The 72,089-nt window shown below is 41.8% G+C and overlaps 3 long non-coding RNA genes across 3 annotated transcripts in view; 1 reads left to right on the top strand and 2 right to left on the bottom strand.

Annotated features, from left to right (window-relative positions):
• The window catches only part of LOC145529039 (uncharacterized), a 15,757-nt gene extending 3,711 nt beyond the window's left edge, over positions 1-12,046 (bottom strand). The window contains exon 1 of the long non-coding RNA XR_014070859.1: positions 11,709-12,046. This is a non-coding gene — a long non-coding RNA (uncharacterized LOC145529039). The remainder of the gene's footprint in view (positions 1-11,708) is intronic.
• Positions 12,047-16,345: 4,299 nt separating this feature from the next.
• Positions 16,346-68,615, top strand: LOC145529042 (uncharacterized). The gene is made up of 3 exons (XR_014070861.1): positions 16,346-17,064; positions 61,343-61,419; positions 64,614-68,615. It is a non-coding gene; the product is annotated as an uncharacterized LOC145529042 (long non-coding RNA).
• On the bottom strand, positions 20,039-38,587 carry LOC145529040 (uncharacterized). The gene is made up of 2 exons (XR_014070860.1): positions 38,385-38,587; positions 20,039-24,220 (listed from the first exon to the last, which is right to left on the bottom strand). It is a non-coding gene; the product is annotated as an uncharacterized LOC145529040 (long non-coding RNA).
• Positions 68,616-72,089: the final 3,474 nt, after the last annotated feature.

Raw genomic sequence — 72,089 nt, 5'->3', positions numbered from 1 at the left:
GGGAAACAACTTAGCACCTAAAAGTTTATATCCAAATAAATTGTCATTCAAATTCAGACATATGTTAAGATACTCTCTGACGCAGAAGGTCTTGGAAGGTTTGACAAAGATCTGCATTGGAAACAAGCATGAAATAGTTGTATAAGTGGAAAGAAATGTCTAGGAGATGCTACAGGAGATTTATGAGGGAACAAATGATTTCATATCTTGGTTAATTTTATCATCCTTAAAAATAAGATCAAAGAAAAAGAAAAAATATATCTTAATAACTATGAATTTTAAATCTAGATATTACCAACATAAGGAATGAAGAATCTGAAATATTTGAATATGTGCTAAAAGTCTTCCAGGCTTTCCTGAGAGCTCAGTGGTAAAGAATCTGCTTGCAATGCAGGAGACCTCAGTTTGATTCCTGGGTCAGGAAGATCCCCTGGAGAAGGGTTAGGCTACCCACTCCAGGATTCTTGGGCTTCCCTTGCAGCTCAGCTGGGAAAGAATCCACCAGCAATGCAGGACACCTGGGTTCAATCCCTGGGTTGGGAAGATCCCTGGAGAAGGGAAAGGCTACTCACTCCAGTATTCTGGCCTAGAGAATTCCATGGACTGTATAGTCTACAGGGTCGCAGAGAGTTGGACACGATTGAGCGACTTTCACTTTCTAAAAGAAAGAACAAAAATTTTTTTTTTGGGGTGGTGGTGGAGGAGATGTAAACATCAATACCCCCCCCCGAAATGAGACATAAATTAAAATAATGAAAAATGCATAAGAGAAATAAAATAATACACAGACTGTAAAAACAGGTTTTGTTAGATCAGATTCTCTGAAAGAACACTCTTATGAGAATGGATCTCTGCAGAACAAGGCATTTGCCTACCACATAGGTCCAAATTGATCAATAAAATAAATGTAAGTGAAATAAATTACAGTGAAAAATACATGGATGTATAAATAAAAGTTTTCAACATAAGTTGAAAGTATAAGAATGAAAACGACACATTGTATAGTGACCCTCTCCAATTTCACTAATACTTATGGTCTTAAATCCTATTTTTATATTATTAGATAGGAAAGGTCACTGCTGTGCTGTGCTTAGTTGCTCAGTCCTGTCCGACTCTTTGTGACCCCATGGACTGTAGCCCACCAAGGTCCTCTGTCCATGGGGATTCTACAGGCAAGAATACTGGAGTGGGTTGCCATACCCTCCTCCAGGGGATCTTCCCAACTCAGGGATTGAACCCAGGTCTCCTATATTGCCAGCAGATTCCTTACCATCTGAGCCACCTGGGAAGCCCAAGAATACTGGAGTGGGTAGCTTATCCTTCTCCAGCAGATATTCCTGACCCAGGAATTGAACCAGGGTCTTTCGCATTGCAGGCGGATTCTTTACTAGGTGAACTACCAGGGAAGCCCGAAAGGTTGCTACAAAATCGTAAAAATTTCAACATACCAGGTTGCTATCTCAGTTTTAAACATGTACGCACCTGATAAAACAGCTTCAAAATATCTCAAACTGGATGATTCAATAATGAAGAATAGCATGTTAAGTAGTTAAGTTGAAAGATAAGCATAATACGCATATAATTTATACAGCATATTTATAACAGAGCTTCCTCAGGTCCTTAAGTTATTTAAATTAGTAAAGGTATTGCAGAGAGGGCAGAATGATCTTTGTAAAAAAAAAACAAAAACAAAACTGTATTTGGTCCAAAATGATTGAATATTAAATTTTTTTCTTCATGATATGAAATTATTATGTAAATGCAAAACTTGGTGATTAAGAAGCCCAGACTGTTGAGTGGAGAAGAGGTGTGAGGAAAGTGGTGATAATCATGACAGATTAAAAGGAGAGTTTGGAGTCAGGACTATTCAGGGAACGATATGGAGCAAAGGGATGTGATTCGAAACTAGAGAGGCAGCCTGAGGCTGGAGGAAGAGCTACGAGAAGCATTTCTGATGGAAGAATTGCCAGTACAGGTGGCTGATGGCACACAGGGACACAGAGGCAGGAGAGAGCTCCAGACACCCTCACAGCTCTGCGCTGACTGACAACGTGAGCGCGGCAGTGGCAGAGGCCGCCGTCCGAGAGGCCCGGTGAGCACAGAGACCCTAGATGACAGTGTTGCAAAAACCAGTAACTAAGAAACCAAGCACACACTCGGAGAGCAGGAGCACTCGGGTTTATTACGCCAGCGGGCCCAGAGGAGTTAACTCTCCAAGCTCTGAGCCCTCAACAAAGGGGTTACAAAGCTTTATAGACTGTGTGTGACATCAGACTATAGTGGACAACGCTAACTGTTAATGAGTTGGTTTGAACTAGGGGTTTCGTGCTCGTGTGCTGGAACAGCAGGTAGGATGGAGTGTGGTGGGGAGGCGGGCTGCCTGATCTTTACACTGACAGGCTGGTTAAGCAGGATTACAGGGGTTAGGCAATTGCAAAAGCAGGCAAGTGTGAGTGAGATAAGCTTCAGTTCCTAGCATTGTTGAAAGTCTCCGTTTCCCGAGACTATGTGACCTACGTGATCCAGACTTTGCAAGGAGCAAGCTGAATCACAGAAGCAGAACGAGCAGGAAGTTATTGTAAATTTTAACTTTTCCTCTTCAATCCCTGCTCTTGATGCTTCTATCACTCATTATAGAAAGCATCACCTCACTTTTAGTAGGACATACTGAGCTCATCATTGTTTAGAGGTCTGTATTGAGCTGCTACCATTTGTAACTTTATGGATTCAATCCAAAAGGTTATGAACCAGGTAATTGCATTGAGAATGCAAGGACCAAATGAGTGCTGCAAGGAGCAGGAAGAGAGGGCCCTTTAAAGTGAGAAGCCACGATGCTCAACTCCCAGTATTGTTCCAATTGTTCCAGGAATCAGCTAGTTTTTGTCTCCTTTTTGTAATATGTTCCTTTAGCTGCTGGGCCACATCTCTAACTATTCCTGATCGGTTTACACACAAGCAGCATTTTTCATTCAAGAAGAGGCAGAGTCCGCCTTTCTGAGCTGTCAGTAAGTCCAGCCCCCTCCTATTTTGTAATACCATGGCAGCCAGGGAGTCTAGTTGATCTTGCAAGGCCACTAATGATTTAGCTACTCTCTTAATATCATCTGTCAAGTCCCTGGATAATTTATGGTAAAAGGTGGCTGATGAGGCAATTCCTCCTACCCCCATACCTATTCCAGCCATTATCTCCAGACTGACCCACAGGGGTATGTACTGGATGGCTCTTTTCAATTGTGTCTGTGCTGCCAGAGGAACGGTGAGAGTCTGATTGTTGGGGACGATATTTACCTGGGGAGTGAGGAAAGCGAAAGTACAGATGCCCCTCCAATTGACTGATAGGCATAAGTAGGCATCTGCTCCACATATAAAGAAACTTCCTTAGTGGGGACGGTTCCATGTTGTGCTTGTGGGAGGATGAGTGGGCCATTCATCTTTAAGACTTGATTGCAATGGTCCTTAGTTAAATTGCCTACGGGTACTGTCCCTCCATTATCTGTAAAGCACTCAGGGGACTTTAGAGTTAGTACAACTCTCCTCAGGCATGGTTTCAACATTTCTTCTGGTACAGATGAATTTGTTGGAGATCCCACCTGTGTTACATTAGTTAATAGGACTGGTGTAGCTAAATAATGTGGGGCCTCCAAGGATAAGCAAAGACAACAATCCTGGCCAGCTGGGGGTTAGTATTATTAAGGATGTGGTATAAGAGAATCTGTGTACTGAGAATCTGATACAGGTGGGGGTCCAAACTGTAAGTGTCATTCGACTTTATTCTTGGTAGTGGCCTATAGTCTCGGTCAGTTTTCCAACAGGCCGGGCCTGGAACTCTGGGGCAAGTTTGGTCCAAGTAGCCCCATCGACACTATTTTCCCTGTCCAGTAGATCTTCCCATCTTTTTGTCAGGCAAAAGTTGTTCCAGGTCATAACATTTGCATGATATTTGGGGGTAGATAGAGACACAGGGACATAAAGGCAATGCCACGGTGTTAGGAGGAGAAGGCGTCTGGGCCGGAGCTGGGTTTTTAGGGGGAAAGGTAACAGGAGCAGGGACAGGCTCACCTGGGGGAAGAGCAGGATAGCAGATCTAGCATTCTGGCTGCGTCCTTGGACATATGTTTCGTGGTTATGGAGACAGGTTCCCTAACGTACTGATCTAATTGTTGACTAAATGAGGACAGAAGGTATTGCCGACAGGTACATGGTGGGCAAAGAGTGGCACCATCTGTTATAGCAAGAAACACCAAAAGACTGCAAAGTAGCCCACACACAACAGATAACTGAGCACTAGCAAAAGTTTTCCTCCTGGTCTTTGGGTTGCCATGGCCACAGCAACTGAACCTATTGTGAGGCGGCATATCAGCTATACCAGGAGCAGTTTGGTTAGTAGGAAGGATCGATTATAAGAGATACCTGATAAGAATGAGGCTTCCCACTATAGCAAGATAACAGACAGCTAACAGCAGCCTCTGACCCAAATTCCAGTCCTGGAGTGCAGCTGAAGCTAGTGCTACAGCAAAGAATACAGCAATGGTACCGATTAGGGAAAGGAACAGAAGTTGATAATGAAAGTCCGTTGGTATTTCGATAGCCGGATCCTCAAGCTTCGTCATGTGTTAACCAGCCAGCTGCTGGAGTGTGGCTGGAGGAAGGCTGAAGAATCTTCAAGCTTCTGCTGTGCATTGACTGGTCAGCTTCCAGAGTGACTAGAGCAAGGCTCAGAGTACTTCATGGGTGAGGGCTGTTGTCTTTGGAACCAGACCCTGAGGAAGTTTTCAGGGTCCTGAACTGCTTTCCAGGTGTTCTTGTCACAGGAAGCCATCTTGACTCTGGTGTGGTGGATCTAGGGGGTGACATCTGTAATTTTATCAGCAGTAGGGGTTGCCAGGACGACCGTGTGAGGGCCTGTCCAAACTGGCTGAAGTGGTTCCTTTTCCCAGTCTTTAACCCATAGCTCATCTCCTGGCTGATAGGGATGAACCCAATTGTCCAAAAGAATGGGTGTCCTTTCTAAGGTTTCTCAGGAGAGATGGTGGAAGACTTTTCCCGGGCCTGGAGGTGTCAGGACATCTCCAGGTCAGCTAGTTATTGGGGGTCTTCCATGAGCTCTCCTATCACTGGGGATATTCTCCCATAAGAGATCTCAAAGGGGTAATAGGCTGAGGACCTCGGGGTGCATCAGGCTTGGAGCAAGGCTAAGGGTAGCGTGTCGACCCAAGGTAACTGGGTGTCCTGAGAGAGCTTAGCTAAGGCAGTCTTGAGAGTCCGATTCATGCACTCAACTTTCCCTGAGCTCTGTGGTCTGTAAGAGATGTGAAGCTTCCATTTGAATCCCAGTGTCTTGGACAAAGTCCAGATTATCTCAGACACAAAGCCTGGCCTGTTGTCAGACCCTGTGGAGAGAGGCAGCCCATATCTCAGAATTATGTCTCTTAGTAGGGCCTTGGCCACCTCTCGTGCCCACTCAGTATGTGTGGGGTAGGCCTCAGTCCCTCCCGAGTAGGTGCGGACTACCACAAGTAAATACTTATAGCCCCTATAGGGCTTGACTTCAGTAAAGTCCACTTCTAAACCTTCAAAGGGCTGTGTCTCAACTGTCTACATCCTGAGCTGGATCTTGGTCCCTGGCTGGCATTGTTCTGCATGCAAGTCACACATTTAGCAGCGATCTGGGTACACAGGTTGTCACCCCCTGGATCCACCACACCAGAGTCAAGATGGCTTCCTGTGACAAGAACACCTGGAAAGCAGTTCAGGACCCTGAAAACCTCCTCAGGGTCTGGTTCCAAAGACAACAGCCCTAACCCACGAAGTATGCTGAGCCTTGCTCTAGTCACTCTGGAAGCTGACCAGTCAACGCACAGCAGAAGCTTGAGGATTCTTCAGCCTTGCTCCAGCCACACTCTGGCAGCCGGCTGGTTAACACATGGCGAAGCTTGAGGATCCAGCTATCAAAATACCAATGGACTTTCATTATCAACTCCTGCCCCTTTCCCTAATCGGTATCATTGCTCTATTCTTTGCTACAGCACTAGGGCACACACCCTAACCCTGACCCTGACCCTGACTCTGACCCTAACCCTTAGGAGCTTTGGAATGAAACAGTAGCAACTCAGCAAACTTTCCAGCACAGTTTTTCCTAAATGAGTTGTCCCATGATGTTGTTTCACCAGCTTGACTGCTATATTGCTGGGGACAGAGTCTTTGGTCTGGGAGCTTCCACCACCCTCTTTTCCTTTTGTTCCTCCCTCGTCTAAAGCCCATTGATCTTCTTCCTTGGTATATCTCGGGGGCGGAGGCAATTCTGGTGCTGAGAGGACCTTACAATCTGACTCGGGGCACACTATAGGGCTCGGTTGGGTTGCCACATCCTTGGCTGCCTGGTCAGCTGACCAATTGCCTTCTCTGACTGGATCAGTTCCTCTTTGATGGCCTTTGTAGTGGATGACTGCCACTTGGGAAGGCTTGCAGACTGCCTCTAACAGCTGAAGGATTTTCTCTTTGTTTTTAATCTCTTCCCCCCTCCCCACCCACCACTGTCAGTAGTCCCCTTTCTTTAAAAAATGGCTCCATGAACATGTAAAGTAGCAAAGGCATACCCTGAGTCAGTATCGATGTTGACTCACTTTCCTTTGGCAGGCTTTAGCACCTGGGTGAGTGCCCACAGCTCACCCCGTTGTGCTGACCACCCTTGTGGCAAGGTCTCAGCCTTCACTATCTCATCAGTTATTGTTACGGCATAGCCTGCTGTGCACTGCCCATCCTGGATGAAATTGCTTCCGTCAGTAAACAGTTTCAGTTCTGGGTTCTGGAGGGGAATGTCCGTCATGTCTGGCCTGCTTGAGTAAATTTTATCTATAACCTCCTTGCAGTGTGATTGGGGGTTCCCGTTACCATAGATAAGAAGGTGGTGGGGTTCAGCGTCTGCACAGTCTTGAGTTGGACCTGTGGGTTTTTACAAAGCAGTTCTTGATAGTGAGTCATCCTGGTGTTGGTCAACCACTTATGCCCATAGCTATTCATCAACACAGCAACAGCATGGGGAACTTTAACATTTGTATTTTGTCCCAGAGTAAGCTTATCTGCTTCTCTGACCAGGAACACAGTGGCAGCTAATGCCCAGAGACACGGAAGCCATCCTGCGGCCACAGGGCCCAGCCATTTGGACAGGCATGCCGCCAGGCGCTGCCATGGCCCAGCTCTTTGTGTGAGGATCCCAGTGCAGTGTGATTTCTCTCCTGCATGAAGAGGTTAAAGTCTAGTGTCATGTCCAGCAGCCCCAATGCTGGAGCACTGGGCAAGAGTCTCTTCATCTCCCTGAAGGCTTTTCCTGTTCAGGCCCCCACTCTAAGGGGTCCTTACTACACCCTGCTATGGCTTCAAACAATGTCTTGGCAATCTCAGAGAAACCCAGGATCCATATCTGGCAGAATCCGGCTGCCCTGAGGAACTCACAGACTTATTTCTTAGTGCTTGGCCAAGGTATTGAGCAGATGGCTTGCTTCCTCTCATGTCTGAGTACCCGATGGATGCCCTTACAAGATGACAAATCCAAGGTATTCCACCTCCTGTTTTCAGATCTGAGCCTTTTTCCATGACACCTTGTATCCTGAGGTGGAGAGTGGAGCCAACAGGGCTTTGGTGCTTTTCCAGCAGTCCCCTTGGGTGGGACTGGCTAGCAACAGGTCATCTACATACTGGAGTAAGATGCAGTTCAAAGTTTATCCAGGAAAGGCAGCAAGATCCACAGCCAGGGCTTCACCAAACAGGGCAGGTGAGTTCTTGAAGCCTTGAGGCAGTCGGGTCCAAGTCAGCTGTGTCTTTCTCCCAGTGTGTGGGTCTTCCCACCCAAAGGCAAACAAGGGATGGCTGGCCAGTGATAGCCAAAGGCAGAAGAATGCATCCTTGAGACCTAGGCAGGTGAACCAGCTTGCTTGAGAGGGTAAGAGGCTCAGGAGAGTGTAGGGATTTGGGACCACTGGATGGACCGTGATCACTGCATTGTTGATGGCACAGAGGTCCTGAATGGGGTGGTAGTCATTCCCTCCAGGCTTCTTGACTGGTAGGAGCAGAGTATTCCAGGAAGGCTGACACTCGAGTAGGATTTCAGCATCTCGGAGGTGCTGGATGTGTCCCGAATTCCCAGACATGCCTCCTGTGGTACTGGGTATTGTCTCTGTCTGACAGGAATGGCTCCTGGCCTCAGGTCCACCACGATGGGCTCTTGGTTTTTGGCAAAACCTGGGGGCCCTTCTCTGCCCAGATAGCAGGGAATTCTTTTCGCAGGCTGGTGGGATTTATTTGTTCCCTCCTTGAGGAATAGAGGCGCCATTCATCTTCCCTGGACACAGTTACAGCCATCATCAAAGCCAACTGGCTCCCCAGGGTGAGGCTTGCTGTCTTCCCAGGGACGAAGGTGCTCTGTGCCCCCAGCTTTGTCAGTAGTCTCTGCCCAGCAGGGGAATGGGGCATTCCAGTAAGCACAGAAATTCATGAGTCACTAGGTGGCCCCCTAGCTGGCATGAATGGGCTTTGCAAAATGAGTGGGCAGCCATGTTCCCTGTGGCCCCAACAATAGTTGCTGTTCGGCTTGTGAGGGAAGCCATGGGTGTGGTTACCATGGACTGTTCAGCTCTGGTGTCCACCAAAAAAGTCATTGATTGGCTCCATACTTTCATCATGACCAGAGGCTCCCAGGGGCCCAAGGATCAGGGAGCCCAGGCCTCCATAGCCCAGTTCTGCTCTGGTCAGGTCGATAAGGTCTTGGACAACTGGCTCAGGCTAGTACCTTCCTTGTGGGTTGACTGAACTTCTTCAACCCTTCAGATGTCCCTCTGCAATGGGGGCATTCATTCTTCTAGTGTCCAGCCTCTTTGCAATAGGCACACTGGTCATGGTGTAGTGGTGGTCTCTTCTTGGCATCCCCTTTCAGTGAGGGAACAGTCTATTTCACTGGACCTGGGTTCCCCAATGCTGCTGCCAGCAGGGTTGTTCTCTGTTTCATTCTTCTATCTGCTTCTCCTTGAGACTTGCGGTTCCAGTTTACAAAGATCTTGTTTGCCTCCTCCAGGAGCTGTGTGGCATTCATCCCACCGAAGCCTTACAGCTTTTGGAGCTTTCACCAAATGTCTGCACAGGATTGAGCCACAGAGGCAGCGTTAATCATCCGTTGATTCTTGGGTGTCTCAAGGTCAAACTGGGTGTATGCTCAGAATGCTTCACACAGACTTTCATAGAAATTGGTGGGGCTTTCATCTGGTTTTAGATTATCATTCTAGTTTTGGGCATATTGGTGGGCTTTTTGACTCCTGCTCAGAGTCCATGTATAAGGGCATCATGATAGTTGCTCAGGGCTTCTTGTCCCTCTCTGGTAATTGAAATTCCATTCAGGTCTCATCTCTGGCATTGCTTCTTGCGCCTATCCTTCTACATCTAAGACCTCTGTGGGGGCCTGTCCTTGGAGCCACTTTTGGGCTTCTGTTGAGATATGCCGCCTTTCCTCAGTGGTGAAGAGAGTCATAAGGAGCTGGTGAAGGTTGTCCCATGTAGGTTGATGGGTGTAGAAAATGGACTCTAGATCAATCACAGCCTGTGGTTTGTCAGAGTACGCTGGATCATGGTGCCTCCAGTTCAAGAGTTCGGTAGTGCTGAAGGGCTGGTAATAGAGGATGGAGCGGCCAAGCTGGACTGAACTGTCCTCATTCACTTGTTGGGGACATTGAGTATCCTGTAGTGGCATCTGACGGTCTGTGGCCTACTGGTTAGATTGGTTGGCCAAACGGAGCCATCTCCCTAATGGTTCTGGGCTGGAGTCTTGCTCATGAGGTGGTGCGGGGGACACGGAGGGAGGTGGACTGTCCAGCAATGGATCTGGCGCTGGCTGTGCATGGGAACATATGGCAGGGGCAGTGGTGGATCTTCCACTGGGTCTCCTTGGAATATAGGCTTTTCTTCCTTTTGAGCGGTTGGGCCACAAATACCCTACTCTGTCCCTTTCCATTCCTGCAAAATCTTCCCCATAGGGGCAGGGTCTGCACTATTAGGAGCCAGGAGTCTATGTACAGAAATTGATTTGGATGTCCTGGAGTCTCGGTGACTACCCGGTACCCTGCTTGGATGGTGGGCAGGTCGAGAGTGCCCTCTTGCGGCCATCCAACATCAAAGGATGGCCATTCTAGCTAGCATAAGTTATGGAGCTTCCTGGGAGTCATTCATCTTGACTCCATAATCCCCTGCGAAGCCCTTTTTAAAGTTGTTTATCATGCAGTCTAAAACTGTTGGCTTAGAGGAACTTCCCCCCATGTTGACAAATGTAATCTACCTCTTTGACCAGAAAGGAGAAGGGCACGCATGGGAAGGGCCTTGTCTTAAGGTCTTATAACCTAGTTAGCTCTGATGCTGCCACTACTGGAAGGCCCAGTATTCCAGACAGCACAATTACATGCTTCCTTGAAGATGGCCCTGATAGCTAAATATCCCAGGGAGATGGGGCTGAAAGGAGGTGATCCCTCATAATGGGGTTCATGGAGGAATAACCAGGTGGGGCTCCGGAGGGAGTCTAGAGTGATTGACACTCTTGAGGGCACTGAGCGGGTGGAGAGAGCAATATGCATACTCCTCGCCTAGGTGAAGGGCCTAAAATCCTCCTGGAATCAGGGAATTATGAAGGAAAAGGTGACAGAGGAAGGCAGCCTTCTAATAAGACTTCAAAAGTATGCAGGAGCACGTCAGAGTGTGCCACTCCACAGGGGTTGGCTCAAGGGACCAAGAGAGAGGGAGGTACAGAGCCACCTGGCAAACGTGGCAAGTTTTTTGAGGAAAACCAATTTCTCAGTAAGTCAGCTCAAGGAGTCACCTGATGGAAGGGGAGAGTGAGGCTTAAAAGTTTTAGGGAAATAATTTTGGCGGAAGGCCCTAGGGCAAAAAGGCCGCTTGGACATACACAACTTCTAGATCAAATCAGAACCAATTTTCCCCCTCCCTGTGTTTCCCACCCTGTGTTGGTGGCACAAAGACAAACAGGGTGGGTGCCACCTCAAAAGAGGAGACCATTCAGTTGCCTGCTTGGCTGCGTCCCCGGGGGGAATTTAGGTGCCTCTTAGCTTTGGTGGGGCAGTATAAACCCCTGACACAGCTCTGACTCACAGGGAGGGATGGGGTCTCCCAGAGACAGACACCATGTTGAACTGTATGAGGTTGCCATGGAACTGCAAGTTAGGGCCCACTTGGACTCTGTAGTCTGAAGCCATGGAGCCACACGATTGAACCTGAAGCGCAAGTGAATCAGGCTGCACACTTGTTTATATTCGCTTTTTGTCCACCTGGCTGCTCCCCCGAGGGAGATTTAAGATGCCTCTTAGCATTGGCAGGTCGGTATAAACCCCTGACCTGGACCAGCCTCACAGGGAGGGATCAGATACCCCATAAATTGGCACCATCTTTTAGCCTTATGAGGTCATCACGGGACCACAGGTTAGGACCCCCTTAGGCTCTGTAGTCCAAAGACAACGGAGCTCTCACTCGGTTCAATCAGCAGTCATGCACTCACAGTCACTCAGAGGTTATCACAATGATTTCCTTCTCCCGGGTCCCCAGGTTTCCCTAACCGTTGCTCCCTTCCTGGGAGCCCACAGGAGGTCTCTTTGGTAGAAGAGTCTCTTCTTCTACCCATTGGGGTAGGACCTGACTAGGGACTGGCCTTGGGACCTTACCTTATCTCATGGCTGTTCCTGGTGAGTCGGTCCATCCCTCCAATGAGTATAGTTGGGGCTTGGCTGTCCAGAGAGTCGGAATGCTGGTCCGAAAGAGAATCCAGAAAACCATCAGGTGGTGCACCTCATTGTTCATCTTGGAGTTCCTCCCCTCTGGCCTGGCCAAGCCACTGGTCTGGCAGCTCAAGGGGCTGGCGTGGTTGGACTCTTGATGGGACCTCCAGAAATGCTGCAGAAACCAGTAATTGAGAAACCAAGCACCACACTCGGGGAATTGGAGAACTCAGGTTTATCATACTGGTGGGCCCAGAGGAGTTACCACTCCAAGCTCTGAGCCCTGAACAAAGGGGTTACAGAGTTTTTATAGACAGGGTATGACATCAGACTACAGTTGGCCTTGCTAACTATTAACATGCTGGTTTAAACTAAGGGTTTTGCTTATATGGGAACAGTGGTTAGGATGGGGGTGGTGCCTGACCTTTACATGGACAGGCTGGTTAAGCAGGATTATAGGGGCTAGGCAAAAGCAGGGAAAGGGTGAGTGAGATAAGCTTCAGTTCCTAGCATTGTTGTAAGTCTCCATATTCCAAGACTATGTGACCTACGTGATCCAGACTTTGCAAGAAGCAAGCTGAGTTTCAGAAGCAGAACGAGCAGGAAGTTATTGTAAATTTTTTTCCCTCTTCAATAGCTTCATGGAGATGGTACCAGGGAGCCATGTGTTGATTATGAACCATGAATTATTATTCTTTGAACCACTGGAGCAATGGAGGAAGGAGGGGGTATCTCCACAGGGCATGGTACATGGTGGGACAGGTGCCAGGATCTTTGATAGGGTCATGAGGGGCAAAGGACAGCTGTGCCTACTCTCAGCAGGGACAGTTGCCTGCATGTAGAGGTGGAGAACTGGGAAAATGAGAATAAATGGGGTGTGGGTTCCAGGAGACTGGTTTAATAAAGCTTAAACGTTTTCTCCAATCATAAATATCCCAATATGGGTAAAAAGTAAGCATAAAGTTTACATAATGTAAAATGTGAGCATTGTGCCAGTGTAAAAGGTCTTGAGAAAGTCAGTGAAGCTTATTGTCCAGATTAGTTTGGTGGTCCAAATTTTGGAGTACTGAATGTTAATTTATATTACTTTAGATTGCCAGCTAAGCCCTGCGATGTTTTGTATTATGTGGAATGTCATTCTAACTATGTTCTAGAATCGGATCTAAGTCCCCTATTTTAGGAGGTAGCAGGTGAAGCCATAGAGTTTGGCATATTGCTGAAAGCAGAGCCCGGGGAATAAACCATGACATCACCCAGCCATCTTAGCTTACTAAGAATGCACCACACTTCCTTGATCCTCTGCCAAAGAACACACCCAACCTCTGGCACGGAAACCAGGGGAAATGGCTGAGTGTCTAATGTTCTCTCCACCCTCAGAAATAATCCTAAAATAATTCCCCTGGACCCAGTGTGGGGCAGCTCACAAGGCAGACAGGACCAGCCTGTGGGAAGAGTGTGTCTGCTGGCACTTTCTCTGAGCTGTTATTTCAGCCCCGGCTGGGCTGGCTTGTATTGATGATTATGCTTTTTCCTGTATGAGGAACAGGTGACAGCAGCTTGGCCACCAGAAGATTTTTAAATAGAGGTCAAGAGATTAGTGATATATTATGACTCACACTAAAATCTGGAGTGGAGCTGCCAGACACAGAAGCCACTCTCCAGGGCCCCATCTCCCAGCAGAATACAGTGCCTGTGACTCGTGAAGGCCAGCACAGAGTACCCGGTGTGTCTAAATCGGGGACAAAGTTTGGAATCAAGAAGAGAACTGAATCAAGGCAATAAGACTGAGCTTGCAGGCATCACTGCCCTGAAGGACACCATAGTGACTGCTCAGCAGTGTCACTCTTGCCTGAGGACTTCATGGAAGAGGCTGTGCCTGCCCGCCGCAGCTTTTGTAACACAGAGCAATTGGAGTTCTTTTTCATCAGCCTCCTGAAAGTCATCCTGGTGTCTGCTCCAGAGTCAGTGGATGAATCTATCAGGGCATGTTAGAAATTGTTGATAAAATTAAAAAATTATTTTAGCAATTCTAAGAAAGCCTTTAGCTAAGTTTAACAGATCGCTCAGTTGGTAAAGAATCCTCCTGCAATGAAGGAGACTCTAGTTTGATTCCTGGGTCGGGAAGATCCGCTGGAGAAGGGAGAGGATACCCACTCTGGTACTCTTGGGCTTCCCTTGTGGCTCAACTGGTAAAGAATCTGCCTGCAGTGTGGGAGACCTGGGTTCTATCTCTGGGTTGGGAAGATCTCCAGGGGAAGGGAAAGGCTACCCACTCTAGTATTCTGGCCTGGAGAATTCCATGGACTGTATAGTCCATGGGATCACAAGAGTCAGACACGACTGAGCGACTTTTACTTCACTGAGTACACAAAATTCCCCAGCAACGTGCACCTTCTCAGAGCCCTCACTGAAAAGAACTGTCCAGGACATGACTTGAACATGTAATAATAAGTGAAACAGTAGTGAGTAAAGATGTGTTCAAAGGAAAAAAAAAAAACCTTTGGAACAAAGTTCTTAATCCTCAGTGAGGACTATCAGAAAAATTTTAGGTTGGAAAAGGTATGCATTTAGACTGTGTCGTGTAGTAATATTTAGTTATCATAACATTTTTTTTACATTCTATTTTTAGACTTTTATATTTTACATTCTTATTTTTAGAAAAATATATGTTGAAGCATAAGTGTTAAAAATGCCACAAACCAGGAAATAATCATCAAATTTTAGAAGAAACTTTGTAAATGTTATAAATGGTTATAGTGATTGTTTAATTTTTTTAAATTTATTTTTAACTGATAATTGCTTTACAGTATTATGCTGGTTTCTACCAAACATCAACATGAATCAGCCATAGGCTTACCCATGTCCCCTCCCACTTGAACCTCTCTCCCCATCCCACCCACCTAGGTTGTTACTGAGCCCCCATTTTGAGTTCCCTGAGTGTGACTGGGTTTTAAATTTTTATTATAAAAATAATTTATCTGATTAGAAAAGCAATAAAGGCTTGTGTTACTATGCTTTTCTGATTATTTAAGTAAGATAGTAATTCATTCTGAAGAAGGAAGAAAATGTCTTCAAAGAGATCTACGTTGCTAATATAGAGAAAATAATGCATTTGAACGTTCACACATAAGACAGTTATTAACTGTTCCTTTATGCTAGATGTCTCTTAGATCTGGGATTAAACTTTAAAAGATCTTTCACAAGTGTGCAGCCTACAGAGGATACAGACTGGAACTGGCCATGCTATAAGAGCAGAGAGGAAGATCAAAAGCTGGACTCAGTGCAAGCCTACCCCTAGGCAGGGTAGGCTTCTTGGGGCAGAGAGAATTTGAGACAAGTTATCAGTACAAAGAAGCAGTGTGGTGGGGAGGAGACTCTGGGGAGAGGGAACAGCATGTAGAAAGGTGTGGAGGTATAAGAGAATCCAGCAAGTACAAGCAATCATTTTCTCTGGCTGTAGGAGGGACACTAGCATTTGATAAGGCTTGCAAAGTGAATTGGGAGAGTCAGCTTGAAGGGTACTGTCTGCTCAAGAGCATGAATCCGATTTCAGATGTGACAGAAACTTTCTGATGGCTCAGAAAGCATAGCCACCCTCCAACACAGGTAGGTTTTGCTCCTAATCCCATTGACTAACCTGGGTTTTGTAATGTGTGAGTTGCGGTAGCCTCTGTGTCCATCTTAATTCAAGGCAGTACCATTGCCCCCTACAGTTAGTATCTTTCTACCAAAAGAAACCTTAGCACAGAAAACAAGCCAGACAAACAGTCTCAGTATTCAGCCTCAGACTGAACACCCAAGAAGCGGTACCTGTTCCACGTGGAGAGATGATGATGGGAGAGGGGTAACTCAGAGTTTTAAAAAATAAAATGATAACTAGCACTAGGACAGAAATTCCTGGGTTCTCTCCAAACCTTAATCTCTCTTTCAACTTTCTCTCAAATCATGGGTCAATTTTGTGGCTAATGATAACAGCTGATGTTTACTGGGCCTTTGTCTGTGTACCAGGTGCTAGCCAAGTTTTCATGATACTCATCCTGCTTGAGCAGCTACCTGCCCCATCGTAACTCTACAAAAGATGATAAAAGGGACTCAGTGCAAGAGTAAGAACATTTCACTCTATTAATGTAAGGAAATTTAGGGAAATTAGTCAGGCATGCATGAAAACGGTCCCAGTGAAATGACACCTGCAGTAGATGGTGTGAGTCTAATTTTGTCTATATATGAAAGGCACATTGAAGCAAAAATTTGATCTCTGGGAGGTGGGAGTCAAGTAATGTTTATTCCTCCTTTAGATCTTTCTTCTAGGATGAACACAAACAATTTTTATCATAAAATTGTTATTTTCATAAAAAGACAATTTTATCTGGCTGAATTGGATCCAGAAGCTATGAATGAAAAAAGAATCTTTGTATTTTTCTAACTGCCCCTTAAACTATTGAACCATGAGTATTTATTTGTGTCTATTTCTATGCACTAGAGTTTTTGTTCTTTTATTAGAGGGGAGTTCTCAGTTGAGTCAGTGGGGCTGAGGCTGGATTTGAATTTTTGCAGCTGAAGGAGGGACACAAGAAGCAGAAACAGTGACTTTCCATGGAGGATATGAGAGGGCAGGAGTAGACAGAAGCTGTGCTGTCTGAGGGAGAACTTTGGTTGACTCTGCCATAGAAAGAACGATTTACAAGCCCAAGAGCTGAGGGTGGCACAACAGTGGGAGGAACCTATTCTCCCTCTGCAAGAGCCAAGAGAGTCCTGGCATCAGAGCCACTGGGGAGCGTGGGCTTGGTGCCAGCGGATGGCAGGCAGGGCTGGGCTGAGAAGGCCAGAGAGAGGCCCCTTTGGGCAGGCGTCTGGGCAGGTGGGGGCTGCAGCTGAAGACCAGGGCAGGTGAGCTGCTGTGGGGTGAGTGTGAGGCCCCTCTCAGGACTCAGAATAAGGGGAAAACCTTGAGGCCAATTCATTTCAGCTCCTCAAAGGCGGCCTTGTTTTGTGATCAAAGGCTGATGGAGGCTCAGTCAGAGGTTACGTTACTAGGACCTGAAAGATGATGCATTTATGACCGAGCAAGGAATTTCACAACCATTGGAATTCATCCCAAAGCTTGGCACAGTTTTTGGTTTGCTTCATGGTCCTGATGAGCACCACAGTCAGCACACAGCTGGTGGCTGCCGGGGCCCTTGTGAGACAAGGTGGCCAGCGGGCTGACTGCCTTCTCAGCCCAAGGAGACTTCAGGAGAGACAGGCTTGGAAGACGCTTCCCTGTTAAAGACAAGGACATGACCTACAGCCCATGTAAACCAAGGTACGTTAAAGTGAAACAAAATTTGATTGACTGAAACATTTGGTTATGTGAATAAGAACTTCCTGATGTGACTGGAGAACTCTGACAGTGCTTAAATGCAGACCAGGCCAGAGGTCAACGTGATGCCCAGGGGTTTGATGGACCTCTGAAGGGTTACTGATCATCCTGGTGCGGCCATAGACAGCTTCCTCATAATTGACACTAAAGTCATGACAGATTCAACAGGAGGGCCTCTTTCTCAGGCCCTCCTGAGAAACAGTTTATTTACTCAAAGAGTACTATTTGAAGATGCCCCCCACCACCCCCCTCAGTGCCTCGCCCAGGACAGATTTAATAAAATTTCAGAAAGAATGAGTTCAACCAATGTTTTAACAATTAAATAGATTCAATGGCCATTATACTATTTCTGGATTCAGGAGGAGAGTAAGGACTACATTTAAAACAATCTTTTAATCCTGACATTTCAGGGTGTGTTGGTGTGATATGTAGGTGAAATACAGTTACTGATTTGAAAAAAGGAAGAATTGCTTTCTCAGTGCAGGTAGATATCTTATGGGCCTGATACCACTAAGCTCCTCCCATAGACGAGTTGACCAGGAGCCCAGGTGTGAGGAAACCCTGTGGAGACCCTGGAGCTGTCCTTCAGTGTCTCCCAAACTGTGCTTTCCTCAGCAATAGCCCTTGGATTGCATCAGGGGTAGATTCTGTCAAGTAACAGTGACTGCAGCATTCGAAGCTCACTGGGACATTCACAGTGGGTCCTGAGAAGTCCTCGGGTATCTTTACATTTCTCCAAAGAAGACATATAAGTGACCAGTAGGAACATGAAAAGATGCTCAGCATCACTAATTATTAGAGAAATGCAAATCAAAACTACAATGAGGTACCACCTCACACTGGTCAGAATGGACATCATTAAAAAGTCTATAAATAACAAATGCTAGAGAGGATGTGGAGAAAAGGGAACCCTCCTACACTGTTGGTGGGAATGTAAATTGATACAACCACTATGGAGAACAGTATGGAGGTGCCTCACAAAACTAAAAATAGAATTACCATATGATCCAACAATCCCACTCCTGGGAATATACCCAGGCAAAACTATAATTTAAAAAGATATTTGCACACCTATGTTCATAGTAGCACTATTTACAATAGCCAAGACATGGAAGCAACCTAAGCGTCCACTGACAGATGAATGGATAAAGAATATGTGATACATATATACAATGAAATCTACTCAGCCATGAAGAACAAAATAATGCCATTTGCAGCAACATGGATGCAGCTAAAGATTATCATGTTAAGTGAAATAAGTCAGCAAGAGAAAGACAAATATCATATGATATCACTTATATGTGGAATCTAAAATATGGCACAAATGAACCTAACTACAAAACAGAAACAGATTCATGGATATAGAGAACAGACTTGTGGTTACCAAGGGTGGGGGGAGGGAGAGGGACAGACTGGGAGTTTGGGGTTGGTAGATGCAGACCATTACATTTAGAATGGATTAACAACAAGGTCCTAATGTGTAGCACAGTAAACTATATTGAATATCCTGTGATAAATCATACTGGAAAAGAATATTAAAAATAACATATGTATGTATGTAACTGGGTCACTTTGCTGTATAGCAGAGATTGGCACAACGCTGTAAATCAACTATACTTCAATTAAAATAAAGAAATGCTTTTTAATTAGTTCTGTTGGAAATGCACTAAGTTATTTGACTAGAGGTGTTTTGTTTTTTTTTACTTCAAAACACCTCATAGCAGGGAACACTCTGTTTTCTGATGGGGACTTTAAGAAACCCTTTAGTATTGTGTTTTGGGGACACATTTCTCTCTGAACACAAGCTGTAATTATTTCTCTTTCTGTATTTTTGATGTGATTGTTCATCCTCCAGAACACAGACAAGGGCTGACTGATCATCATATTATCACAGCATCTTGTCCAAGGCTCGGCCAATAATTGCCACAACAGGAAGCCACCTCTGCAAGATCGAATGTGTGCCTGCAAGACCATTTGGCTGGGGGAATGGGCTTAGCCAAGGAGATGGGACTTGCCCTTGGACTTCCTAAGGATGGGGAAAGGCATTGTTCCTTTCAGCTGCTAAACTGTAAGATCTACGGCCAACAATAGCTACACAATTTCCTGGTAGTTACGCTTTTTGAGGCATTTATATGGGAGGATGGGATACTCTGTCCTGGGAACCCACTTCGACAGAGACAGTTATACATGGAGAACTGGGGTTCCTCTGGGCCTTGTGTTTCAGGGTTCAGTCTCCTGTTTTTGGTGGACAGGAATTGTGCTGGAATGCAGTTCCCTGGAATGGAGGCGGCCTACATATCACTCTGTCTTTAATCAGCTAGATAAATTGAAAAAATGCAGAAAATTAATTTGCCTTCCTCTAAAGCTTTTTAATCTTCAACTTTTCTTATTTTATTTTCAAATAGTTTGGAATTTCATAAAACTTTTATTTTTAACTTAATTTTTTAAAACATTTTGAAATAATTGTAAATCACAGGAAACCTCAAAAAATAGTACAGAGAGATCCTCTCACACAGTTTCCCCCACAGGTAAGTTCTTGTATGAATAGGACACAATATCATGATCAAGATAAGGTAATGACGTTCCCTACTTCATTCTGGAGGTGTGTAATTTGTATCTTCTTTCTCTTTATCTCTGTCAGTCTTAACAGAAGCCTGTCAATTCTGTTGAAGTGTTCAAAGTACCAGCTTTTTGTTTTACTGATTTTCTCTATTGTTTCTCTGTTTTCATTTTCATTGATTTCTGCTTTCATATTTCTTTTTTTTTCCTGCTTGCTTTATGCTCATCTGTTCATTTTCTAATTTCTTGAGGTAGGAGCTTATTATTGATTTGAGAACTATTTACCTCAATTCACTTAGTGTTATAAATTTCCCTCAGCATAGCTTAGCTGCATTCAACAAATTTTGACATGTTGTACTTTTATTTTTTTTCAGTTCTATGTATTTTTAAAATTTCCTCTGAGTCTTCCACTTCCATCTATGGATTATTTAAGAGAGTGTTGTTTAATTTCCAAGTTTGGGGAGATTTTCCTCATATCTTTCTGTTACTGACTTCTAGTTTGATTTCTTTATGGTTGGAAGATATAGTCTGCATGATTTTGATTCTTTTAAGTTTGTTGAGATTTGCTTTATGACCCAGGATATACATTCAGCCCTCCATTTCCTTAGGTTCTACATCTGGAAATTCAACCAATCATGGATCAAAAATATTTGAGAAAAAGAAAAAAATTCCAGAAAGTTCCAAAAAGTAAACCTTGAGTTTGCTACATGGGCTGACAACTATTTACAAAAAGTTTACATTGTGTTGGGTATTATACGTGAACCGTGAACTTCCAGATGTTCAAGCTGGTTTTAGAAAAGGCAGAGGAACCAGAGATCAAATTGCCAATATCCACTGGATCATCGAAAAAGCAAGAGAGTTCCAGAAAAACATCTATTTCTGCTTTATTGACTATGCCAAAGCCTTTGACTGCGTGGATCACAATAAACTGTGGAAAATTCTGAAAGAGATGGGAATACCAGACCATCTGACCTGTCTCTTGCGAAACCTGTATGCAGGTCAGGAAGCAACAGTTAGAACTGGACATGGAACAACAGACTGGTTCCAAATAGGAAAAGGAGTATGTCAAGGCTGTATAATGTCACCCTGCTTATTTAACTTATATGCAGAGTACATCATGAAAAATGCTGGGCTGGAAGAAACACAAGCTGGAATCAAGATTGCCGGGAGAAATATCAATAACCTCAGATATGTGGATGACACCACCCTTATGGCAGAAAGTGAAGAAGAACTAAAGAGCCTCTTGATGAAGGTGAAAGAAGAGAGTGGAAAAGTTGGCTTAAAGCTCAACGTTCAGAAAACTAAGATCATGGCATCTGGTCCCATCACTTCATGGGAAATAGATGGGGAAACAGTGGAAACAGTCAGACTTTATTTTTTTGGGCTCCAGAATCACTGCTGATGGTGACTGCAGCCATGAAATTAAAAGACGCTTACTCCTTGGAAGGAATATTATGGCCAACCTAGATAGCATATTTAAAAGCAGAGACATTACTTTGCCAACAAAAGTCCGTCTAGTCAAGGCTATGGTTTTTCCAGTGGTCATGTATGGATGTGAAAGTTGGACAGTGAAGAAAGCTGAGCGCCGAAGAATTGATGCTTTTGAACTGTGGTGTTGGAGAAGACTCTTGAGAGTCCCTTGGACTGCAAGGAGATCCAATCAATCCATCCTAAAAGAGATCAATCCTGGGTGTTCATTGGAAGGTCTGATGTTGAGGCTGAAACTCAAATACTTTGGCCACCTCATGCAAAGTGTTGACTCATTGGAAAAGACCCTAATGCTGGGTAGGATTGGGGGCAAGAGGACAAGGGGACGACAGAGGATGAGATGGTTGGATGGCATCACCGACTCGATGGACATGCGTTTGGGTAGACTCCGGGAGTTGGTGATGGACAGAGAGGCCTGGCGTGCTGCAATTCATGGGGTCTCAAAGAGTCGGACATGACTGAGCGACTGAACTGAACTGAACTGGGTATTATAAGTAACCTATGGATGAGTTACTTTATATGGGAGGCTGTTCTAGGTTATATGCAAATACTTCACAATTTTATATAAGGGACTTGAGCATCCTTTGATACTGGTATCTGCTGTGTAGGGGTGGGGGAATCCCAGAACCAATCCCCCAATTATAGACTATAGGCTACCTTGGTGGATGTGCCACCACGTTATATCCTGATAAACTCATTGTAAGTTGAAAATATCATAAGTGGAAAATCCATTTAATACATCTGATCTGCTGAACAACATACCTTGGCTTAGCCCAACTTAAATGTGCTCAGAATATTTACATTATCATACAGTCAGGCAAAATGATCTAACATAAATCCTGTTATATAGTAAAGGGTCAAATATCTCATGTAAGTTATTGAATACTATACCAAAAGTAAAAAACAGAATTATTGTTAAGTATAGGCTGTTACCCTCAGGAGTGTGTGGCTCACTGCCACCACCTAGTATCATGAGAGAGTGTTGTAATGCACATCACTAGCCCAGGAAAAGATCGAAATTCAAAGTTTGAAGTACAGTTTCTACCAAATACGTATAGTTTCTGCACCATGGTAAAGTGAAAAAAAAAAGAAAAGTAAGTCAGAGGAACTTTCCTGGTGATCTAGTGGTTGAGAATCTGTCTTGCAATGCAGGGGATGCGAGGGAAGTAAGATCCTGTATGCCATGTGCAACTGAGCCCTTGAGCTACAACCACTGAGCCCATAAGCTACGACTAGAGAGTCCGTGTGCCACAAGGAAAGATCCCTCACTCTGCAACTAAAACTTGAAGCAGCCAAATAAATAGATAAATAAATATACTTTTAAATTGTAAGTCAAACTATTGTAAGTCAGGGGGCATCTGTATTCTGTCCATATTGATCATTATGTTATTATTTATCATTATATTTTGTAGATATCTATTGCATGCGTGCATCCTAATAAGTCACCTCAGTCATGTCTGTCTCTTTGAGACCCTGTGAACTGTAGCCCACCAGGCTCCTCTGTCCATGTGGATTCTCCAGGCAAGAATACTGGGGTGGGTTGCCATGCCCTCCTCCAGGGGATCTTCCCGACCCAGGGATGGAACCAGTGTCTCTTACTTCTCCTGCATTGGCAGGCAGATTCCTTAGCACTAGCACCATCTGGGAAGCCCAGATATTTATTAGGTCCCATTGACGGATAGTGTTTTTTTTTTCTTAAGTATGTATTTATCTATTTGACTGTGTCAGGTTTCAGTTACCACATGTGGGATCTATTTCCCTGACCAGGGATTGAACCCGGGCTCCCTGCATTGGGAGGATGGAGTCGTAACCACTGGACCACCAGGGAAGTTGTTCAGTTTTTCATTATTCTTGAACATTTTCTGTCTGGTAGTTCTATTATTAATGCTATAACCTCTGATGGTCTTTCCTCTTTACACATGCTCTTGATATTCCACTTAGCTTGATTTTACCACATACACATTTTGTGTAGGGCTAGAGACACCTATTAGAATTATCTGGGAGCTTTAAAAGATGCTGATCCTGGGCCACATTTCCGATCAATCAGAATCGCCAGGAATGAGTCCTGGGCATTAATCCTTTTAGAAAACTCTCCAGGTGACTCTATTGTCCAGCTATGGTTGAGGACCACCAGGTAAAGTTTCCACAGCGTGATGCAACCCGAGCCTCCCGGGTGACTGACCTACGTGGAGACACACACTTAAAAGCGGTGTCTGCAGCGGCCCTGTCCAGTGAGCTGAGATGCTGGGTATGGTCTGCTTCTGCAGTGTCTAATGGAGTAGCATGAGCCACCTATGGCTACTGAGGACTTGAAATGTGGTGAGACTGAATAACTGAAGCTTTAATTTTATTTTAAGTAGCTTAAATTTAATTAGCCACAGGTGGCTAGTGGCAACCACATTGAATAGGTAGTTCTGGATTCATAAGACATTTTCTGTCTTGTTTTACCAGAAAAAGAAATGTATTTTTACCCATAATTTCTGATAAATGATTCTAAGTGAAAAATCTCAGTTAAAATGTAGTTTTTTTTTCATAATGAATAGTACATTTATCAGCAAAACACATGAACTAATGTTTTTCCTGTCTGTGAAGTGAGACCTTAAGAAATAGTTCAAAGCACCTCTTTGATGACAAAGTTGCACTGCTGAAAAATATTTCTAAATGATGCTGCTAACAAATAACACTTGTACCAGAAAATAAACTTACATTTTCTTTCAAGTACTTATGTGTTATCTGTGGCTTTTAAAGCAGACTCCCAGTATCCCAGTGGTACTGTTACTCTCTCCACTTAGTAAGGTTGTTAGTTACCATGAGTGCAATTGTAACAGTAAAAAGATTCAAATTCAAATGTGTTGGATCCAAAGAATGCTTACAATTACATACAAGCCGTAGTCAAGGTGGAGTAAAATGCACACATCTTGGCTTCTCAGTGTTTGCAGCAAGATGGATGTATTTATAAAGTGAGCCAGCCCATGAATTCTTCACCAGGGAGTAATTCCTCAGACAATGATTTATCATAGCTAGGCTGGGCAAAAGTGTCTTGATGATAAGTCTGAAATAGATAATTTTACATACCAAATGTCAGGCAATGGGAAAACAGTGTTCTCTTCATTTTGAAGCATTTATTCATCCTCTGGTTATTTATTTATTTATTTATTTTTTTAGTTTTTTCACTGTCTTCCTTCTTTTTTTTTTTATTTATTTTAGTTGGGAGCTAATTACTTTACAATATTGTAGTAGTTTTTGCAATTTTTGGTAATGGAATAAAACTAGAAAGAGGAGGAGAGCTATCATAAGTTTATCTAGAAAAGGGGCTTCAAAGGTTCAGTTATGCAAAATTAGTAAGTTCTGGAAAACCATTATATAGCATTGTGCCTACAGCTAACTTTCACTTTTCACTTTCATGAATTGGAGAAGGAAATGGCAACCCACTCCAGTGTTCTTGCCTGGAATATCCCAGGGACAGGGGAGCCTGGTGGGCTGCCGTCTATGGGGTCGCACAGAGTCGAACACGACTGAAGCGACTTAGCAGCAGCAGCAGCAGCAGCTACAGCTAACAATACTATGTTGTACACTTAAACTCTGCTAAAAGAGTAGTCCTTAAGTGTTATTAACACAAAAACTTATAATGGTATTAAAAGAACAAAAGAAGAAGTGATGGGTATGTTTATGGCCTTTATAGCCATAACCTGTGGCTATGGTTTCACAGGTGTATCCTATCTCCAAATTCATCCAGTTGTATACAGTAAATATGTATAGCTTTTTATATGTCAATTATTCTTCAGTAAAATGGTTTAAAAACAAAATAAAATTACAGGAAAAAGGCTATAATGAAAATTATTGCTTTGATTCTTCTTTCTAAAAACATTTCTGAGAAACTGAAATAATAAATATAGTATGAAAACTGGATATAATGTTTCCATATTTTGTCACTTAATAGAAAATACACTGCCACATTAACAGTGCATTTAAATTTGGCAGAAAATGTTGGGGAAAAAAGTCCTTGATGGAAAGATTATGAATTCCTCCTTTCCACGTACACTTCAGCTCTAAGAACTGAGACCTTTAATTTTCAGTCAGGCCCATTTAAGTCCTGAGAAGATCCTAACCAATCCTCCGTCTGTATAAACAGGCTCTTCATTAGTTGGTTAAATATGAAACCAGTATGCAGTCAAAAAAGTCTGATGCATGCATTGAGAGAAATACCCAGACGAGTGGGGAGAAGAGCTCTCCTGCACTAGTTAAGTCCTAGTTTTCCTCTGTTCTGGTGGAACTTACCTTGTTCTCGCCAGCTCCCACCTCTCCTCCCACAACTGTGGCTGCACTTTTCCCTGCTTCTAAAGGTGCACAAATCCAGCTCCAAATTCTAAGCTGACCATAGAGCCCTGGTGCCGTCCCACTGGGGAGCTGGACAAAATCATGAAGAGCACTTGATTTTATGATAGCCAGCTAGATAACAAGGTGAAAAGTATTTCTAAGTGAATGTTGTTGTTGTTAAATCACTAGGTCTTATCCGACGCTTTGCAACCCCTTGGACTGTAGCATGCCAGGCTTCTCTGTCCTCTACTATCTCCCAGAGTTTGTTCAAATTCACGTTCACTGAGTTGATAATGCTATTTAGCCATCTCATCCTCTGCCACCCCTTTCTCCTTTTGCCTCCAGTCTTTCTCAGCAGCAAGGTCTTTTCCAGTGAGTAGGCTCTTCACATCACATGGCCAAAATATTGGGAAAGATTAAGAGTTTTCTCCAGCACCACTTGGCTTTCCTGGTAGCTCAGTTGGTAAAGAATCTGCCTGCAATGCAAGAGACCCCGGTTCAATTCCTGGATCAGGAAGATCCCCTGAGGAAGGGATAGGCTACCCACTTCAGTATTCTTGGGCTTCCCTTGTGGCTCAGCTGGTAAAGAGTCTGCCTGCAATGCAAGATACCTGGGTTTGATCCCTGGGTTTGGAAGATCCCCTGGAGAAGGGAAAGGCTACCCACTCCAGTATTCTGGCCTGGAGAATTCCATGGGATGTATAGTCCATGGGGTTGCAAAGAGTCCCACACTACTGAGTGACTTTCACTTTCACTTCCAGCACAATTCAAAAGTCTCAATTCTTCAGCATTCAGCCTTCTTTATGGTCCTACTCTCACATCGATACATAACCACTGGAAAAACCATAGCTTTGACTAGATGGACCTTTGTAGGCAAAGTGAATATTCTAGGTGAATAGTCATATGATGTTTTCATCTCATTATTTTAAAGCTTTTAAGACATACTCTCTTCTGTCTTCAATTAAACTAAATCTGTAGCTCTGGCCCACATCTCTTTCTTAAGCTCCTGATACATATTCACAACTTGCATTCATGGTTCAAAGCTTGCTCAGTACATCCAAACCCAGATTCATGACACTTTCTGTTCAAACTTATTCCTGTCCCTTATACCCAGTGCTGATTACTGATTTCATCATTGATCCTGCCACTCAAACTTGGAATCTTAGAATTGTTTGTGACTTTTGTTTCTTAATCACCCTTATCAAATTTATTAGATGTTGGGTATTGCATGGATATTTTTATTTTTAACTAGCACTTCAGGGATCATCACACAGAGTTCGGGGCCTTCTTTGAGAAATACTTCCTGCTCCCTAGAGAGGAAACCTCCATTCTGCATGTGCTTTATTTTTACCGACTCATCCCTTGGTCTGTAAGTATGCTCAAATTTTCCCCACTAAAAAGAGAATCCTTGCTCAGCCTCTTTCCTCTGTATTCTTTTATAGCCAAGATCTCTTGAAAAAATAAGCCCATGTTGAGTCTATTTCTTCACCCTCATTCACTCTTCGGTTCTCTGAAATCCGGTATGTGTCCCCACCACTTCACACATACTTTTGTTTCCCTTAAAACAAACAACGCAAACCCAAACCTAAACTCTCTAATGAAGGCCGCAGAGTCCTGCATGACTTAGTCTGCTACCCTTCCTTGTACAGCTCTGTCTTGTTTCCCATCATTTATTGCCCTACAGTCCTGGGCTTTCTTACAGTTTCTTGACGTTCAGAGCTCCGTGCTGCCTCAGGGCCTTTGCACTGCTGCTGTCTGGACCATGATGCCCTCTCCCTGCTTCCTCCTCCCAGCTTGTCACTTGGATATCAGAGCAAGACCTTCCCTGCCTGTCCACTTGGTTCCCGGGGTCCTGGTAGAAGTGAAGAGTTTCTGGGTTTGAGGGTTTCGACTTGCAGCATCCCTGCATGTGCTGCCCTGGCTCCCAAGTGCAGTAATTACCAGATTCTCATTTTTGCTGCATTTACCTTTCCTTCTTAAGGGATGTAAATCTACTAGCAATAAAAGCATCCAACAGGGTAATAATGTATACAACATACATTCTCAGTATTCCTAACAATGTTAAATGTCCATGGGACTTAACTTCTATTTTGAAGGGACCCTTTAAAAAGTCATTTTTTTTTTTAAAGCTCAGCCTATCTAGATACCTAAAGTGCATACACACACAGCCCACAACAAAAACTTTAACAAATCATTAGATCTGCCCCTCAAGATGCTTTCTTAGCAGATGAGACATTCTGGGTGAGGCTGGGCACTTTGTTGTTTCATTATTCAGGACTGTTTTGAAATGTAATACAAATGAAACAGAAATAAGACATATTCAAAAGAGGAAAGTAAACAACTGCTATTGCTAAACAAGGCTAGAAAACCTGTAAGAATCACCCTCCTGAAACTATTTTAATAGACTGGTTGGATATGAAATAAAATAAGTATTAAAAAACAGATAACATGGCTTTCTTACTATATGCTTACAGTTATCATCCTATAATGCTGAAAAGATAGAGGAACTCAAGGCATACACAAGTCAATTCTTAGTTAGTCTTTGGTGCTTTTTGCAGTTTTCAGTACCACTGCTAACTCAATCCAGGCCCTTCATACATTTTATCTGAATTACTGGTAATGAACTGTTCCCATTGCTAAGATCTAGTAGCTGATCAGATGAGGAGAAAGGATTGTTCATAAATGTACTGAACATCATTGCTCTGTAATAAGCCTTGTGTTAGATGCCTGGACTGGAGTGAAAAGACCTAGTGCTACCCAAGGACACACAGAGAAAGAGGTGGGAAGATCTCAGATTTGCTGATGCGAATAGAAATAGGATTCATAGAGTAAGAAAAAGTTTGGGGGAAAGGTGGTGAGTTCAGACTTGGACACCAAGGACTTGCATTTCCAAAGAGCAATCCAGAGGGTGATACTCAATAAACAATTGGGAGCAAGGGACTGGATCAAAGATACAGACCAGAATCTGAGAGGGACTCAGAGCCAGGCCCAAAACTGTTACTGAAGTTCTGATAATTGGTCCTAGTTCCCTAAGGAAATTCACACACGAAAGGGGGAAATTCTTGAGAACAGAACTTGAATATGAGGTGGAATCTGTAGGAAGAAATAAAACAGTAGAGAAGAAGCCAAGGTCATCAGGAAACTTGTGAGAGCCAAGAACGTGCCCAGGAAACAGGGCCAGGGAGCCTCAGCAGCAGGTGAGGCAGCAAGGCCAGAGAACGCTTTGTGTTGTGATGAGAGATATTGAGAACAGCTGTTCATCAGAGGGAGGTGGGGGGGTAGGGGAAACTCTCTGCTGAGGGCTCAGGAGTCATAGTTGGAGGAGTGGAGGCTGCAAGGGCCCTGATCTGGAGGATGTTGGTGGTAGATGGAAGGGGAGGATGTGAGGGTGAGACTGATGATGCTGGAAGATGGTGGGGGATTTCCACATGGAAGCTGGCCTGCAAAGGAAAGCAAGGAGAAAGACTAGGGAAGATGAGAATATATGGGGTGAGATGGAGAGAAGAGAAGAGGGGGAAGGCTTTCCTTGGGCGTCTTCAATCATTTTACAAAACTAGGAGGACAGGCACTTTGATAAAAGTGGAAGGGGCAGAGATGTCATTGGGGGCTTGAACCACATGATTGGAGCAGTCGCTTTAGACAAGAAAAGATGAACAAAGCTGTGAAGGTCCTCCGAGGGTCAAATTATAGTTAGCACACATTTTGAAAATCAAAACAGCAGAGCCTTATGACTTCCTCCAGAAATTCTTAGACAAGAAAAGGATGGTAGGCTGGAAAAGCAGCAGCTGTAGGATTTGAAAAGTCTGCTGATTTAAAATGACCTAGACTGGGGAGATAAGTGACAGCAAAAAAGGCAAGAAGAACCAGGGGAACAAGAAAGGTTTTAAGGACAGGAGACTAGGAGACAAAAATCTCTGTCTCTTTGGGAGGAGACACGCCATTTCAAGAGCCAATGATGCTTCCCTTTCTCTCTTATCTGCTTGTCCATTCCTCCTCTTGGGTGCTGGTGGCAAGCAGGTTGCAGCTACAATCAGCTTAGAGAAGCCCATATTCCTGGGGGTGGTCTCCCTGGGATGCCTGGGTCTCCCTTGTTTTATATCAGTGTCTGTACTGCAAGAGAGCATACTGCCCTAATTAAGGAGTGGGGACTGAATAAACCATATCCATAATGACTGTCAATGTTATAATAATAAAATAACGAATGCATAAAAGCAATTAATAACAATCGAATCCTGCTAGGGATAGTCTTGTACCATAGTTACATATACACCAAGTCACTGATCTAACTTGTTTAACTCCTGAAGAGTTTAAGTGGCCTGAGGGGAAACATACCTTCTGCCTGTCCCGAAAGTTATATTTATGTCCCTGCTGCCTACAGTTTAATTCAGAAGGTTATAATTAGCCACAAAGATGTGGCTGAACAAACAGTGTCAGTCCTTCTGTTGTTTCCTGTGCCAGGAATGGAGCCAGCAGCCCTGAAAGACCTGTAAAAGCAGCTCTGGTGCCTGGTGCAGCTTTGGCTTTAAATCCTTATTCTCAGCCCTGCCTCCCTGCTGTCTTGGCTCTCTCTCTCTCTGTTCTTTCCTTCTCTCTTGGCTTGCCAAATTTGGGCTTAGTCAGGGCTGCGGTGGTAACACTGAAGCTTTTAAAGAGCCAGCTCATGCTGACTCGGAACCAAAGGGCCAGATCAGCACCGAACCTAGAACGGAGGGGAAAAGGGGACAAACCCTGGGCTCAGACCCACCTCCTGGAGCCTAGATGCCTGACAGCGGAGGGCAGGGACAATGAGAAAGGTGTGAACTCCCAAGAGGGAGACACCTTGTAAATAAGAAGGGCTTTATTGTCGGGGAGGGGAGTGGGAGTAGGGAGCAAGGAGGGGGTGGGGGTGGTGGGGATTCATAATTATAGGCTCACATGCAATTTATTATAAGAAATAATACCGAGAGACTTCCATATACATTTTCCCAGTTTTCCTCAGTGATAAGATTTTTGCAGTTATAGTATATCACAGCCAGGATATTGACACTGATAAAGTCCACCATCTAGTTCAGATTCCCTGGTTTTACTTGTACTCATTTGTGTATATGTTTGGTGGTGGTGGTGGTGCTTTAGTCTCTAGGTTGTGTCTGACTCTTTGTGACCCCATGGATTGTAGCCGGCCAGGCTCCTCTGTCCATGGAATTCTCCAGACAAGAATACTAGAGTGGGCTGCCATTTCCTTCTCCAGGCAATCTTCTAGACTCTGGGGTTGAACCTGGGTCTCCTGCATTGCAGGTAGTTTCTTTACCACTGAGTCACCAGGGAAGCCTGTGTGTGTGTGAGTGTGTGTGTGTGTTTGGTTCTATGCACTTGAACCACTGTACGTGTATAGGTTTGTGCATACACCATGACAGCCAAGATACCAAATGCCTCATCATCACTAGAATCCCCTATGTTGCATGTTTATAATCACATTCTCCACCATCACCCCTGTTTCCCCATCTCTTTTGCCAGCCCCTAAGCCCTGGTAACCACTGCTGCTCTCCATTTCTAAAATTTTGTCATTTCAAAACAATTATGTAAATGGAATCATATGGTATGTGAAATAAGATATTGTTTTTTTTTTCATCACGCATAATTCTCTTGAGATCCATGCAAGTCATTGTGAATATACATAATTTGCTCCTTTTAATTGCTGAAGAGTTATCCAGGGTATGGATAAACTAGTTTCTTTCATCATTCACCCTGGGCTATATATAATCATTCAAGATACCTGTGTTATATTTAAATGAGTCTCTTCAAGGCAACATATAAAGCGATTATGCTATTTTTATGTATTCTGCCAACTTCTGTCTTTTTAATGCTGTATTTAAACCATTTACACTGAAGGTAAATATTTATATGTTGATGCCTGAGTCAGCCATTTTATTACTAGTTTTATGTTTGTTTCTCTGGTTCTTGTTCCTTTACTTCTTTTCTAGTCTTCCTAGCGTTACCTGAACAATTTTTTAAAATTCTATCTTGATTTAATTACAGTGTTTTTGAGTATATTTCTTTGTATAGTTTTTTTTTAAGTCATTGATCTGGCTATTACAATAGAAATATGTGACTTATCACAGTCCACTACTATCAACATGGTACTTTGTGTTAACCATGGAGTTTCATGTCTCTTAACTTTCTCTTTGTTAAAATTTCATTGGCTTGAATATCAGGTAATGTTAACTTTTTTATTTCAGCTATCAAACTTGCTTTACAAATCCATTATATAACCCACTTACAGTGAACCCAGAATAGTTCACTGTACATACACATTTCTGCTATTTCTGTAGTCCCTTCTTTCCTGATGCTCCAAGATCCCCTCTTTCATCAGTGCCTTTCTGTTTGATTAATTACTTCAGCTAGCCTTAGAGGGTAGGTCTGCTTATCAACAAATTCTTTTTGCTTTCTTTCATCAGAGAATTTCTTTATTTTCTTTTAGTTCCTGAAGGATAGTGTTCCCAGATATAATTTGTGGTCAAATTGTTTTCCTTTCAATGCTTGAAAAAGGTGCCACTTTCTTTTGGCTCATAGTTTTTCAATGAATAAAAAATACCAGTTGGTATAAAATATATAAAAAATAAATATAATAAAAAATACCAGTTGGTATAGACCTTTGGAGGACAATTTATTAATAGCAGTACCTATTACATTTTAGCTGCGCTTACCCTCTGACCCCAATGCTTCTTCTAGGTGTTGTTTATCCTGTGGCATGTCATTCATAGCTGTATCCCCCCTGTAGAGAGTCTGGGAAATGTACCAAGTGTGTATATGTGTGTGTGTGTGTATATAAAAAAAAAAAAAAAAGAAACTATGAGCCATGCCTTGTAGGGCCACCCAAGACAGATGGGTCATGGTGGAGAGTTCTGACAAAATGTGCTCCACTGGAGAAGGAAATGGCAAATGACTTCAAAATTCTTGCCTTGAGAACCCCATGAACAGTATGGAAAAGCAAAAATATATGACACTTAAAGATGAACTCCCCAGGTCATTTGGTGCCCATATGCTACTGGAGAAGAGTGGAGAAATAGCTCCAAAAATAATGAAGACGCTGGGCCAAAGCAAAAACAATGCCCAGTTGTGAATGTGACTGGTGATCGAAGAAAAGTCTGATGCTATAAAGAGCAATATTGCATAGGAACCTGGAATGTTAGGTCCATGAATCAAGGTAAAGTGAAAGTGGTCAAACAGGAGATGGCAAGAGTGACCATTGATGTATTTAGGAATTAGTGAACTAAAATGGACCCAGAATGGGCAAATTTAATTCAGATGACCATTATATCTACTACTGTGGGCAAGAATCCTTTAGAAGAAATAGAGTAGTCCTTATAGTAAACAAAAGAGTCCGAAGCACAGTACTTGGATGAAATCTCAAAAATGACAGAATGATCTCCTTTCTTTTGCTAGGCAATCCATTCAATATCACAGTAATCCAGTCTATGCCCACCACTAATGCCTAAGAAGCTGAAGTTGAATGGTTCTATGAAGACTTACAAGACCTTCTTCAGTTCAGTTGCTCAGTTGTGTCCGACTCTTTGTGACCCCATGAATCGCAGCATGCCAGGCCTCCTTGTCCATCACCAACTCTCGGAGTCTACCCAAACCCATGTCCATCGAGTTAGCGATGCCATCCAACCATCTCATCCTCTGTCGCCCCCTTCTCCTCCTGCCCCTAATCCTTCCCAGCATTAGGGTCTTTTCCAATGAGTCAACTCTTTGCATGAGGTGGCCAAAGTATTGGAGTTTCAGCTTCAACATCAGTCCTTCCAACGAACACCCAGGACTGATCTCGTTTAGGTTGGACTGGGTGGATCTCCTTGCAGTCCAAGGGACTCTCAAAGAGTCTTCTCCAACACCACAGTTCAACAGCATCAATTCTTCGGTGCTCAGCTTTCTTCACCATCCAACTCTCACATCCATACATGACCACTGGAAAAAACATAGCCTTGACTAGACGGACTTTTGTCGGTAAAGTTATGTCTCTGCTTTTCAATATGCTATCTAGGTTGTTCATAACCTTCCTTCCAAGGAGTAAGCGTCTTTTAATTTCATGGCTGCAATAACCATCAGCAGTGATTTTGGAGCCCAAAAAAATAAAGTCTGACACTGTTCCCACTGTTTCCCCATCTACTTCCCATGAAGTGATGGGACCAGATGCCATGATCTTAGTTTTCTGAACGTTGAGCTTTAAGCCAACTTTTCCACTCTCTTCTTTTACTTTCATCAAGAGGCTCTTTAGTTCTTCTTCACTTTCTGCCATAAGGGTGGTGTCATCTGCATATCTGAGGTTATTGATATTTGTCCAAGCAATCTTGATTCCAGCTTGTGCTTCTTCCAGCCCAGCATTTCTCCTGATGTACTCTGCATATACTGTACAAAAAAGATCTTCATGACCCAGATAATCACGATGGTGTGATCACTCACCTAGAGCCAGACATCCTGGAATGCGAAGTCAAGTGGGCCTTAGAAAGCATCACTACATACAAAGCTAGTGGAGGTGATGGAATTCAAGTTGAGCTGTTTCAAATCCTCAAAGATGATGCTGTGAAAGTGCTGCACTCGATATGCCAGCAAATCTGGAAAACGCAGCAGTGGCCGCAGGACTGGAAAAGGTCAGTTTTCATTCCAATCCCAAAGAAAGGCAATGCCAAAGAATGTTCAAACTACTACACAATTGCATTCATCTCACACGCTAGTAAAGTAATGCTCAAAATTCTCCAAGCCAGGCTTCAGCAATACGTGAACCGTGAAATTCCAGATGTTCAAACTGGTAGAGGAACCAGAGATCAAATTCCCAACATCCGCTGGATCATCGAAAAAGCAAGAGAATTCCAGAAAAACATCTATTTCTGCTTTATTGACTACGCCAAAGCCTTTGACTGTGTGGATCACAATAAACTGTGGAAAATTCTTCAAGAGATGGGAATACGAGACCATCTGACCTGTCTTTTGAGAAACCTGTATGCAGGTCAGGAAGCAACAGTTAGAACTGGACATGAAACAACAGACTGGTTCCAAATAGGAAAAGGAGTACGTCAAGGCTGTATATTGTCACCCTGCTTATTTAACTTATATGCAGAGTACATCATGAGAAATTAGACCTTCTAGAAGAAACCAAAAAAAAAAAAAGAAATTCAAAAAAAGATGTCCTTTTCATTATAGGGGATTGGAATGCAAAAGTAGGAAGTCAAGGGATATCTGGAGTAACAGGCAAGTTTGGCCTTGGAATACAAAACAAAGTGGGGTAAAGGCTAAAAGAGTTTTGCCAAGAGAACACAGTGGTCATAGCAAACACCCTCTTGCAACAATGCAAGAGATGACTCTACACATGGACATCACCAGAAGGTCAATAGTGAAATCAGATTGATTATATTCTTTGCAGCCAAAGATGGAGAAGCTCTATACAGTCAGAAAAAACAAGACTAGGAGCTGACTGTGGCTAGATCACAAACTCCTTATTGCAAAATTCAGACTTAAATTGAAGAAAGTAGGAAAAACCACTGGACCATTCATGTATGACCTAAATCAAATCCCTTACAATTATACAGTGAAATTGACAAACAGGTTCAAGGCATTAGATCTGATAGACAGAGTGCCTGAAGAACTATGGACAGAGGTTTGTGACATTGTGCAGGAGGTGGTGATCAAAACCATCCCAAAGAAGAAGAAATGAAAAAGGCGGCATGGTTGTCTGAGGAGGCCTTACAAACAGCTGAGAAAAGAAGAGAAGCGAAAGGCAAAGGAGAAAAGAAAAAATATAGCCATTTGAATGCAAAGTTCCAAAGAATAGCAAGGAGAGATAAGAAAGACTTCCTCCGTGATCAGTGCAAAGAACTAAAGGAAAACAATAGAATGGGAAAGACTAGAGATCTCTTCAAGAAAATTAGAGATACTGAGGGAACATATCATGCAAAGATGAGGACAGAAATGATATGGACCTAAAAGAAGAGGAAGATATTGAGAAGACGTGGCAAGAATACACAGAAGAACCATACAAAAAAGATCTTAATGACCCAGAAAACCATGATGGTGTGATCACTCACCTAGAGCCAGACATCCTCGAATGTGAAGTCAAGGGAGCCTTAGGAAGCATCACTACGAATAAAGCTAGTGGAGATGATGGAATTCCAGTTGAGCTATTTCAAGTTCTAAAAGATGATGCTGTGAAAGTGCTGCACTCAATATGCCAGCAAATTTGGAAAACTCAGCAGTGGCCACAGGACTGGAAAAGGTCAGTTTTCATTCCAATCCCAAAGAAAGTTAATGCCAAAGAATGTTCAAACTACCGCACAATTGCACTCATCTCACATGGTAGCAAAGTAGTATTCAAAGTTCTCCAAGTGAAGCTTCAACAGTCTGTGAACCAAGAACTTCCAGATGTTCAAGCTGAATTTAGAAAAGACAGAGGAATCAGAGATCAAATTGTGAACATACGCTGGATCATAGCAAAAGCAAGAGAATTCCAGTAAACTTCTATGTCTGCTTCATTGACTATGCCAAAGCTCTGACTGTGTTTATCACAACAAACTGTGGAAAATTCTTGAAATGAGAATGCCAGACCACCTGACCTGCCTCCTGAGAAACCTATGCAGGTCAAGAAGTAAAAGTTAGAACTGGACATGGAACAACAGACTGGTTCCAAATCGGGAAAGGAGTACATCAAGGCTGTATATTGTCACCCTACTTATTTAACTTACATGCAGAGTACCTCATGTGAAATGGCAGACTGGATGAAGCACAGGCTGGAATCAAGATTGCCAGGAGAAATATCAATAACCTCAGATATGCAGGTGACACCACCCTTATGGCAGAAAGTGAAGAGGAACTAAAGAGCATCTTGATGAAAGTGAAAGAGGAGAGTGAAAAAGCTGGCTTGAAATTCAGCATTCTAAAAACTAAGATCATGGCATCTGGTCCCATCACTTCATGGCAAATAGGAGAAACAATGGAAACAGTGACATAATTTATTTTCTTAGGCTCCAAAATCACTGCAGACGGTGACTACAGGTCCTGAAATTAAAAGACACTTGCTCTTTGGAAGAAAAGCTATGACCAACCTAGACAGCATATTAAAAAGCAGAGACATTACTTTACCAACAAAGGTCCTTAAAGTCAATGCTATGGTTTTTCCAGCAGTCATTATGGATGTGAGAGTTGGACCATAAAGAAAGCTGAGCTCTGAAGAATTGATGCTTTTGAATGGTGGTGTTGGAGAAGACTCTTGAGAGTCCTTTGGACTGCAAAGAGATCCAACCAATCCAACCTAAAGGAAATCAGTCCTGAATATTCATTGGAAGGACTGATGCTGAAGCTGAAACTCCAATACTTTGACTACCTGATTTGAAGAACTGACTCATTGGAAAAGACCCTGATGCTGGGAAAGTTTGAAAGCAGGAGGAGAAGGGGACGACAGAGAATGAGATGGTTGGATGGCATCACTGGCTCAATGGACGTGAGTTTGAGCAAACTCTGGGAGTTGCTGATGGACAGGGAAGCCTGGTGTGCTGCAATCCATGAGGTTGCAAAAAGTCAGACATGACTGAGCAAATGAACTGAATTGAATTGAACTGATTTCAGGAGATTCAACTGTCATTTATACCATTTTCTCTCCAGGTAACAACACATCATTTCTCTTTAGCTTCTTTCAAGATACTTTTTTCCTTTTTCTTCTACATGGGTTTCTTACAGATGATCCTGTTTGTGATCCACTCAGCTTCTTGAGTCTGTAGGTTGTTATGTGTCAGTAAATTTGGGAAATTTTTAGTTATTACTTCTTCATTTGCTCTTTCAACTCCACTCTCTTTCTCCTCTTTTTCTGGTACCCCAATCACAGAAGGGGCTTTTGATGAGGCACAGTGGTAAAGAATCCACCTGCCATGCTAAAGATGCAAGATATGTGGGTTCAGTCCCTGGGTCAGGAAGATCCCCTGGAATAGGAAATGGCTACCCACTGCAGTATTCTTGCCTGGAAAATCTCATGGACAGGGGAACCTAGTGGGCTACAACCCATGGGTCACAAAGAGTCAGACAGGACTGAACACACACACACACACACAAGTTTTAAAAAACTTTCTGCTATTTTATTTTTCAGTTTTCCAATTTTTATTTGGTTCTGTTTTGTAATTCCTATTTATGTGCTGATTTTTGTAATTGCTTTTGTTACTGATTCTTGAAGCATTTTTATAACAACTATTTTAAAATCCTTCTTGGATGATTCCAACATCTTACTCATTTCAGTGTCAATGTCAGTTCATTGTCATTTGTCACTCAAGTTGTGATTTTCCTAGTTCTTGGCCTGACAGATGACTTTTTATTATTGTACCTTGGGCACTTTATCTATAGTGTTAGGAGACTCGGGGTCCTATTAAAAACTAATTTTAGTAGGCAGTCGCCCTGTCTAGGTTTAGCATTCAAGTTCTGGCTTAGTTTTCCAACCTGTGGTTCCAAATCAGTTATATTTTAATCTCTGGTCTCTTGATGTATCTGCTGGTGCTGGGACTCCCGCTACAACTTAGTGCTGTCTCAGGGAGTGGACTAGGACTCCCCAGCTTGGGCCACCAAGTGTCTCGGAGGATAGGATGGGGTGCAGGCATATGAGGACAAAGGAGCTTCCTGGGCAGGGCCACTTGCGGTGATGACAGCCCTCTTCTGGTTCTGCCCACTCACCAGGTTTGCGGGCAAGTCTCTGAAGAATGGGGTCTCTTGTTTGTATTTCCCTGGCTGTAAACCTGTGGGAAAAGCTACGCCTGGCTGTAGTTGGACAGCTGAAGCCCCAGTGCATGTGGCACAGGACCGACTGGGTGACGGTGTGTGTGGTAGGCTGGCTGTATGTTGTTCGCAACATCCAGGCCCGCTTTGAGATTCAACTTATCCCTGTGACTCACCTACTTGATGAGAAGCAAGCAGGAATGATGAATGTCACTTACAGGCGGAAGCTTTGAGAGCCAGGAGGAGCTCGCTTCGTACTCTTCCCTGTCGTGATCACTGATGATGTTTCAGATGGCAGCTGTTCCATCAGCCCACGTCCCAGAGTGGGGATGATGACAGCTCAGAGCAGAGCCCCCGCAGCACTGGGAGGACATGTGATAGTGATGTAAATGAGCAGGAACCTTTGTGTGTCAACTGGGCAGATCTGGGGCATTGTTTGTCACCACCGCATCACCTGGCTTATTCTGCAGTGAATTTTGCTTAAACAAAAAGTTGAGAGAAGAGGAAAATCTTGAGAGCCCTGGAGGGTACTAGAAGTGAATAAAACCATACCTCTTAAATATTACATAAATTAAACATTTTATTAATTTATCTTCTGTTCTTTAGTTTAAAATAAGACATGAAGTTTTGCTCTAGATAAATAAGAATCCGCAACTACATGGCAATGTCTGTATTAGAGTCCCTGAGAGGTCTATGAAGACATTTGCAATATAGTGTGATTTCCAGTCTGAAAATGGAAGAATGATGCTGTTTTCAAGGAATGTTTTATTTCTGTCTCTACCTGCTATGGTCTAAATGTATTTTCCCCCTGCCCCAATTTACATGTTAATTCCAAAAGCTCAATGAGATGGTATTAAGATGTGGGGACTTTGGAGAGGATATTAGGTCATGAAGGCTTTGCGTTAATTGTGACATTAATGCCCTTATAAAAAAGGCCCAAGGGAACTCCCTTTCTTTCTACCATGTGAGGACATAGTAAGAAACTGGAATCTGCAAGACCAGAACCAGAGTGTGAGGGCACCCTGATCTTAGATTTCTAGCCTCCGGAACTCCAGACATTTCAATTGTTTATAAGCCATCCGATGTCTGATATTTTGTTATAGTGACCTAAATGGACTAAGGTACTACTTCAGGGTGGCCTCCAGCCTTGACTCTGGCTTTGTGTTTATCCCCCAATCTTTTCCTCCCATAGCACTTGCATTTCTTTGTCAGACTTCTGCAAAATTCTGTCTCCATCTTATAGTTTGTTTTGGGATCAGCACAGGTCAGTAATGGGATCACTTCAGCTTGTACCAGACCACAAGTACAGCCTCCAGATATAAACAAGGCCATAGGTAGGGAAATTGGATACCATCCTAGAGGAGAGAAATCAAGTTTCCTCTACAAACACTTAGGTAAACCCACAGCATTTATGTTAACGTTAGATGGTGTTTATTAGATTAAACTGGCCTCAAGACATTCTGTAATTGCTCCTAATGTAATTTGTACTGAGGAAAGGAGAGCCTGCTCTTTTTATGATAATGCAGATATACTTTCTGTCAAATTGTGACAAAGGAAACACATCTTTTTACAGTGTTGAATTGGTGAAAGTGAAATCACTTCAAAATGAAATCAGATGACACATGGACCTCTAAATCAGAGAACCACAGGTACCTTGGCCTGTTAAACCCTGGAGCAAACCCCCCAACATGGCTGAAACCAAAGTGCTATTTTCTACATTATGTAGCTTCAAACCCATTATCTTTTCTCTCTTTCTATCTTTATTCTACAGCTGTTGCCACCCACTCTTTATTCTTGAGGTTTCTGTCTCCTCTAAGTCTAGCAATGAAATAAATTCTTTTTTCTGCACCTACTGGTTCTTTTCTGCTGTTCTGATCAAGGCATACTGTAGACTTTTTAATTTTAAGAATTTTATTATCCTCTAGATGGAAATAAAGAGAAATAAAGTGAAAAAATTTTTTAAAAATGTGTGGAAAGTTCAATAGGAAAATTGACTACAGTGTCCCAAGAGAATAGTTCTTATTCTCTAGCTTGCACAAAATGGAGATAGAAGTGGACTTTTTAGTCCCTTTACTCCATTCCCTAGCCAGACTATCGCTCCTTTAGTCCTGAAGGAGAGGCCCTTCAAAATCTCCTCAGCTCATTTTTCTCCATCCATATGTCCATTTTCTTTGTAAATGGTGAACATCTGAGAACATTATTCTGAGAGAAAAAGAGTTATTTCTTTCCCACATTTAAGTCTCTAGGACTTAACCCAGTGCCCAGCAAATACTAGCCACTCTATAACAAACTTTTATTAACTAAAACACGTGCTCTTTGTGAGTCTATTCTCTTACAATTTAACAAATTAAAAATTTACTTCTGGAGTGGTAGAGTGAGGAGTTTTGCAAATGTATCTCCCCAAAGAAGCGATGAGCACAATGACAAAATTTGTCAAAATCAACCTTTAAAATAACTCTTGAAATTAACCAGAGTCTTGCATTAACCTGAGGAGTATTTATGCAGGAAAAACTGCTGAAAATGTGTAAGAGCAGCAGGGCTTTACATTTTGTGATGTAAGCTAAACCTATCTCCCACCACTTAGCTGGGCAGTAAATGTGAAAACCAGCAGCCTTACAACCACAGTAGCTGTCAAAGCCAGAAACTTTGCAGCTACTGGAGGAGGGATACTAGGTTTGGAACTCCTTAAAAAAATCCCATCCTCAGAGTAGTATCACTTTATGGTTTGCCTCACATTTCCCTGGAAAAGTTCCATTTTTCAGAGTATTATTGTTTTTTGACCTGACTTGGAGCTCTATTCCATGGGAAAGCCCTCTTCTCAGGGCATCTGTCAAAAACAAACAGCAGCAAGTATTTAACATTGCAACTACCCAACACTGCAATACAAATTGGGACAAAAATAACCTGGCCAAAACTTAAAAGGAAGATCAAGGTCAGGAAGATAAAGATGTCACAGGGGTCTTAAAAAACTCTCTTCTAGGGGATCCAAAAGGTGCACACGTGTGAAGGCATGTGTGATGCTCAAGAAAGACCTTGAGATCTTTAAGTGAAGGCTAAGGAAGAGTTGTAAACTGCCAGACATTGAAAGAAGACGTTCCCCAACACACACACATGCCTGCATACACGACATTTTGCATACAATATTCCTTGCATACTACAAGGAATACAGAATTTGTAGAATTATTTCATGAAGTCACTAAATTAATGAAGAGCCACAACGAACAGCAAAAATATTTAATTTGGCACATGAGAGGAGAGAATACGATTTTTAGAGTTACCACATTGTGTTATTTTAAATGATCAATTTAAAACAAAAAGTTTCAAAGTCATGCTGGGAAATAAGAAAGTATGACCCATACATGACTAAAACAGTCAATAGAAACCACTCTGAGGAAGCTCCAATGCTGAACTTACTAAGCAAAATCTTTAAAGCAGCTATTACAGATATGCTCAAAAAAATGGAAGAAGCATGTTTGAAGAATGAAAGGAAAGTATGAGAACAATGTCTCACCAAATTTATATCTTATTAAAGAAATAGAAATTATAAAACACAGGATTAAATTGAAGTTCTGTAGCTAAAAAATACATACACTTTTTAATTCATAAAAAGTTAAAATGAAAAAATTCATTAGAGAAATTCATATTCAGGTTTAAGATGACAGGAGAAAGAATCAATAAACTTGAAAAATAGGGCAACTAAAGTTATCCAGTCTGAGTAAAAGAAAGATAAGACAATAGAAAAGAAAATGAACAGAGCTGTGGAAATCCGTAGGAACCATGAAGGACTACTAACATGTCCACAATAGGAGTCCCAGATGGAAGGAAGCAAGAGAAAAAGGTAGAAGAAATATCTGAAAAAATGATGGTCAGAGACTTACAAATTTTAATGAAAAGCACTTATAGATACACCCAAAATATCAAATTAGATAAATGGAAATAAATTGATACCTATACATATTGTAGTCAAGCTGTTAAAAGATAGAGAATTTTGGAGACAGAGAAAAATGATGCATCATATACAGTTCAATTCAGTTCATTTCAGTCGCTCAGTCATGTCCAACTCTTTGGGACCCCATGGGCTGCAGCATGCCAGGCCTCCCTGACCGTCACCAACTCCCGGAGTTTACCCAAACTCATGTCCATTGAGTCGGTGACGCCATCCAGCCATCTCATCCTCTGTCGTCCCCTTCTCCTCTTGCCCTCAATCTTTCCAAGCATTAGGGTCTTTTCCAATGAGTCAGCCCTTCACATCAGGTGGCCAAAGTATTGGAGTTTAAGCTTCAACATCAGTCCTTCCAATGAACACTTCAGGACTGATCTTTCCATGTCCAAGGTAAGAGAAACCCCAGTAAGACGGTAGACGTTGAGAGAGGGCATCAGAGGGCAGAGAGACTGAAATCACAGTCACAGAAAACTAACCAATCTAATCACATGGACCACATCCTTGTCTAACTCAATAAAACTAAGCCATGCCATGTAGGGGCACCCAAGACAGACGGGTCACGGTGAAGAGTTCTGACAAAATGTGGTCCACTGGAGAAGGGCATGGCAAACCACTTCAGTGTTCTTGCCTTGAGAACCCCATGAACAGTATTAAAAGGCAAAAAGATAGGACACTGAAAGATGAACTCCCCAGGTCTGTAGGTGCCCAATACGCTACTGGAGATCAGTGGAGAAATAACTGCAGAAAGAATGAAGAGACGGAGCCAAAGTGAAAACAACACCTAGTTGTGGATGTGACTGGTGATAGAAGCATGGTCCAATGCTGTAAAGAGCAATATTGGACAGGAACCTGGAATGTTAGTTCCATGTATCAAGGCAAACTGGAAGTGATCAAACAGGGGATGGCAAGAGTGAACGTCAACATTTTAGGAATCAGCGAACTAAAATAGACTGGAATGGGTGAATTTAACTCAGATGACCATTATATCTACTACTATGGGCAAGAATCCCTTAGAAGAAATAGAGTAGCCATCATAGTCAACAAAAGAGTCCAAAATGCAGTACTTGGGTGCAAACTCAAAAAGAACAGAATGATCTCTATTCATTTCCAAGGCAAACCATTCAATAGCATGGAAATCCAAGTCTATGCCCCGATCAGTAACACTGAAGAAGCTGAAGTTGAAAGGTTCTATGAAGACCTACAAGACCTTTTAGAACTAACACCCAAAAAACGTGTCCTTTTCATTATAGGGGACTGGAATGCAAAAGTAGGAAGTCAAGAAACACCTGGAGTAACAGGAAAATTAGGCCTTGGAGTACAGAATGAAGCAGGGCAAAGGCTGATAGAGTTTAACCAAGAGAACGCACTGGTCATCACATACAAATGATCCTCAATAAGTTTAATGACAGACTCAGTAAGAAACCAAGGCAGTGAAGTGACATATTCAAAGTGCTGAAAGAAAAAGACTGTCAGTCAAGAATTCCACATACAGGGCTGGGGCAATGGGATGACCCAGAGGGATGGGATGGGGAGAGAGGTGGGAGGGGGGTCCAGGAAGGGGAACACATGTAATCCCATGGCTGATTCATGTCAATGTATGGCAAAAACTACTACAATATTGTAAAGTAATTAGCCCCCAACTAAAATAAATAAATTTATTTAAAGAAAAAAAAAGAATTCCACATACAGCAAAAGTATTTTTCAAAAACAAAGGATAAATTAAGGAAACCATGTGTAAACAAATACTTAGAGAGTTCATCACTAGCGGATTTGCTCTACAAGAGATAAGGAGTCTTTCAGCTAAAATTAAGAAACACTTGATAGTAACTTGAATCCATGTGAATTTGTAACACTCCTTTTCCCATCTAATTTAGAAGACAATATCATGAAGCAACAATTATAAAACTGTATTGATGAGATTATAAGGTAAAAATGTAATTTATATGATAATAATGCAGAAAGAGAGAGAGAATGGGACTATAATGGGGCAAACCTTTGCATGTTATTGAAATTAGGCTGATATTAATATGAATAAGACTGTTTTAAAGTATCAGGTTATTAATCACTTAAAAATAACTAAAACATATGCAGTAAAAAGAACAAGGCAATTTAGATGGCGCACTAGAAAATATATACATATTAATATAAAAGAAGGCAGTAATGAAAGAGTACAGGAACAAAGCCCACATAAAACATATAGAAACCAAAGAGCAAAATGGCAGACATAAATCTTACCCTTTCAGTCAGCTCAGTTCATTCAGATCAGTCACTCAGTCGTGTCCAACCCCAAGGACTGCAGCATGCCAGGCTTCTCTGCCCATCACCAACTCTCAGAGCTTATTCAAACTCATGTCCATCGAGTCGGTGGTGTCATTCAACCATCTCATCCTCTGTAGAATCCTTCTCCTCCCACCTTCAATCTTTCCCAGCATCAGGGTCTTTTCAAAGGAGTCGATTCTTCAAATCAGGTGGCCAAGGTATTGGAGTTTCAGCTTCAGAATCTGTCCTTCCAATGAATATTCAGAACTGATTTCCTTTAGGATGGACTGATTGGATTTCCTTGCAGTTCAAGGGACTCTAAAGAATCTTCTCCAACACCATAGTTCAAAAGCATGGGGAGGGAGGTGGGAGGGGGGTTCTGGAAGGGGAAATCATGTACACCCATGGTGGATTCATGTCAATGTATGGCAACACAAATACAATATTGTAAAGTTAAAAAATAGATAAATAAACTAATTTTAAAAAAAGCACATCAATTCTTCAGCGCTCAGCTTTCTTTATAGTCCAGCTCTCACATCCATACATGACTACTGGAAAAACCATACTTTTGACTAGATAAAACTTTGTTGGCAAAGTAATGTGTCTGCTTTTTAATATGCTGTCTAGGTTGGTCATAACTTTTCTTCCAAGGAGCAAGCATCTTTTAATTTCATGGCTGCAGTCTCCATCTGCAGTGATTTTTTTTTAGTCATCCCCTAAAAGTAGTCTGTCACTGTTTCCACTGTTTTCCCATCTATTTGCTATGAAGTGATGGGACCAGATGCCATGATCTTAGTTTTCTGAATGTTGAGCTTTAAGCCAGCTCTTTCACTCTCCTCTTTCACTTTCATCAAGAGGCTCTTTAGTTTTTCTTTGCTTTCTGCCATAAGGGTGATGTCATCTGTGTATCAGAGGTTATTGATATTTCTCCCAGCAATCTTGATTCCAGCTTGTGCTTCATTCAGCCCAGCATTTCTCATGATGTACTCTGCATATAAGTTAAATAATCAGGATGACAATATACAGCCTTGATGTACTCCTTTCCCAATTTGGAACCAGTCTGTTGTTCCATGCCCAGTTCTAACTGTTGCTTCTTGACCTGCATACAGATTTCTCAGGAGGCAGGTCAGGTGGTCTGGTATTCCCATCTCTTGAAGAATTTTCCACAGTTTGCTGTGATCCTTTCCATAATTACATTAAATAAAAGTGAATTAAACACTCTAAGCAAAAAAAGAAAGCTTGGAAGAAAAAATTAAAAACCCACAATCTAAACCTATTCTGAGTACAAGAGAAACTTCAGACTCAAAGGTCTAACAGATTGAAAATGAAAAGATGGAAATATGTATACAATCAAAATAGTAATCAAGCAGTAATCGAAATAGTGCTGGAGTGTCTAGACCAATAATAGACAAAATAGACTTTAAGACAAAACTTGTTACTAAAGACAAAGAATATTTTATGTTGACAAAGTGTTAATCCCTCAATAAGACACAAAAATATTAACTGTATATGCAAATATATAGCAGACCACAATTAAAAAAAAAAAAAACCTTAAAATACATGAAGCAAAACTGACAGAATAGAATGAAGAAACAGAGACTCCAACAATAGTTGGAGGCTTCTTTTGCAGCATCACATTCAATAATGGTTAGAACAAGTAAGGAGATGACCAACAAGGGAATAGAGCACTTGAACAACAGCATGAAACAGCTAGACTGAGCGAGAGAGAGGAGAGAGGACCCAAGGTTAAAATAGGGAACAAACTTACAGAAATAAGCATTATAAAGGAATACTGTGAAATCTACATGCCAATAAATAAGATAAACTAGATGAGATAGACAAATTCCTAGAAAGACACACAGTACCAAAACTGACTCAGGAAGAAATCGAAAATGTAAATAGACCTATTAAAAAGTAAAAACATTGAACCAGTAATTTAAAGACTTTCTACAAGGAAAATTCCAGGCTTAGATGATTTCACTGGTGAATTATACCAAATATGCAAAAAATACTGACTTTCCTTCACAAACTATTCAAAAATAAATAAAGACAAAGAACACAACCTTTCCTACTCATTCTACAAGGACAATTATTAACCAGATACTAAAATCAAATAAAGACATCACAAGAATATTGACACAAAAATTCTCCAAAAATTGTATCAATCTGGATCCACCAATACATAAAAAGGATTATGCACTGTGACTAAGTGGGATTTTTCCCCAGAATGTAATGTTGGTTTAAAATTTAAAAATCAATTAACATATTACATTAATAGAATAAAGGACAAAACCCCACACAATCATTTGAATAGACACAGAAAAAGCATTTGATAAAAATTCAACATCCTTTTTTGAAAAAACATTCAACAAACAAAGAAAAGAATGCAAACTCCTCTAACTAATCAAGGAACCTATGAAAACCCCACAGCTACCAGAAAGACTGAATGCCTTCCACTTAAGATCATGCGCAAGACAAAGATGTTTAATCTCACCACTGCTATTCAGCATTGTACTGGAGGTGTTGCCCTCAGCAATTATTGAAGAAAGAGACCCACATGACCCAGCAATTCCACTCTTGGGTATATATCTGAAAAAACAAAAAAACCAATTCAAAAAGATACATGCACCCAAGTGTTCATAGGAACTGAAAAAAATTTTTTTATTGGAGTATAGTTGATTTACAATGCTGTTAGTTTCAAGTGTACAGCAAAATCAATCAGTTATACATATACATATATCTACTCTTTTAAAGATTATTTTGTTATATAGGCCATCACCGAGTATTGAGTAGAATTCCCTGTGCTATACAGCAGGTTCTTGTTAGTGATTTATTTTATATATGGTGGTTTAGTCACTAAGTCCTGCCCAACTCTTGCAACCCCATGGACTGTAACCTGTCATGCTCCTCTGTCCATGGGATTCTCCAGGCAATACTGAAGTGGGTTGCTATTTCCTTCTCCAGGGGATCTTCCCGACCCAGGAATTGAAACTGCATTGCAGGTGGATTCTTTATCGACTGAGCTATGAGGAGAAGGCAATGGCAACCCACTCCAGTACTCTTGCCTGGAAAATCCCATGGACGGAGGAGCCTGGTAGGCTGCACTCCATGGGGTCACTGGGAGTCGGACATGACTGAGCGACTTCACTTTCACTTTCATGCATTGGAGAAGGAAATGGCAACCCACTCCAGTGTTCTTGCCTGGAGAATCCCAGGGATGGGGGAGCCTGGTGGGCTGCCATCTATGGGGTCGCACAGAGTCAGACATGACTGAAGCGACTTAGCAGCAGCAGCAGCAGCAGTACATATATGTCAGTTTCCATAGCAGCTTTATTTACAATTGTCAAGAGATGGAAGCAACCTAAGTGTCCACCAACATATGAATGGATAAAGAAAATGTGGTATATATACACAATGGAATACTACTGAGTCATAAAAGATGAAATTTTTCCATTTGCAACAACATAGAAAGACTTGGGGAGTATTATACTAAGTGACATAAGGCAGACGGAGAAAGACAAATACTGTTCCAGTGTTTGTGATATATGGAATTTAAAAAATACAACACACTAGTAAATATAATAATAAAAAGAAGCAGATTCACAGATATAGAGAACAAATTAGTGATTACCAGTGGGGTGAGGAAGTGGGGAGGGGCAATATAGGGCCAGGGGATTAAGAAATGCAAACTATTATGTATAAAAAAAACTACAAGTATAAGTTGCACAATACAGGGAATATAGCCAATATTTTATAATGACCACAAATGGTGTGCGACATTTAAAAATTGTGAATCACTATATTGTACACCTTTAATTTACATAATATTGTATATCAGCTGCATTTTAAGAAACAGAATGCAAAGTTATCTTGTAATTTAAAAAAAAGAGAGAAATAAGTGTATCCAGAATATACAGGACAACGTAAAACAATTTCCATTCACAGATGACATGAATAAATCCTAATTTAATTTGAACTACATGAAAATAAAACTTTTATGTTTCATGTTTCAAAGGATACCATCAAGAAGTGAAGAGATTACCCACAGAATGAGAGAATATATTTGTAAATTGTATGTCTGTTAAGGATTTTGTGTCCAGAATATATAAAGAAATCTTACAATTTGCAATAAGAAGCCAATCCATTTTTTTTAATGGATAAAAGATTTAAATAGACACTTCTACAAAGAAGATACGTTGTTGTTCAGTCACTAAGTCATGTCCAAGTCTTTGTGACCACATGGATGGTAGCTCACCAGACTTCTCTGTCCATGGGATTTCCCAGGCAAGAACACTGTCGTGGGTTGCCATTTCCTTCTCCAGGGGATCTTCCCAAATCAGGATTCGAACCTGTGTCTCTTGCATTGGCAGATAGATTCTTTACCACTGAGCCACAGAGGAAGCCTAGAGAAGATATATGCATTGCCAATAAAAACATGAAGCTATTCTCAACAATATTAATCATTATTCATTAGGGAAATGCAAATCAAATTCACAATGAGATTGTCCCATTAGGTTGTCTAAAATAAAAAAAAGAAAACAATAGCAAGTATTAGCAAAGATGAGGAGAAACTGGAATCCAGCATTGTTGCTGCAATTTAAAATAGTACAGAAAACAATTTGGTAATTCCTCAAAATGCTAATCATAGAATTTCCATGTGACCTTCCAATTCTACTCTCAGATATGTACACAAGAAAAATGACAAATGAAAAAAATAAAAACATATGTCTACATAAAATGTTACAAGAATGTTCAAAACAGCATTATTAATAGCAATCAAAAGTTGGAAACAACCCGCATGTATATCAAATGATGAATAGGTTTTAAAAAATGAGGATATATCCACACAATGGAAATTATCCAGCATTAAAAAGGCATGAGGCCCTAATACATGCTTTTTTCTGTGAGTCTACCACCCAGACACCAAGAGTGACCTACTCAATGAGTGTTCAGCTCTCATGAAAATGAAAAGAGCCTCCCAGCATTTTTGATGACTAACGGCCCCTCTGCCTGTTGAAATGGAGGGAGGAAATACAGCTAGGTGACCAAACACTAATGAATGTTTAAATTAAGTATCTGCCCCTTGGGTTGAGGCTGGACGGAAGCAGACCCCACAGCCTGCATGGTGGTGTCACCGGGTACTGACCTCTTCCTCATCCCCTTCCCTGGCTGATCACATCTGACCCAAGAGAGAAGAAACAGTGCCTAGAGCATTGGGATTGAGAGGTTTTACTGTGTGTTCTCTTTGCATCAATATTTTTCTAAACATTTGCTCTTCAAGATGCCTTACGTCCCCTGTAGTTCACTAGAATTCTCTTCTTGCATGTGACTTGCCATGATGTATCTATTATTTCTGCAGATTCAGCAAAACCAAGGGCAACTGCACTCCCTTACCCTCAGGATTACTCAGATTCCAGTTGGGCAGAGCCCTCTGGTTTCCTTCTGGAAATGATTTTTCTTCTGGGAAACAGTCTTCCTGTTTTCTCTCCAGAGCAGTTCGTTTGATGGCCACACAATCTGTGTTCATAACTCCCATTGTCCCATTGACTTAACAGAGTTTGTGCTCCTGGGGTTGTGTGTGTGGCTACCCTGGCTCCTCTGGTCTTGGCAGCTGGCTCTTTCCCACTGTCTGGGGCTAGGGAAGACCCTGGACCTTGGAGCTATCCAGATGGTGGATGACTTTTCCACTAGCTTAGACAATATAGAAATGTGGCCCCCAACTAAAATAAATAAATTTATTTAAAAAAAATGTGGTATTCATGCCCACTTTAATTTGTGGACAGATTCAAACTCACTGAATTTGACTTTTTGGTTGTAAGAAATAGAAATTTTCTTGGAGAAGCTGAGTAGAAAAGGTTAATCTGTTACAGGTATGTAGAGCTGGGGATCAGGCTTGCACAGACCCAAAAACAGGATAATCATCCTAAATCTATCTTGCATCTCTTTTTTTATTATTAATTCATTAAAAAAATCACTGGAGATGAATTTTTGTTTTGACCCTTCACAAGGAGGTAGAGATAGGGGGAGTGACTTTCTTTGACCCTTAAGATGGGGATTCTGACTCATTCAGTTTAGTTAGTACCCACCCTTTGGGTTACGCTGTCCAAGGACTATTTCTGCACATTTAGGAAGACAGAGATTTGTGAACTGAGTCAACCATCATTACATTGTTTTTATGAGAAAAAAACACCATTTTAAAAACAGCATGGGACTTCTGTGTAAGGAGCTTAGAAGTCACCAATCTATTCTAACAACAAGGAATGTGTGTGTGCTCAGTTGCTTCAGTCATGTCCAACTCTTAGTGATCCCATGGATGGTAGCCTGCCAGTCTCCCCAGTCCATGGGATTTTCTTGGCAAGAATATTGGAATGGGTTTCCATACCTTCCTCCAGGGGATCACCCTAATCCAGGGATCAAACCCACGTCTCCTGTGTCTCGTGAATTGGAAGTGGATTTTTTATTTTTTTAACTGCTGAGCCACTAGGGAAGCCCAACAGTAAGGGAAGAGCTGAATAAATTTAAAAAGTTCAACAACTCTTTTCAGATCCATCAGAGAAGTGATGTCACCAATTCTGTACCCTGCAAAATTATCCTTCAAAAGTGCAGAACATGGAACAAAGGACTGATTCAAACTCAGGAAAGAAGTGTGACAGGCTGTATGTTGCCGCCTTATTTATTTAACTTACGTGCAGAGTACATCATACAAAATGCCAGGCCAGATGAATCACAAGCTGGAATCAAGATTGCTGGTAGAAATATTGACAACCTCAGATACGCAGGTGGTAGCATTCTAGTGGCAGAAAGTGAAGAGGAACTAAAGAGCCTCTTGCTGAAGGTGAAAGAGGAGAGTGAAAAAGCTGTCTTAAAACTCAACATTCAGGGGCGGTCCTAAGATGGTGGAGGAATAGGACGAGGAGACCAGTTTCTCCCCCACAAACTCATCAAAAAATCATCTGAACGCTGCGCAAATTCCACAAAACAACTTCTGAACGCTGGCGGAGGACACCAGGTGCCCAGAAAGGCAGCCCATTCTCTTCAAAAGGAGTGAAGTATGGATGGAGAAGTCTTGAGGCTACTGTAAGAATAAGACTGAAAGCCAGGGGCAGGAGGCTTAAATTCAAAACTTGAGAACACCAGAAAACTCTTGACTCAAGGGAACATTAATTGACAAGAGCTCATCCAAAAGCCTCCATACCTACACTGAAACCAAGCTCCACCCAAGAGCCAACAAGTTTCAGAGCAAGACATACCAAGCTAATTCCCCAACAATGCAGGAACATAACACTAAGCATTAAAATACAGGAGGACAAAAGTCACACCAAACCCACAGACACTTCAAATCTCACTACTGGACACTTCATTGCATTCCAGAGAGAAGAGATCCAGCTTCACCCACCAGAACACAGATGCAAGCTTCCCTAATCAAGAAACCTTGACAAGCCATTCGTCCAACCTCACCCACAGGGAGGAACTTCCAAAATAAAGAGGAACCACAAACTTCCAGCATACAGAAAGGCCACCCCAAACACAGCAATCTAAACAAGATGAAAGGGCAGAGAAATATTCAGCAGGTAAAGGAACATGATAAATGCCCACCAAACCAAACAAAAGAGGAGGAGATAGGGAGTCTACTTGAAAAAGAATTCAGAATATGTAAACCCATGGCTGATTCATGTCAATGTATGGCAAAAACTATTGCAATATTGTAAAGTAATTAGCCCCCAACTAAAATAAATAAATTTATAAAAAAAAAAAAAAAAGAATTCAGAATAATGATAGTAAAAATGATCCAAAATCTTGAAAACAAAATGGAGTTACAGATAGTCTGGAGACAAGGATTGAGAAGATGCAAGAAATGTTTAACAAGAATCTAGAAGAAATAAAAAAGAGTCAATCAATAATGAATAATGCAATAACTGAGATCAAAAGCACTCTGGAGAGAACCAACAGTAGAATAACTGAGGCAGAAGATAGGATAAGCGAGGTGGAAGATAGAAGGGTGGAAATAAATGAAGCAGAGAGGAAAAGAGTAAAAAGAGTTAAAAGAAAGGAGGACAACCTCAGAGAACTCTGGGACAATGTCAAATGCCACAACATTCAAATCATAGGAGTCCCAGAAGAAGAAGACAAAAAGAAAGGCCACGAGAAAATACTTGAGGAGATAATAGTTGAAAATTTCCCTAAAATAGGGAAGGAAACAGCCACCCAAGTCCAAGAAACCCAGAGAGCCCCAAACGGGATAAATCCAAGGCAAAACACCCCAAGACACATGTTAATCAAATTAACGAAGATCAAACACAAAGAACAAATATTAAAAAAGCAAGGGAAAAGCAACAAATAACACACAGGGGGATTCCCATAAGGATAACAGTTGATTTTTCAATAGAAACTCTTCAGGCCAGAAGGGAATGGCAGGACATACTCAAAGTGATGAAAGAGAAAAACCCACAACCCAGATTACTGTACCCAGCAAGGATCTGATTCCAATATGAAGGAGAAATCAAAAGCTTTACAGACAAGCAAAAGCTGAGAGAATTCAGCATCACCAAACCAGCTCTTCAACAAATGCTAAAGGATCTTCTCCAGACAGGAAACACAGAAAAGGTTTATAAACTCGAACTCAAAACAACAAAGTAAATGGCAACGGGGTCATACTCATTAATAATTACCTTAAATGTAAATGGGTTGAATGGCCCAACCAAAAGACAAAGACTGGCTGAATGGATACAAAAAGAGGACCCCTATACATGCTGTCTACAGGAGACCCACCTCAAAATAAGGGGCACATACAGACTGAAAGTGAAGGGCTGGAAAAAGGTATTTCATGCAAATGGAGACCAAAAGAAAACAGGAATAGCAATACTCATATCAGATAAAATAGACTTTGAAATAAAAGCTGTGAAAAGAGACAAAGAAGGACACTACATAATGATCAAAGGATCTATCCAAGAAGAAGCTCTAATAATTATAAATATATATGCACCCAACATAGAAGCACTGCAATATGTAAGGAAAATGCTAAGAAGTATGAAAGGGGAAATTAACAATAACACAAAAATAGTGGGGGACTTTAATACCCCACTCACACCAATGGATAGATCAACTAAACAGAAAATTAGCAAGAAAATACAAACTTTAAATGACACAATGGACCAGTTAGACCTAATTGATATCTATAGGACATTTCACCGCAAAACAATGAATTTCATCTTTTTCTCAAGGGCACACGGAACCTTCTCCAGGATAGATCACATCCTGGGCCATAAATCTAGCCTTGGTAATTTCAAAAAATTGAAATCATTCCAAGCATCTTTTCTGATCACAATGCAGTAAGATTAGATGTCAACTACAGGAAAAAAAAAAAAAACTATTAAAAATACAAACATATGGAGGCCAGAAAGCATGCTTCTGAATAGCCAACAAATCACAGAAGAAATAATTTAAAAAAAAGAAACCAAAATATACATAGAAATGAATGAAAATGAAAACACAACAATCCAAAACCTATAGGATTCAGTAAAAGCAGTGCTAAGGGGAAGGTGCATAGCAATACAAGCCTACCTCAAGAAACAGGAGAGAAATCAAATAAATAACCTAACTCTATACCTAAAGCAACTAGAAAAGGAAGAAATGAAGAACCTCAGGGTTAGTAGAAGGAAAGAAATCACAAAAATTAGGGCAGAAATAAGTGAAAAATAAGCAAAGGAGACCATAGCAAAAACCAACAAAGCTAAAAGCTGATTCTTTGAGAAGATAAAAAAATAGACAAACAATTAGCCAGACCCATCAAGAAAAAAAGGGGAGAAGAATCAAATCAACAAAATTAGAAATGAAAATGGAGAAATCACAACAGACCACACAGAAATACAAAGGATCATAAGAGATTACTATCAGTAACTATATGCCAACAAAATAGACAACTTGGAAGAAACGGACAAATTCTTAGAAAAATATAACTTTCCAAAACTGAACCAAGAAGAAATAGAAAATCTTAACAGACCCATCACAAGCACAGAAATCAAAACTGTAATCAGAAATCTTCCAGCAAACAAAAGCCCTGGACCAGACAGCTTCATAGCTGAATTCTACCAAAAATTTAGAGGAAAGCTAACACCTATCCTACTCAAACTCTTTCAGAAAATTGCAGAGGAAGGTAAACTTCCAAATTCATTCTATGAGACCACCATCACCCTAATACCAAAACCAGACAAAGATGCCACAAAGAAGAAAACTACAGGTCAATATCACTGATGAACATAGATGCAAAAATCCTTAACAAAATTCTAGCAAGCAGAATCCAACAACATATTAAAAAGTTCATACATCCTGACCAAGTGGGCTTTATCTCAGGGATGCAAGGATTCTTCAACATTCACAAATCAATGTGATACACCACATTAACAAATTGAAAGATAAAAACCATATGATTATCTCAATAGATGAAGAGAAAGCCTTGACAAAATTCAATATCCATTTATGATAAAAACCCTCCTGAAAGCAGGAATAGAAGGAACATACCTCAACATATTAAAAGCCATATATGATAAACCCACAGCAAACATTATCCTCAATGGTGAAAAATTGAAAGCATTTCCCCTAAAGTCAGGAACAAGACAAGGATGCCCACTCTCACCACTACTGTTCAACATAATTTTGGAAGTTTTGGCCACAGCAATCAGAGAAGAAAAAGAAATAAAAGGAATCCAGATTGGAAAAGAAGAAGTAAAACTCTCACTGTTTGTAGATGACATGATCCTCTACATAGAAAACCCTGAAGACTCCATCAGAAAATTACTAGAGCTATTCAATGAATATAGTAAAGTTGCAGGATATAAAATTAACACACAGAAATCCCGTGCATTCCTATGCACTAACAATGAGAAAACAGAAAGAGAAATTAAGGAAACAATTCCATTCACCATTGCAACGAAAAGAATAAAATATTTAGGAATAAATCTACCTAAAGAAACAAAAGACCTTTATATAGAAAACTATAAAAAATTGATGAAAGAAATAAAAAATGACACAAATAGATGGAGAAATATACCATGTTCATGGATCAGAAGAATCAATATAGTGAAAATGAGTATACTGCCCAAAGCAATCTATAGATTCAATGCAATCCCTATCAAGCTACCAACGGTATTTTCCACAGAACTAGAACAAATCATTTCACAATTTGTATGGAAATACAAAAATCCTCTAATAGCCAAAGCAATCTTGAGAAAGAAGGATGGAACTGGAGGAATCAACCTGCCAGACTTCAGACTATACTACAAAGCTACAGTCATCAAGATAGTATGGTACTGGCACAAAGACAGTAATATAGATCAGTGGAACAAAATAGAAAGCCCAGAGATTAAATTCATGCATCTATGGGCACCTTATCTTTGACAAAGGAGGCAATAATACACAATGAAGAAAAGACAATCTCTTCAATAAGTGGTGCTGGGAAAACTGATCAACCACTTGAAACTAGAACACTTTCTAACACCATACACAAAAATAAACTCAAAATGGATTAAAGATCTAACTGTAAAACCAGAAATTATAAAACTCCTAGAGGAAAACATAGACAAAACACTCTCTGCCATAAATCGCATCAGGATCCTCTATGACCCACCTCCCAGAGTAATGGAAATAAAAGCAAAAATGAGCAAATGAGACCTAATTAAACTTAAAAGCTTTTGCACAATGAAGGAAACAATAAGCAAGGTGAAAAGACAGCCTTCAGAATGGGAGAAAATAATAGCAAATGAAGCAACTGACAAAGAATTAATCTCAAAAATATACAAGCAGCTCCTGTAGCTCAATTCCAAAATAGTAAATGACCCAATCAAAAAGTGGGCCAAAGAACTAAACAGACTATTTTCCAAAAAAGACATACAGATGGCTAACAAACACCTGAAAAGATGCTCAACATCACTCATTATCAGAGAAATGCAAATCAAAACCACAGTGAGGTACCATCTCATGCCAGTCACAAAGGCCATCATCAAAAAGACTACAAGCAATAAATGCAGGAGAGGGTGTGGAGAAAAGGGAACCCTCTTAAACTGTTGGTGGGAATGCAAACTAGTACAGCCACTATGGAGAACAGTGTGGAGATTCCTTAAAAAACTGGAAATAGAACTGGTATACAACCCAGCAATCCCATTGCTGGGCATACACACTGAGGAAACCAGAGTTGAAAGAGACACATGTTCCCCAATGTTCACCACAGCACTGTTTACAATGGCCAGGACATGGAAGCAACCTAGATGTCCATTGGCAGACGAATGTATAAGAAAGTTGTGGTACATATACACAATGTAATATTACTCAGCCATTGAAAAGAATGCATTTGAATCAATTCTAATGAGGTGGATGAAACTGGAGCATATTATACAGAGTGAAGTAAGTCAGAAAGAAAAACACCAATACAGTATACTAATGCATATATATGGAATTTAGAAAGATGGTAATGATGACCCTATATGTGAGACAGAAAAAGAGACACAGATGTAAAGAATAGTCTTTAGGACTCTGTGGGAGAAGGCGAGCATGGGATGATTTAAGAGAATAGCACTGAAACACGTATATTATCATATGTGAATCAGATCACCAGTCAAGGTTTGATGCATGAGACAGAGTGCTCAGGGCTAGTACACTGGGATGACCCTGAGGGATGGCATGGGGAGGGAGGTGGAAGGGGTGTTCAGGATGGAGAACACATGTACACCCATGGCTGATTCATGTCAATGTATGGCAAAAAACCACTACAATATTGTAAAGTAATTAGCCTCCAATTAAAATAAATATATTAAAAAAAAACCCTCAACATTAAAAGAACTAAGATCATGGCATACAGTCCCATCACTTCATGGCAAATAGATGGGGAAAAAGTGAAAGCAGTGACAGATTTTATTTTCTTGGGCTCCAAAATCACTGTGGACAGTGACTGCAGCCATGAAATTAAAAGACACTTGCTCTTTGGAAGAAAAGCTATGACAAACTTAGATAGCATATTAAAAAGCAAAGACATAACTTTGTTGACAAAGGTCCATATAGTCAAAGCTATGGTTTTTCCAGTAGTCTTGTATGGATGTGACAGTTGAACCACAAAGATGGTTGAGCACTGAAGAATTGATACTTGTAAATTGTTGTGCGGGAGAAGACTCTTATAGTCCCTTGGACAGCATGGAGGAGATCAGATCTGTCAGTCCTAAAGAAAATCAATCCTGAATATTTATTGGAAGGACTGATGCTGAAGCTGAAGCTCCAACACTTTGGCCACCTGACTCGAAGAGCTGACTCCTGAAAAAGACCCTGATGGTGGGAAAGATTGAAGGCAAAAAGAGAAGAGGGTGGCAGAGGATGAGATGGTTAGATAACATCACCAACTCGATGGACATGAATCTAAAGAAAATCCAGGCCTGGCATGCTGCAGTCCATGGGATTGCAAGGAGTCAGACACAACTTAGCAACTGAACAACAACAAAACCCAAAGGGAGAGAGAGAGAGACACTGCTTTCTAACAAATGCTTTCTCAATCTGAAGCTAGTAATGCTCATAGTATAAGAAACTACAAGAATCAGGTGATGCTTCAATAATAACCCCTTGTTAGCAACCAAGGGGTTCCATTTTTTTTTCCTTCAAGAATGCCAGTGTGTGGAAAACTGAAACTATTTTTACCCATTCACTTAAGTCTAGCTAAATTCAACAGACAAGGGTAAGTAGGATTACCTCTAACTCTTCTAACAAAAGCAAAACACAAAAGCAACTGTTATTCATAATTTGTAATCAGTAACATTATTAATGCGGTTTGTTGATTTTATTTAGTAGTGGTTAGGTATGTTTTATTGCTGTTGTTCGTTTGTTTTAATTCCATGTTACTTCAAGAAGGATGGTTGAAACTTGGTTATTGATGAAGACAGAAAGATTTTACATCTCATTTTACTGGTAATTTTTTTCTTCTGAACTTTGGACTTCTACGTACTTATTTAAAAAATATGTTGCTACTGCCATCTGTTGGATGAAATGTGAGACCTACTTAGATAACAGGGACATTTTAAATAACCAGTTATCTGTCCTTTTTTTTTTCAACTTCTGCTTGCCTCCCACTAGAAAGATTTTGCCTTTACTCTGTAGTTGTGAGGCAGGGTTGCTGACTGACTCCCAGCCCCATAACCTAATTTATTTTGGAAACATCTTCTGTTGTGGTGGAATGCTTTCTTTTCAGAAGTTTAAACTCTTTCTGCTGAAGACAGAGTGTGAGGTTTTTATCTTCTCAATAAGACAAAGAGTAAGGAAGGTTTGTGGAGGAGCAGGGGTTGCTGTATGTGAGTGCATTCAGGAACAAGCACATTTTTAGCAGAGGGTAATAGAACCTCCACTGGACTGATAGCAGAGGAGTCAAAGTTCTGTTGCTAGATTGTCCTGCATTTTTAAAGCCAGTAATTTTACTTCTCTGACCTTCAGGTTTTTTAGCCGTGAGATAAGATGGCTTGATTAGACCTGAGAAAATCTTATAAGCTAAAGATCCATGTGGTTCTTTCTATGGCATCACATTCAAAGAATGGCAGTCTTGACAAAACATATAAATTTAAGAAGAAACTCCAATCTTCATCTCTTGAAAAGCATGAAAAAAAAGTTACTCCACCAATCCATAGGAAGCCCACCTTACTCCCTCCCCCTTTTCTCTCCTCCACAAATGTTATTTTCCGCATGTTGTGATGGCCCACCCTTCCTCCATCATCACCTCTCCCTATACTTTCTCCAAAGGCGGCTGCTTCCTCTCTTCCTTTCGTTCTCACTCTTGTTCCGTGTTTCTCGGCCTTTTCCTTCTCATCCAGCCCCTCAGACACTATATTTGTCTTCCCATTCTCAGATTCTCAATTACAAAGTTCTAAGAACCGGTCTTGGAGAAATAGCCTCTTCTCTGAGGTGGGGTGCAGGTGGAGAGGCAGAGTGAGGTAAAATGCGTTTCAGTTCTTGCTGCTTGGGAGACAGCAGCAGCGGCAAAAGCACGCACGTCACCAACGCCCACCGTTAGGAGCCTTCACCCCTGGGCATGACACGACTGCAGCGCCAACAGTGGGATTAACTGGTTAAAAAGTGCACGACAGAATTTGTTTCCCTTGGATCGGAGACTTCTGAACATAAAGGCTATTTTATCCCTTCTTCTTGCCTTGCTGAAGAAAGAAAGATTGGGGTCATTATAGAACTCAGTTCTAATTTTCTTTCTTGAAATTTGGTGTCCACAAAAACCAAAAGTTTATTCGCTTTCTCCTGCTCTCCTCCCTTCACTCCATTCATTTATACCAGATTAGGGAGGGGGACCATTTAGGAAGCGTTCCTTTAAGGTTTCTTCTCTGAGGATGAAGTCTTGATTGCGCCGGCAAAGGGCACTGCCGGAGTGAGAGCCTGGGAGTGGGACTGCGCTTCCCCAGGGTGAGCTCTCCAGCGGAGCAGCCTCGAGGTGTTCCCAGAACCTTCCCTGGGGCTTCCCTTGTGGCGCAGCTGGTAAAGAACCTTCCCTGGGATAGGCTGGCTCCCGAGCCCCTTGCCGCCTCGCGTCTGCTCTCTGCCCACCGTCCTCGCCTAGGTGTGCTGATATTTGCTACGGAGGAAGGGAGTGCAGCCAGCCTGCTCTCACATTTTCACAGAAAGGAAAGAACAGTTCCTCCTTCCAAAAGGTTTGGGGAGCTACCTGGACTTGTCTCTTAGCAGTGCTGTTGGTGAAGGAGGGCCCAGAGGACGCTGGGCAGCAGGAAGGGAAGATACTGGGCAGCAGTGTGACCAGCATCAGGCCCACCCCAGAGGAAGTCTGCAGAGGAGAGATCCTGTTTATGATCGATGGAAAGTAACAGACAATTCTACCCTCGGTAACGATGATTCATTTCCTCACCAGAGGTTTGGGAGGATTATAGCTGGAATTTGAAAAAGTCATTTCTATATCTGGCTACAAAGTGACTCTGAGCGATCAGCATGTACTGTTTTGTCATCTTTGGTAACATCACCAACGTCACTGTACTGAGAAAAATGTAAAATGGAGTGGTGACATTAAAAAAGAAATTAGCCAAAGAATACGCCAAACTATTATAACAAAGTTCTCTCCCCACCAACCTCTTTAGGTAAAGTATACAGCCAATATATGTATATACACACACACGTGTATGCTTATTTGTATGTATATGTATGTATGTCTGTCGGTATGTACGCATATGTCATATGAATTGGACCGTAAAGAAGGCTGAGTGCTGAAGAATTGATGCTTTTGAACTGTGGTGTTGTAGAAGACTTGAGGGTCCCTTGGACTGCAAAGAGATCAAACCAGTCAATCCTAAAGGAAATCAACCCTGAATATTCATTGGAAGGACTGATGCTGAAGCTGAATCTCCAATACTTTGACCACCTGATATGAAGAGCCAACTCATTGGAAGAAAACTCTGATGCTGGGAAAGATTGAAGGCAGGTGGAGAAGTAGGTGACAGAGAATGAGATGGATTGATAACATCACCAACTTAATGGACATGAGTTTGAGCAAACTCCAGATTTAGTGAAGGACAGGGAAGCCTGGTGTGCTGCAGTCCATGGAGTCACAAAGAGTCAGACATGACTGAGTGACTGAACAACAACAGGTGTGAGGTGACATTTCACTTTGGTTTTGATTTGCATTTCCTTAATAATTAGTGATGTTTAGTGTTTTTTCATGTGTGTTTTGTCCATCTGTATGTCTTCTTTGGAAATATATACTCATATCTTCTCATTTTTAAATTGAATTTTTTTCGCTATTTGAATTATATGCGTTATTATATATTTTAGATATTTATTCCGTATCGTATATGTAATATGCAAATGCTTTCTCTTATTCAATAGATTTTCTTCACTTTGTTTTCTTTACTTTGCAGAATCTTTTTAGATTGATGTGGTTCCACTTGTTTATTTCAGCTTTTGTCACTTTTGCTTTTGGTGTCAAGTCCAAAAACTCATCACCAAGATCGATGTCAAGGAGCTTACTGCCTGGTGTAAGTGGTCCGATTTCATTCTTTTGTATGTAGCTACCGAGCTTTTTCAACCATTTATTGAGGAAACTATCCTTTCCCCATTATATATTCCTGACCCTTTTATCATAAATTAACTGACCATATATATGTGTGTTTAGTTCTGGTTTTTCTATTGTACTTATGGAATCCTCTTTTAGATTAGACCTCATTGTAATATTTTTTAAACCGCAATTAATTAGATTTCTCTATTAGAATTGCCTATAGGTTGACTTTGAGTTTATCAGAAGTCCATGTTCTTCTACTTTGACAAGGCCTGGTGACCACTCTAAGACCATACAATTACAGTCATCACCAGTAAGGTGGAAACTGAGACATGAATGACTGTTGCTGCAGGGATGCGACAGCTGCCACTCGGGGAGCCCTCCTATTTGTTATGCAGGATGCATGTGGTTATCCCATTCATTCCCCAGTGCAGGTCATGGGACAGAAATTCCCATCTCTATTTTCAGAAAGAAAATTGAGATGAAGAGAGGCTTACATAGATGAACCAAGTTTGGGTTCTGGGGAGTTCTGCTTCTTCCTAGGGGTTCTAGCAAGCAGCTTGGGTTAGTAGATTAGATCTCCCTCTGTGATGAGCAAGAGCTCCCGCTTTATGGTGATAAATCAATGACAGGCTCCTAATTTGTTTGGTCGATGTAGCTATATCCAAATGTAGTCCCTGCCCTCATGAAACTTATAGACTTAATCTAATGGTAGAGACAAAACATTGATATAAAATAATAATTAGTAATCATTTACTATTATTCCAAAACAATATTGTTCTATTACACCATAATTAGTCTCTTTTATTTGTATGTCTGAAATCAAATAAATGTATTTCCCTGAATCCTGAGAGACAATAACTTAAACAAATAGATACTTTCCTCATTGACTTATCCACCATTCATTCATCTATTGAGCAAATATTTGCTGATTTTGGCTTAGTTTCAAAAGTCCCTGATGCTTGGAAAGACTGAGGGCAGAAAGAGAAGAGGGCACCAGAGAATGAGATGGTTGGACGGCATCACCGATGCGATGGACATGAACTTGGGCAAACGTCAGGAGATGGTAAGGGACAGGGAGGCCTGGAGTGCTGCAGTCCACGGGGTCACAAAGAGTTGGACACAACTGGGCAACTGAACAAAACCAACAACAAATACCTTTGCTAAAGATTAAAGGCCACACAGAGATATTAAAAATTAAGCATTCCTTCTTTTCCAAAGTTTCTCAGAGCCCAGCTGGGCTAGAACCTCTACACAAAGGATTACAATCGGCTCTCTGCATCTACATGTTCCTCATTCATGAATTCAACCAACCACAGATCAAAAACGTCTGAAAAAAATTTCAGAAAGCAAAACGAATATGTCATATGCCAGCAACTACTTATATAGCATTTACATTGTGTTTACAACTATGCAGATTGCATTTACATTGTATAAGGTGTTATCAGTAATCTAGAGGTGGTTTAAAGTATATAGGAGAGAATTCCCTGATGGTCCAGGGGTTAAGACTCCATGCTTCCACTGCAGGAGGCGCAGGTTCAATCCCTGATCAAGGAACTAAGATCCCACATGCCAATGGGCAGCATGGCCTAAATAAATAAATAAAGTATTTGGGAGGGTGTGCTAGGTTATTTGCAAGTACTATGTTATTTGATACAAGGGATATGAACATCTGTGGATTTTGGTATGAATGAAAGCTCCTGGAACGAATCCCCCAGAGATATCAAGGAACAGCTATATAACATAAGGGAGAGTAAGCAAGTGTTGTGAACGAGTTTGTAAAAGAGTGAACTCTCCTGGGGGAATCACAGAGGTCTTGCTAAATATGCAAGGCTGATGATCTGGTGGCTAGAATATTCCAGATGAGCAAAGGAAGCCTGGACTTGTGTGGGACTTGAGGATGTTAGGGAAGGGGAAGAGCTGGAGCAAGGTTAAAGAAATAAGGTAAGCCCAGGTCACTGAGGGCTCAAGCACCAAGGTAGATGGCTGGTCCTTGAAAGGTTTTAGAGCCGGGGAAATCCATGACATGGGGTTACTGGGAAGAGCATGCTCTTTAGAGTAAGATACATTCAGACTAGAATCTTGACTGTCCTTGTAGTGGTGCACACTGATAAGTTGTTCTCTGAGCCTCAGTTCTCATGTCTGTAACTTGAAGGAAACGGTGCCCATCTTGTGGTCTTGCTTGGAGGACTTAGTTTAATCATCTGGGCAGTGTGACCCATGAGGATGCTCTGCAGAGGGAACGTTGTAATGAGGGTAGGAGAGTGGCAGCCTGCAAAACTTCTTTGCCAAGGTGGGGGTGGAGGCTGGCAGCCTGGATATGAGAACTGCATTGGTCCTGGAGCCCCCTGAGGCCCCAAGGAGTGGCATTAGAAACCAGCACAAGCAGAGACAGGTCTGAGAGAAAAGGAAGGATGGATGGAAACTGTTTGGTGGGAGGTGTGGGTGTATGGTGAGGGGGTTGCAGAGGCACATGGGACCAAAGGGGGTTCTGGGGCTGCCTCCCTAGCAGCACTCCACCCAGGGAAGTCACAGAGGGCCATGAGCCTACAACAGTCCTTCTGTGGAGCTAGACTTTTTCTTTCAAGCCAGAGCAAATTCCAGGAATTCCTATTTTCATACAAACTTTGATATCTGATAGCAGATGGATAGCTTGACGTGGCAAAGGATTTTTGGTTTTCCTTAAGGCTCAAGCTGCCCAGGACTGTTTGGCCACGAGGCTAGGTTGGCCAAGAAAACTATCTTGTTTTGCTTCAAATGGAAGGCATGCTGCTTTGTGGCTCTTGACATTTACTTTACCTGGAAAGCAGAGCTTCATCTTGGCACACAGCACTGCTGGGGGCACTGTTGCAAAGACAGCCCTCAGCAGGCATATTTTCCACATTTGACTGTTAATCCTTAGCTTCAAACACTATCCCTGGTGGCGTTTTTTAACAACCATGTTTGAAAAACAATTAGGGGACAAAATTCACTCATGATGACTGAACTGTGAGGAGATGAGATGGGTGCTGGTAACAGCTTCCCTCGGGGAAACCAACTGGGCATCTACCACGTGAAAACTATCACATAGGGAGAGAATTAGAGGTTGAAACCAGGCTAATGAATCTGATAAAGGAAGAATTGTTTTAATTATTGGTGCATTCATTGTCTTAATTAAATTGTGTGATGTTCCAGAATAGCACCTCTGTGGACATCAGGTATGCACTTCAATTCTGAGAGTCCTGGCGAAGAGAAGGCCATGGTGAAAAAATTCAGAAATTCATCTTTCTTAAATCCCAAAGATGGGCACAAAAAAAGGACAGAAATGGTATGGACCTAACAGAAGCAGAAGCAGATATTAAGAAGAGGTGGCAAGAATACACAGAAGAACTATACAAAAAAGATCTTCACGACCCAGATAATCATGGTGTGATCACTCACGTAGAGCCAGACATCCCGGAATGCGAAGTCAAGTGGGCCTTAGGAAGCATCACTATGAACAAAGCTAGTAGAGGCGATGGAATTCCAGTTGAGCTATTTCAAATACTGAAAGATGATGCTGTGAAAGTGCTGCATTCAATATGACAGCAAATCTGGAAAACTCAGCAGTGGCCACAGGACTGGAAAAGGTCAGTTTTCATTCCAATCCCAAAGAAAGGCAATGCCAAAGAAGGTTCAAACTGCTGCACAATTGCACTCATCTCACACGCTAGCAAAATAATGCTCAAAATTCTCCAAGCCAGGCCTCAACAGTACATGAACTGTGAACTTCCAGATGTTCAAGCTGAATTTAGAAAAGGCAGAGGAACCAGAGATCAAATTTCCAACATCCGCTGGATCATCGAAAAAGCGAGAGAGTTCCAGAAAAACATCTATTTCTGCCTTATTGACTATACCAAAGCCTTTGACTGTGGATCACAACAAACTGTGAAAATTCTTCAAGAGATGGGAATACCAGACCACCTGACCTACCTCTTGAGAAATCTATATGCAGGTCAAGAAGCAACAGTGGAACGACAGATTGGCTCCAAATTGGGAAAGGAGTACATCAAGTATTGTCACCCTGCTTATTAACTTACATGCAGAGTACATCATGAGAAATGTTGGGCTGGATGAAGCACAAGCTGGAATCAAGATTGCTGGGGGAAATACTAATAACCTCAGATTCTATGCAGATGACACCACTCTTATGGCAGAAAGCGAAGAAGAACTAAAAGGCCTCTTGATGAAAGTAAAAGAGGGGAGTAAAAAAGTTGGCTTAAAGCTGAACATTCAGAAAACCAAGATCATGGCATCTGGTCCCATCACTTCATGACAAATAGATGTGGAAACAGTGGAAACAGTGACAGACTTTATTTTCTTGAGCTCAAAAATCACTGCAGATGGTGACTGCAGCCACGAAATTAAAAGACGCTTGCTCTTGGGAAGAAAAGTTATGACAAACCTAGACAGCATATTAAAAAGCAGAGACATTACTTTGCCAACAAAGGTCTGTCTAGTCAAAGCTTTGGTTTTTCCAGTAGTCGTGCATGGATGCAAGAGTTGGACTATTAAGAAAGCTGAGCGCTGAAGAATTGCTGCTTTTGAACTGTGGTGTTGGAGAATACTCTTGAGAGTCCCTTCGACTGCCAGGAGATCCAACCAGTCCATCCTAAAGAAAATCAGTCCTGAATACTCATTGGAAGGACTGATGCTGAAGCTGAGACTCCAATACTTTGGCCACCTGATGCGAAGAGCTGACTGGAAAAGACCCTGATGCTGGGAAAGATTGAAGGCAGGAGAAGGGGACGACAGAGAATGAGCTGTCTGGGTGGCATCACCAACTCGATGTACATGAGTTTGAGTAGGCTCCGGGAGTTGGCGGTGGACAGGGAGGCCTGGCGTGCTGCAGTCCATGGGGTCGCAAAGAGTAGGACAGGACTGAGCAACTGAACTGAACTCAATTGGACTAAATCTCAATCAGCTTTGTTAACACTTCCATATTTTCACCACCAGATGTCACTGTTTACACATAAAATGAAAACAGCAGCGGGTACCAGAAAGGAAGTTAGGCGTAACACTGATAAGGACCTCAGAGAGGTGGAAGACCAGGTGCCACCAAAGGGCTGTTAGATGGATTAGAAGATCTTTCTCTGTTTGGGAAAACTTGACCTTACTCAAACTGGGTTGTCATTAGTCACCTACCTCCCTGGTTTGAATACCCCAAAGTGTTTAAATATTGCAAAGGGTCTGCAATGAATAACAGTCAAATTCCTTCCAACAATGAATTCCTTTGAATATTATCAAAGTGCTCTGAGGATAAAGATATCAGGGCTTTAAAGGGAACTCCATTAAGATGTTGATTGCTTTCTTGCCCAAAGCTGAGGATATAGGATATGAGCCCAGGATGGACAGACCATTGGTCAAACATTGGTCCTGTTTGTAGGTTTCAGTAAAGGCAACAGCAGCCGATATTTCAGAATCTTTCAGAGGATGACAGTTTGAGCTTTTCCCCTGGGTTCAGAAGCTATTTTTGCTGCTTGCTAGCTGACAGTGAGTGCTTATGTACTGGAAAGTGTAACACAAAGGAGGCTTCATGACCAAATGATGCCAAGAACCAAAATTACTTAGAGGGACAAGAATATCTATTGAACTTGGTATCCAGTAGGGAGAAAGAGAGAAAGCTAAAAAGAAGCTACTGGTTACCAGATCTTAAGTTAAAACTGATTGCAAAATCAAATGGGATGCCATTCATGAAAGTACCTTGTGTCCTGCTGCACATGTACTCTACTGAATAAGGCATAATTTAGCAGCTCTAAGTGAGACTCCAAAGTATCCATTAAGGCCTTCTTAATAAACATACAAAGGGACTTCCCTGCGGTCCAGCGGTTAAGAATCCACCTTCCGATGCAGGGAACACAGGTCGATCCCTGGTTGGGGAAGTAAGACCCACATGCTGTGGGGCAACTAAGCCTGTGCACTGCAGCTGCTGAGCACACCTGTGCTCTCGAGCCCCTGCTTGGCAACAAGGGAAGCCAGCTCGCAGCAGCTAGAGAAAGTCCACCTGCTACAACAAAGACCCAGCATAGCCAATAAATAAATAAATAACAAAAAACAGACATACAAAATCCTTGGCAGCATCTGTGATGTGGTATATGTATCGTGGAGTAAACTGTACACTGTGAATCGTGCAGGATTTATCTGCAAGACTCTCCTTGCCTTTTGATCGTGATGCTGCTGCTGATGATAATGGTGACTGTGACAACTGTTTCCTAGGTGCTTCACCTGGCTGAGTCTCAGCAGTCCCTGCATGCTAAGAGCTGTCCTAGTTTTGGCCGTGTGGGTGCATGATGTGCCAGTCCTTGTAGTGCATGAAACCTCAGCCATAAGCTCATCCCACCTCTCAGAATGCTGAGTCATACATCCAGATGTTCTGGTCTGAGGGTTTCTCTAACATCCCCATCAAACAGTAGGCATTAGTTGCATGAAACTTGCCCTACATAAGGGGTTGGGCATGCCAGTTCTCTTGGAGCCAGAACTGGAGCGTCTAGGGACACATAGTGTAGGAAAAGAAATATTTAGGAAAGTGTCAATCCATTCTACCTGGCTCCAGTCCTTGCTAATATTAATATAGATAGGTAAACTTTATTGTTCAGACAGGCCAGACGCTGTGCTAAATGCTTTATACCGTTAATCTTTATTGTGAGATAGGCATTATTATCCCACCCCTAATTATGCAGAAGGCTAAGACAGGGTAAACAACTTGCCTAATAGCACACATTAATAAGTGACAGAGCCAAGACTTGAAGGCAAATCATTTTGTTAGGGGAAGCACACTGACTGAAACCGCCCACCCTGGCCAGGCACCATAGTAACCATTTGCATGAGTTGTTTTATGACAGGAGGTTCTGCTAAGAAACACGGAACAAATAAGCCACCACCAACCAGAAGAGTTCAGGAAATGTCAAAAGGAGACACCACATGTCCGACCACCTCCCAGAATCCTTCTCGCTGACATCCATCTTGGCTGAACAAGGCGTGCACCACCAGGAGGGACTCTGAGTCAGAATGATTGGCTGAAGACAACCGGGAAACTAATCCCATCACCATAAAACCCAAGACTATGAGCCATGTGGCAGAGCTGTTCTCCTGGGTTCCCTTACCCTGCTGCTCTCCACCCAGGCGCCCTTTTCCAATAAAATCTCTTGCCTTGTCATTACATGTGTCTCCTCGGACAATTCATTTCCGAGTGTTAGACAAGAACCCAGTTTTGGGCCCTGGAGGGGATCCCCCTTCCTGCAACGATTTGTCTCCAAAGACCTTATACTTAAGCCTTAACCGAATACTAACAGTATAGGAACAGTTCATATTCATAATACAGCTTTGGATTATTATTCAAGCTTGCTGATTTTACCAAGGCTGTAGACTCCTCTCCCCAGCCAATATTTCCTGCCTACCTGCCATAAATTTACTGAACAAAGGCGTCCATTTTCACTGTTGAATGGGAGGCCCTTGGTAAGTACTCAATGGATATTTGTTGAACGAATGCATGCCTGCATGCTTTCTGTGAGTCACCAAAGAGTCTTCACCCCATTGGAAGCTCCCAAGTAAGGCATGGTGACTCCTGATATTCAGATAGAATCCCAAGCAGTACAGAATAGCACTTTGAAGCTCATTGCTGTCCATTGATTTAGAGTAACTAAGTTTCATGTCTTTAGGAACCAGTTCATTTTATTAAATTGCACACATAAACAAGGAATATTTAGGAAGAAAGATAACTAGAAATGCTGTTCTTCTACCCAGTGTGGTTTGTTACTTTTTCTTTTTATCATTGAAATATAGTTGATACACAATATTATATTAGTTCAGGTGTACTGCACTGTTGCTGCTCAGTTGCTCAATCGTGTCTGACTCTTTGTGGTCCCATGGACTGCAGCACACCAGGCTTCCCTGTTCTTCACTATATCTCCTGGAGTTTGCTCAAACTCATGTCCATTGAGTTGGTGATGCCATCCAACCATCTCATCCTCTGTCATCCCCTTCTCCTCCTGCCCTCAATCTTTCCCAGCATCAGGATCTTTTCCAATGAGTCAGCTCTTCGCATCAGGTGGCCAAAGTATTGGAGTTTCAGTTTCAGCGTCAGTCCTTCCAATGAATATTCAGGGTTGATTATCTTTAGGATTGACTGGTTTGATCGCCTTACTGTCCAATAGTCTTCTCCAGCACCACAGTTCAAAAGCATCAATTCTTCGGTACTCAGCTTTCTTTATGATCCAACTCTCACATCTGTACATGACTACTAGAAAAACCATAGCTTTGACTATATGGATCTTTGTTGGCAAAGTGGTATATTTGCTTTTTAATATGCTGTCTAGTGATGTTAGGAAGCATCACTATGAACAAAGTTAGTGGAGATGATGGAATTCCAGTTGAGCTATTCCAAATCCTAAAAGATGATGCTGTGAAAGTGCTGCACTTAATGTGTCAGCAAATTTGGAAAACTCAGCAGTGGCCACAAAACTGGAAAAGGTCACTTTTCATTCCAGTTCCAAAGAAAGGCAATGCCAAAGAATACTCAAACTACCACACATTTGCACTCATCTCACACGCTAACAAAGTAATGCTCAAAATTCTCCAAGCCAGACTTCAACAATATGTGAACCATGAGCTTCCAGATGTTCAAGCTGAATTTAGAAAAGGCAGAGGAACCAGAGATCAAATTGCCAACATCCACTGGATCATCAAAAAAGCAAGCGAGTGCCAGAAAAATATCTATTTCTGCTTTATTGACTATGCCAAAGCCTTTGACTGTGTGGATCACAGCAAACTGTGGAAAATTCTTCAAGAGAAAGGAACACCAGACAACCTGACCTGCCTCTTGAGAAATCTGTATGCAGATCAGGAAGCAACAGTTAGAACTGGACATGGAACAACAGACTGGTTCCAAATAGGAAGAAGAGTACGTCAAGGCTGTATATATTGTCACCCTGCTTATTTAACTTACATGCAGAGTACATCACGGGCTGGGCTGGAGGAAGCACAAGCTGGAATCAAGATTGCTGGGAGAAATAACAATAACCTCAGATATGCAGATGACATCACCCTTATGGCAGAACGTGAAGAAGAACTAAAGAGCCTCTGGATGAAAGTGAAAGAGGAGAGTGAAAAAGTTGGCTTAAAACTCAACACTCAGAAATCTAAGATCATGGCATCCGGTCTCATCACTTCATGGCAAATAGATGGGGAAACAGTGGAAACAGTGGCAGACTTTATTTTGGGGGTTTCCAAAATCACTGTAGATGGTGACTGCAGCCCTGAAATTAAAAGATGCTTACTCCTTGGAAGGAAAGCTATGACCAACCTAGACAGCATATTAAAAAGCAGACACATTACTTTGCCAACAAAGGTCTGTCTAGTCAAAGCTTTGGTTTTTCTAGCAGTCATGTGTGGCTGTGCGGGTTGGACTATAAAGAAAGCTGAGTGCCGAAGAATTGATGCTTTTGAACTGTGGTGTTGGAGAAGACTCTTGAGAGTCCCTTGGACTGCAAGGAGATCCAACCAGTCTATCCTAAAGGAAATCAGTCCTGACTATTTATTGGAAGTCCTGATGTTGAAGCTGAAACTCCAATAGTTTCGCCACCTGATGCGAAGAACTCAGTAGGAAACACCCTGATGCTGGGAAAGATTGAAGGTGGGAGGAGAAGGGGACGACAGAGGATGAGATGGTTGGATGGCATCACCAACTCAATGGACATGAGTTTGGGAGACTCCGGGAGTTGATGATGAACAGGGAAGCCTGGCGTGCTGCAGTCCATGGGGTTGCAAAGAGTTGGACACGACTGAGTGGCTGAACTGAACTGAAGTTTATCACAGCTTTTCTTCCAGGGAGCAAGTGTCTTTTAATTTCAAGGCTGCAATCACTGTCCACAGTGATTTTGGAGCCCCCCAAAATAGTCTGTCACTGTTTCCATTTTTTCTCCATCCATTTGCCATGAAGTGATGGGACCGGATGCACAGTGATTTGATTTGACACTTGTATAAAATTTGAAATACTCACTGCCATATGTCTAATAACCATCTTTCCACATACAAAGTTATTACATTGACCATATTCCTTATGCTGTGTATTACATCCCTGTGGCTTATTTTGTAACTAGATATTTGTACCTCTTAATCCCCTTCACTTATCTCATGCCTCCTTCAACTCAATTCCCCTTCTGGCAATCACCCATTTGTACTCTGTTCCTATAAGTCTGTTTTTGTTTTGATTCATTTGCTTGTTTGTTTTGTTCTTACAATTCACATATAAGTGAGACCATACAATATTTGCCTTTCTCCATCTGACTTATTTCACTTAGCATAATACCTTCCCTAGATGCATCCATGCTGACACCAATGGCAAGGTTTTATTTATTTTTTTGAGGCTGAGTAATATTTCATTGCACATGTGTATCACATCTTCATTTGTTCATCTGTTGATTTAGGTTGCTTCCATATCTTGGTTATTATAAATAATGCTCCTATTAACATAGAGGTGCATATATATTTTAAAATTTGTTTGGAGTTTGCTTTCTTTGGGTAAATATCCAGAAATGAAATTGCTGGGTCATATGGCAACTCTATTTCTAATATTCACACTATTTTCCATAATGGCTGTACCAACTTACATTCCCACCAACAGTCAACATGGGT

The sequence above is a fragment of the Giraffa tippelskirchi genome, chromosome 12 (assembly GCF_054371585.1).
Source record: "Giraffa tippelskirchi isolate mGirTip1 chromosome 12, T2T-mGirTip1v1.2.pri, whole genome shotgun sequence".
In the NCBI taxonomy this organism is placed as follows: domain Eukaryota; kingdom Metazoa; phylum Chordata; class Mammalia; order Artiodactyla; family Giraffidae; genus Giraffa; species Giraffa tippelskirchi.
This window is presented reverse-complemented; position numbering and strand designations above follow the sequence as displayed.